General features: G+C 40.9%; 1 protein-coding gene and 1 non-coding gene across 8 annotated transcripts; both read left to right on the forward strand.

The window, feature by feature from the left end:
- Nucleotides 1-4326: 4326 nt before the first annotated feature.
- TTL (tubulin tyrosine ligase) lies at nucleotides 4327-60705 on the forward strand. Of its 7 annotated transcripts, none has more exons than XR_007513716.1 (8): nucleotides 4327-4731; nucleotides 7674-7752; nucleotides 16039-16271; nucleotides 27788-27923; nucleotides 28863-29132; nucleotides 54110-54253; nucleotides 57215-57387; nucleotides 57663-60705. XR_007513716.1 is itself a non-coding variant. In XM_049857654.1 (8 exons), the coding sequence occupies exons 2-8, from the start codon at nucleotides 7086-7088 to the stop codon at nucleotides 57327-57329; spliced, it is 1080 nt and encodes a 359-aa protein (XP_049713611.1). In that variant the 5' UTR covers nucleotides 4659-4731; nucleotides 5570-7085; the 3' UTR covers nucleotides 57330-60705. The 7 variants fall into 7 exon arrangements, 5 of the variants coding, with proteins under 5 accessions (XP_049713610.1, XP_049713611.1, XP_049713615.1 ...); XR_007513717.1 differs by having other exon boundaries at nucleotides 57667-60705; XM_049857654.1 differs by adding an exon at nucleotides 5570-7188 and having other exon boundaries at nucleotides 4659-4731; nucleotides 57215-60705.
- On the forward strand, nucleotides 40840-40946 carry LOC126061244 (U6 spliceosomal RNA). The gene has a single exon (XR_007513723.1). It is a non-coding gene; the product is annotated as a U6 spliceosomal RNA (small nuclear RNA).
- Nucleotides 60706-72089: the final 11384 nt, after the last annotated feature.

Here is a 72089-nt window from a genome sequence, read left to right on the forward strand (position 1 = left end):
TATGTACAACAGAATGAAGCACTGCCTGGTCCTGCACCATTCTCACAACCATTGTTACACTTGAGCCCATTGTTGTAGCCACTGTGTCAATCCATCTCATTGAGGGTCTTCCTCTTTTTCTCTGACCGTTTACTTTACCAAGCATGATGTCCTTCTCCAGAGCCTAGTCCTTCCTGATAACATGTCCACAGATGTGAGATAAAGCCTTAGCCACCCTTGCTTCTAAGGAGCATTCCAGCTGTACTTCTTCCAAGGCAGATTATTTGTTCTTCTGGCAGTACGTGGTATATTCAATATTCTTCACCAACATCATAATTCAAAGGCATCAATTCTTTGCTCTTCCTTATTCATTGTCCAACATATGAAGACACTGAAAACACCATGGCTTGGGTCAGGCACACCTTAGTCCTTAAAGTGACATCTTTGCTTTTTAACACTTTAAGGAGGTCTTTTAGAGCAGATTTGCCCAAAGCAATGTGTCTTTTGATTTCTTGACTGCTGCTTCCCTGGGTGTTGATTGTGGATCCAAGTAAAATTACATCCTTTATAACTTCAATCTTTCCTCTGTTTATCATGATTGGTTCAGTTGTAAGGATTTTTGTTTTCTTTATGTTGAGGTGTAATTCATACTGTAAGCTTCATCAATAAGTTCTCTTCACTTTCAGCAAACAAGGTTGTGTCATCTACATAAAGCAGATTATTAACAAACTTTTCTCCAATTCTGATGCCACATTCTTCTTCATATAGTCCAGCTTCTCAAATTATTTGCTCATCATACAGATTGAATAAGCGTGGTGAAAAGAAACAAAACTGATGCACACCTTTCCTGATTTTAAACCACCCAGCGTTCCCTTGTTCTGTTCGAACGACTGCCTCTTGGTCTATGTACAGGTTCCTCAAGAGTACTAAGTGTTCTGGATTTTCCATTCTTTGCAATGTTATCCATAATTTGTCATGATCCACACAGTCAAATGCCTTTGCATAGGCAATAAAACACAGTTAAACATTTTTCTGATTTATCTGCTTTCAGCCAAGATCCATCTGACATCAGCAATGATAGCCATTGTTCCACGCCCTCTTCTGAATTTGGCTTGAACTTTGGGCAGTTCCCTGTCGATGCACTATTGCAACCACTTTTGAATAATCTTCGGCAAAATTTTAGTTGTGTGTGATATTAATGATATTGCTCCGTAATTTCTGAATTCTGTTGGATCACCTTTCTTTGGGATGGGCACAATTTTCCAGTTGGTTGGCCAGGTAGGTGTCTTCCAAATTTCTTGGCATAGATAAGTAAGCACGTCCAGCGCTGGATCCATTTGTTGAAACGTCTCAATTGGAATTCCATCAATTCTTGGAGCCTTGTTTTTCACCAATGCCTTCAGTGCTATTAGTTCCTGATCATATGCTACCTCCTGAAATGGTTGAACATCAACCAATTCTTTTTGGTACAATGACTCTGTGTATTCCTTCTATCTGCTTTGATGGCTCCTGCATCGTTTAATATTTTCCTCATGGAATCTTTCAATACTGCAACTTGAGGCTTGAATTTTTTCTTCAGTTCTTTCAGCTTGAGAAATGCCGAGCCTGTTCTTCCCTTTTGATTTTGTAACTCCAGGTCTTCGCACATGTCATCATAATACTGTCTTTTTGAGCTGCCCTTTGAAATCTTCTGTTCAGCTCTTTTACGTCATCATTTTTTTCTGTTTGCTTTAGCTACTCTATGTTCAAGAGCAAGCTTCAGAGTCTCTTCTGACATTCATTTGTCTCCTGTCCTTTTAATGACCTCTTGCTTTTTTCATACATGATGTCTTTGATGTCATTCCACAACTTGTCTGGTCTTCAGTCATTAGTGTTAAACCCATCAAACCTATTCTTGAGATGGTCTCTAAATTCAAATGGGATATGCTTAAGGCCTTTGGCTCTCGTGGGCTTGTTCTAATTTTCTTCAGTTTCAACTTGAACTTGCATAAAAGCAATTGATGGTCTGTTCCACAGTCAGCCCCTGGCCTTGTTCTGACTGATGATATTGAGCTTTTCCATTGTCTCTTTCCACCGACATAGTCGATTTCATTCCTGTGTATTCCATCTGGTGAGGTCCACGTGTATAGTCACCATTTGTGTTGGTGAAAAAAAAGTATTTGCAATGAAGAAGTCAATGGTCTTGCAAAATCCTATCATGCGATCTCCGGCATTGTTTCTATCACCAAGGCCTTATTTGCCAACTACCAACCCTTCTTTGTTTCCAACTTTCACATTCTAATCTTTCTAGTGATTATCAGTGCATCGTGATTGCATGTTCAGTCAATTTCAGACTGCAGAAGTTGGTAAAAATCTTCAATTTGTTCATCTTTGGCCTCAGTGATTGGTGTATAAATTTGAATAATAGTCATATTAACTGGTCTATGGATAGTATCCTATCACAGACAGCTTTGTACTTTGGGATAGATCTTGAAATGTTCTTTTTCATGATGAATGCACTCCATTCCTCTTCAAGTTGTCATTCCCAAAATAGTAACCTATATGATTGTCCAACTCAAAATGGCCAATACCAGTCCATTTCAGCTTACTAATGCCTAGGACATTGATGTTTATGCATTCCATTTCATTTTACACGATTTCCAATTTTCCTAGACTCGTACTTCATACATTCCAGGTTCTGATTATTAATGGATGTTTGCAGCTGTTTCTTCTCATTTTGAGTCATGCCACATCAGCAAATGCAGGTCCTGAAAGCTTGACTCCATCCATGTCATTAAGGTTAACTCTACTTTGAGGAGGCAGCTCTTCCCCAGTCCTCTTTCGAGTGTCTTCCAAACTGGGGGGCTTATCTTCTGGCACTATATCAGACAACGTTCCACTGCTATTCATAAGGTTTTTCACTGGCTAATTCTTTTCAGAAGTACGCTGCTGGGTTCTTCTTCCTAGTCTGTCTCAGCCTGCAAGCTCAGCTAAAACCTGTCCTCCATGGGTGACCTTGCTGGTATCTGAATATGGGTGGCATAGCTTCCAGCATCACAGCCACACGCAAGCCTCCACAGTAGGACAAACTGACAGACAGGTGGGGGCTCTACTGCAGAGAACCCTTGAAATACAGTGAATATATGCCTCCCAGCAAATTCACTGAAGTGGGTAGGGAAGCTTGGGTGTATTCTACCACTCAAACACCTCACAGATGGAGGGCTGCGGGGGAGATGTGAGCACACCAGCACTTCTAGGCCTGCCTCACCTCAGCACTAAGCAAGCTCCCTTTGGCCAGTGAATGACCTCAGGTGGAGGCAGAAACGAAGGCTTGTGCGCAAATGGGCGAGTGCCCGTCCCTCGTGAAATAGGTAAAGATGTGAGAGAGGAGGACGCTTTTACAATACGCTAGGTGGTTACCATGAACACTGGGAGAACAGGAGAGAAAGAGCTCCCAGGTTGTTCTTCCACTAAAGGAGAGTAAAAGGGGTGAGGTGCACAGCTGATGCGGGCAGTTTATGAGGGGGTATAGGAAGTTTGCAGGAAATCAGATAGTCATTGTCCTTTCTCTGTCCCTCAAATGCATCAAAAACTGTTTCCTAGAAGGAAGTCAGAGAACCAATGGGACTCTAAAGACACCTCCTACCACTAATCACTCAGAAGAGGAAATCGAAATCGAGGGAAAGCGAGCGGCTCCACACCGGTAAACTGCGGGGCGGAAGTACGCCCAGGGCTGTTTGCACCAGAGAAGTCTTAAGTCACCACCCCCCCCGGCCGTGCGCCACTCAGGGGGTCTCAGCAGACAGATGAGAAGAGCCCTCGACCCAAACGAATCAACAGCTGCCGGAAAGCTCTCGGTTATCTGCTGTCGTTAAGCAGGAAAAGAAGGGAAGCGGATCTTCACGTGGACACAGGACCTGGCCTTAAAACTTCGTTATTATCCTTAAAACTTCCCTTTGAAACAGCAGATGGAAGAACCGGAAGGAGCCGCGCAAAAAGGGATCTTCCGCTGGCACTGGCCCCCTTGGTTCAGGAGGACGTGCCCCAGTCTTTTTTTCCTCCACTGCAGATTCCAAATGCTGCGGCTAAAACCCCGCCCACCCGCGATCACCCTCAAACCCTTCGCAGCGCCCCGGGCGCTGGCAGGGTGCGGAGGACGCGCGTTGTCCGCGGCCTGCTAGTCCCCTTCCCGGCCGGGCCCCGCCGCGCGGAATCACGGGTTAGGGGCGGGGCGCGCCGGAGGAGGGCGCGGCGTGCAGGCGGCCCTGGTGGCTCAGACGGTGCTGGCGGCTCCGGCGGACGCGCGAGGCCCGGGCGGTGCTGGTGGCTCGGGCGGTGCTGGCGGCTCGGGCGGCGCCGGAGGTGGGCGCGGCGTGCGGGCGGCGCTGGTGGCTCGGGCGGACGCGTGGGGCCCGGGCGTGGCGCCGCTGGGACTGAAAGCGCAGAGGCGCGGCCGGAGCGCGACGGGGGCTGAGTGGTGGCGGAGACCGGGGCGCAGCGGGCTGGGGCGCTGGGGCGCAGCGGGGACGGCGGGGCGGGTTCCACGCTGAGCCGCCGCCTCGCCCGGCTGGTCCCTGTGGCTGCTGCCCGGGGCGCCGGGCGCGCGGCCCTTCGCCATGTACACCTTCGTGGTGCGCGACGAGAACAGCAGCGTCTACGCCGAGGTCTCCCGGCGGCTCCTCGCTACAGGCCACTGGAAGAGGCTGAGAAGGGACAACCCCAGATTTAACCTGATGCTGGGAGAGAGGAACCGGCTGCCCTTCGGAAGACTGGGTGAGCCCTTCCCCACTTCCCGCCCCCCACGGCCCGTTAGAACTGGCGCTTTTGTTTCTAAGGTCATAAATCGTCCCCTCCTTCGTGGCTCGGGCAGATCAAAAATGGATCCGTAAAGGTCCAAACCCTTCGTTTTTAATGCCGTCTCTTAAGTCGGATTCGGGGTCTGAGCCGTGGTGCGGCCACCTGAGGCCGCAGCTGCTTCCTGACAATGGCTCGTGCCTGCAGCCTGGGGGGCGCGGGCCGCCGGGGAGGGGGAGGGAGGCCGCGTGTACCCGGATCCCTCGGACCGACGCCCCCCAATCGGCCAGGTTAACTGGACCCAGCGCAGGGCGGGGCGAGGCTCTTCAGAGCCGGCGGCCGATATTCGACTGCAGTCATTTGCAGCTTTTCTGCGCTGAGGATTCAAGGGACCGAAAACCCTGAGAAATCAGCTACCCAAGACTCAGATAAACTGGCAGGGGATTTGGTAGAGACCTATGGATTCCAAAAGCAGGAGATTCAGAAGTGACCCTAACCCAGGGAAGGGTGACTGATTTTAGCTTTCCTCAGCTTCACCAGAGAACATAATTTCACAGCTGTGGGTTGAATGCTGGAGCCCTGGTGGTGCACTTATTAAGAGGTCGGCTGCTAACCAAAGGGTTGGCAGTTCGAATCCACCAGCCACTCCTTGGAAATCCTATGGGGCAGTTCTCCTCTGTCCTATAGGGTCGCTATGTTTCGGAGTCTACTGGACGGTAACGGGTTTGGCTTTTTTTCGGGTTTGTGTTGAATGCAGGTTTTGCAGGAGGTTGGATTCCTCTCGGCCCCTCATTCCCATTGCCCTGCTCTCTCCCAGGAGGTTACCTTCATTCACATGAAACAGCTGACTCTGCACCACTGTATCCACATGCCAGTCTGACTGATGGGCACAGGAGAAAAGAGGACCAGGGACTTCCTTTTTTAAAGATGTAACCCAGAAGTTTTCTGGATACTCCAGCTCACATCCCATAGACCTGAACATAGCCTCATGACCTCACCTCATTGCACAGTCATCTGGGAAGTACAGCCTCCCTCTGGGTAACTGTGTTCCCTACCAAAATTCAGCTGGGGTGGGAGCCAAATTGTATCCCCGAAGAAGAGAATCAATACTGAGGAAGAGTCATCTCTGCTTTGGAAGGCAGCCCCAAGAGAGCAGTGTTCTATGCCCAGAAAAGGAGAGGGGTTTTAGAAAATAGGTGTGGTTAGAGGTTGGAGAGGTTCCAGGAGCTAAGACTGAAAACAGGCTGTTTGGTCATAGAGTGGAGCCTCGGCGGTGCAGTGGTTAAGCATTCAGCTGCTAAACAAAAGATCAGCAGTTCGAATCCACCAGCCACTCCTTGGAAACCCTATGGGGCAGTTCTACTCTGTCTTATAGGGTCACTTATGAGTCGGAATCGACTTACCAGTAGTGGGTTTGAATGGAGGCTATGTAAAATTGTAATGGATTGGGGCACCAAGTGGTGTTGTGGCATAACATTGGTGAAATTTTTTTGGGAAATGGTACCGAGGATAGCTTTTCCTTGTTATAGAAGTTTACACTACAGAGAGGAAAATGGCCCTTGGTAGTTGTTTGATGTATTATGGTGACTCCATGGAAAGGATAATTTCGACCCCTGGCAATCTCTCGGTACAGGGAATGTGCTTGGAGAGTCCCTTTTATTAAACTGTCTCCTCGGGAAGCCTTCAGCAAAAAAGATCACTTTCCCTGAAAGGAGGAGAAGGAAATTGCTTATAGTTGAAAACATTTATTTTCTCCTGCTCTGCCTGCTGCCCTCCCTGACTTTGCTTACCTTCCTGTTTGGACTTGTAAAAGCTTGGTAGAATCCTAATATTGAAAACAGACAAAAATGGGTCTGCCAGGGCCAAAACGGGTGGTTGCTGGCATTGCTGTGGTGCTCAGTCCCAGGGATAAGGAGCAGAAACCTATAGGGCCTGAATCCTAAACAGGTACCACAAATCTAGTAGATGATCAGTAAATGTTTGATTTTTATGGGTAAGTCCCACAACAAAAATAGTTGCATGCCTGCAACATCAGGGATATTTATCTTTCACTTAAAACGCACTGTGGAAGGCAGGTAGTTCAGGTATGAGTGAGAGCCATTTAATACCTAAGTTAGACTGTATGCTGTTCTCAAATGAATTATTCTTATTTCTGGCAACTCACACTTCCTTAGTTTGGTCTTATTTTGATTTTTGTTATTGAAAATGCAGTGCTTCTTGTTAGGATTTTAAACAAAACTGAGGCTTTGGTGTTTATTTGTATCTTTTCTGCTGTAGTTTGATAGAGGAAGGGGCACACAGTAGGACCTTGTGAAAACGAATTTCCCTTTGGGATGATGCACAGAAGGAAGTTCTCAGGAATTCTGCTTTTATGGGTGTGGCCCCTCCACTCCTTTCCATCACTGCCAGTGGCGCTCCTGGAAGCTTGCTTGAGAGGTAGACATTCTTGAGAACAGCACCATGGTAGCTTTACTTCCTTCCTTGACCACTGTAGAAGGCAAGGTTAAGGCTGCGGAAAGCATGGCTCTATTATAGTGATCTTACTGTACAGAGACACTCATAAGTCTGTAGATGAATTTATTAATCCATATATCCTAAGGGTGGAGTGTAGTGGGGGTCAGAGAAGGGTGAAATAGAAGATACCCCTTATGCCTTCTGCCCTAACAAGAAGAAACAGAGGCAGCAGTAGTCTTTGGCAGACACACGATGTTGATATTACACTCTCTGCTCTGGAGATGGTAAGAATGGCCAGTGGGATCCTGAAAGAGAGGGGGGCCACAAGGACAGCACAACAAAATTGTTCCATTTCTAGCAATCAGTCCTGAAATAGATGAACTGGGCATAAAACAGCTGTCTTCCCTTTTGCATGCTGGTACTGACCTTGCCCTGTTTTCCTTCTGAGCTGCCTCTTTCCTTCATAGGTCATGAGCCTGGGCTGATGCAGTTGGTGAATTACTACAGAGGGGCTGACAAACTGTGTCGTAAAGCTTCTTTAGTGAAGTAAGTGTTTTTTTAAGAGCTGCTTTTTCAATTTTTTACATAAAAGTCTTTAACTTCCATGCTGAAGAACTGAAAAATATGGAATTATTTTTAAAGGGCAAAAATACTTGTATTTAAAAAGCAAACACATAACTGTTCTGGAGCTTCTAAGTGACTTTGATAGCAATCCAAAGCTTTGCTGTCTACTGCCTTTGCTGTCTATTAGGTCAGGCTCCCTAGGGGCAGAACCTGAGACAGGATTTCTTATGTAAGTGATGTATTGGGAGAGGGATCTCAGGAGAAACCTCTCGGGGAGTGGCAGAGGGCAAGGAAAGAAGCCACCAAAAAGGTGGCTTTAGCTGAAGTGTCGCCTCAGCCTGACCTCAGGGATCTCTGCAGTGAAGGGCACTGTCTTAGTTACCTTGTGCTGCCATAACAGAAATACCACAAGTGGCTGGCTTTAAAGAACTGAAATGTATTTCCTTACAGCGGAGACTAAAGGTCCAAATAAGGGCCTTGGCCATGTCATTTCCTTCTCTGAGCCTCTCTCCTGGTTTCTGGTGTCTGCCAACGATCCTGGGCATTCCTTGGTGTTGCTTGGCATCTGTCTTTCCCACTGTGTCTCTGTCTGTTCTGTTCTTTGTATAGCTCAGACGTGATTAGGTTTGGGAGCCACCCTACTCTGCTGTGGACTTATTAACATAACAAAAGAAAAGCCCTATTTTCAAACAGGATCTTATTTATAGGCACAGAGGTTAGGATTTAAACACATTTTGGGGGGAACACAATTCAATCCATAACAGACACCTTAGAGTTGTCATATTTTGAGGCAAGGGGACCAGGCTCCTGTACGCCAGTATCAGTCAGTCATTGGCTATAAGGAAAGGTGGAGGACATAGGCTTCCAGGCATTTCTGGGCAAGAGCAGGTCCCAGGAGAAGGAGTGCGAGCAAGCCCTGGACAGCCAACTCTCACAGCAGCAAGGGGTCCCCTCAGAAAGGAGATTTAGGCAGGGGTTAACAGTGTCTGCTTCACTGCCTACATCTGAGCAATTGGGTTAGGACTCGGCACCACAAACAGTGTCATGAGGCAGAAGGAACCAGTCCTATACGGGGACTGAGATCTGGGTCAGCAGCTTGGGTTTTAGCTCCAGATCTTCCTTTTATCACCTTGGAAAAATTTCCTCATCCCTCTAAGCCTCAGTACGTCCCTTGTGAGGTGGTTGTGAGGATTAAATGAAGTGATGTGTGTAAATCGGGCAGCACAGTGGCCTGGTACACAGTATCTGACTTTGTGCCTTTGTTTCCTTCTCTGTAAAATGGGGATAATAATAGTAACTACCTCAGGGACTTTGTGCCTTTGTTTCCTTCTCTGTAAAATGGGGATAGTTACAGTGAGGATTAATTCAGCTAATTTCTGCCATTGAATAATGCTTGTCTCATAGTTTACACCATATAAGTGAAAGCTCTTCTGAATATTATTCTTACTGTTATTGCTATTGCCACTGCTGTAATTGCTATCATTTCAGTAGGTAAGCACCAGGTGTGGACCCTAAAATCAGAGCTGTAATAAAAAAAAAAAAAAAAAATTTTTTTATAAGTCTTAAGTATTCTTCCCATGATGACTAGTGGACATGGGTGTTGCTAAAGAGGTCATTTAGGTAAGATGACTCTGGAAGAGAGGACTCAGTGCAAAATGTCTTTTCCCACTAGCATTTCTTTCTGGGCTCTCCATGTTTGACTAGGTTGAGCGTTAATAGGAATGTGTCTGCCTTTTTGTTCACACTCACTAGCCCCAGTAATTTATGCACCCAGTCTTCTCGGGGATCTGTTTTCATGATTCACCAGCTGCTCCTCCAGGAGGGCGAGGCTTCCTGAAGTCTTCTTATTATGTATTGGGATGCAGACTGTTTCATCAGAATCTGGTGTACAGGTGGGGGTAACATGAATGTTTGTCCAGATGATTCTTTTAGAAATATGTGTAAAATGCTTATTCAGTCTTTTTTCTACTACAAATTTTTTCTCTAAAGGTAGAAGTTTTGGTTTTATAAGTAGGAAGCAGAGGATGTTGTAAAAAGAAAAAATAATGTTATACATATTTGCATATTTAGTAGCTCTGATGAGATGGAGTGTGTTCAGGTCCTAGAGTTACAGCCAGGTCTGATAGGTATCCAGACCTCCAGAACCTTGGACACTTAGCCACTCTGCATCTCACTGTCCCATCTGTAAAATGGGAATGATAGTGATAATACCCGCTCTTGGTCCCTAAGTGGTATGTGACATGATCTCTCATGGCACTTTGTAAATGGCGATATGATTTATGTGGGCTAGGGCTTGTTACCATTCTCATAGTCTTCCCTCACTCTCTCAGGTATCTTCTGAGAAAAAAAGAAATCTTCTGAGGGGCTATAGTAATTCCATGAGATGACACTTCCCTTTGCCGTTTTCTCTGGCTTCTATAATTTGTATGATTTGAAAGGACTCTAAAGAGTTGGAAATATCTCTCATTTTAGTAGGACAAAATGGTAACTCAGAGAGGATAGCCATGTTGTTTGTGACCACAGAAGTTAGTGCTGGGCCAGGATGGTCCTGATCTGTACAAATGGGATCCAGGGGCAGTGTGACCAGGCATCCCTCAGAGGGATTCCCAGAGCATTGGTGAGGTTGTGCAGCCAGCGGCTTCCTCCTGTCAGTTCAGTGAATTTCAGAAATTCATCAAAGCCCCAAAGCCCTAGGCTTGGAGCCCTGAAGGGCCTTTCTTTCCCTGATCCAGTTGGGAGACCTCCTTTTCTCTTGTGAGTGTTTGTTCTTTGTAGATGTATTGAATAAATCTCTCTTTGCAGTTGCTTTCAAACGGGCTTATAATAGAAAAATGCAAAGGGCTTCCTGCCGACTAAATGGTTTCCAAAAGAAGGCCATCCTACAGAGCAGCCATGTCCAACAGAAATAGAAAGCTACCCACACGTATCATTTTAAATTTCCCATTTTTTTTCAGTTGCTGTCAAGCCACATTTTAAAAAGCACAAAGAAACAGGTACACTTATTTTTAATAGTATATTTCATTTAACCCAATAAATTCAAATTATTGTGTGTAATCAATGTAAAAAATAGGTTCCCAATCAAAAGGGAGAAAATGCAGTAAAGCATTGCATATTCCCATGGAATCCGGACTTTCTAGAGCAATGGAGGCAGGGTGAACCCATGAAAACTATTGCTCTGAGATAATCTTTAGACCTTAAGCCAAAAAATATCCCCTGAAGTCCTCTAAAAACCAAACAGTAGCTTGGCTTAACTAGCAAAGAATGTCTGCCTTGAGCATTGTACTCTTTTAAGAACTGTCTGTATGGGATCAAACTGACAATAACAGCTCGAAAGATTAGATAGGAAACTTAGGGGCAGTGAGTTTATATTAATGTGAGAGAAACAATTCAGAAAAGGAAAGTGAGAATGGTTGCACAACTTGAAGAATGTAATCAATGTCCTTGAATTGTATGCATAGAAAATGTTGAATTAGCGTATGTTCTACTGTGTATATTCTCAACAACAAAAATGAAATAATTTTTAAGAGATAAAAATGACTAATGAGATTTTACTTTTTTTATTCTGAGTCTTCAAAATCTATTGTATTTTTATATTTACAGCACTTCTTCCTTTAGACACTAAATTTTCACTGGAAATAACTTGATCTATATTTTGATTTCATGAAAATTTATGGTCGAAAAAGCAGCTTTACATACCCAGGTTATTCTCAGGTAAAAGGTTTTCGGTAACTAAACTGAATACCAAAAAGTCAGTTTACCTCTGGCACTCGCATCCACATTGACAAAACCCATTCACCATTTTTAGAAGAATTGATTTGATGTTGAACCAGAAGCGTATCAGTTTCAAAACGATGTCTGTCAAAGTTAAGTAAATTCACCAACACTTGTGTCAGCTTAGTATCATTACGGTCAAATTCAGAGTGGTATTGAGCGTTGAGACAAAATATACCTCAACTCTGAATTTATCAATAACAAAGCATTTTGAAAATTTCTCTTTGGTTTTTGTCTTTTGTAATTAAGATCTTCATGCTGAGTCATGCTAGAAAAATGTGTAAGGTCATTATTGGTTTATATTATAACAAGTCATTATTGGCTTATACTTAGACAAGTATAAATTCTCATACTTGTCTAAGTCACAAATAAGCTTTTCCCTTGCTTGGAGCTTTAAATTTATCTTGTTCATGTACAGTGTGATATAGATAAGAAAATGTTAAAGGACAATGCTATTTTTAATCTTTGATTATTGAATGCAGTAATGAATTATTGAACAAAAATAATGCTTTGGCAAGCATCCCTTTTATTTCAAGGAAATCTGAATTGGAGTTAACAGTACAATATATCTTTGTACAACTCTTCCATGACTTAGTGATCGCTGGCAAAGGACACAGTATTATTAAATTCATTGTGTTCTGTTTCTTTCAACAGTTCCATGAACTGGTGAATTACTGTAGCATTTACAAGTATGTACTGAATCATTTTAACAATTGTATCCCTGACACTTTCCAAACATCTACTTCAGAAAACTAAGTTCAGATGTTTTCACAATATATCACACAGTAGAATGAAGCAGTAAGGGAAACATCAGTCTCTTGAAGATCACAGTAAATCTGTATTTTAAGCTAACCTAGCTGAAGCACTTGCTTTTATTCTCAAGTCGTGATAGAAACTAATTTTTTGTATGGAGATAAAATTCTTCATTGACTGGTAAAAAAGATTTTAAAATATCTCTACCACCAGTTTGATTTTCTTTTTTTTTAAGTCTGCAATTTGACAATACTGCATATATTTGGAAGGCCTTTGAGACAAGATATACCTCAAGTATTGATTGGGCAGTGTTTCTTATGTCACATGATTCATCTAAAGATAAAGAAAAGTATTTACAGTATTCAAATTTTGAATCAAATTAATTTTTGGTATTGCTAGAAAGCCTTTGTACTCATTGGCCGTTGTGGCTAAATTGAGGATCTTTCACTTTTTCTAAAATATCTTTTTTAGTCTCTTCCTCAAAATTTCTTTCACTCTTTCTACATCTAAAATGATTTTCATTTTTATGCAAGAACCCAAGCCATTTTGTAGCTGACCAAAGTTATAAGTTCAGATCCTATTAAAAATTTGTTTTAAAAAAATTTTATTAGAAATTTAATTCTGATTTTATCTATTTTTTCCTTTTTTTTTTAAATTGAACTTTAGATGAAGGTTTGTAGGACAAACTAGTTTCTTATCAAACAGTTAATACATACAATGTTGTATGACATAGGTTAACAACCCCAAGACATGTCAGCACTCTCCCTTCTCAACCCTGGGATCCCTATTACTGGCTTTACTGTTCCCTCCTACCTTCCAGTCCCCACCCCAGGGCTTGTAAACCCCTTTGGTCTTGTTTAGTTCCATGGGCCTGTTCAATCTCTAGCTGAAGGATGAACCTCAGGAGCTGAAAGGGTGTCCGGGGGCCATACTCTCAGGGTTTCTCTAGTCTCTGTCAGGCCAGCAAGTGTGGTCTTTCTTTTTGAGTTAGAATTTTGTTCTACATTTTTCTCCAGTTCTATCCAGGACCCTCTATTGTGATCCCTGTCAGAGCAGCCAGTGGTGGTAGCTGGGCACCATCTAGTTGTACTGGACTCAGCCCGGTGGAGGCCATGGTAGATGTGGTCCATTAGTCCTTTGGACTAATCTTGCCCTTATGTCTTTAGTTTTCTTCATTCATTCTTGCTCCCAAAGAGGTGAGACCAGTGGAGTATCCTAGATGGCTGCTCACAGACTTTTAAGACCCCAGACACTACTCAGCAGAGTGTAGAACATTTTCTTTATAAACTACGTTATGCCAATTGAGCTAGATATTCCCTGAGACCAGGGTCCTCACAGCCCTCAGCCCAGCAATTCAGTCCCTCAGGGAGTTTGGATGTGTCTGTAGAGCTACCATGGTCCTGCCACTAATTTTATCAATTCTTTTTTTTGACTCCTGAGTGGAAACTGCTTATTAAATTCACTATGCATTTGCTGAAAATGTCTTTTACACAGCAGATAAATCACTTTTTCCTTTTGCTCTGCCATAGCAAATTGCAGTTGCCGTTCACTGTGAGATTTGTGGCATACCTTCTTGCCAGTCCTTTTCTTCTTCTTCTTCTCTTCTGGTTATAGTACTAGCTTCTGCATCTCCACTGGATCCTGCATTAGTTTTATGCTTTCGTTTTAAATTTAAGGATTTGTCCATACTTATTTTTATCTAGGAAAATAATTATATTTCACTTTAGTTACCAAACGCAGTGAAATATAATTATTTTTTTTGGATAACAGATAAGTAATTATATCTAATTATTTAAATTAAAAAAAATTACATTTTCCTTTAGTTACCAAGAAAACCCTAGTGGCGTAGTGGTTAAGTGTTATGGCTGCTAACCAAAAGGTTGGCAGTTCGAATCCACCAGGCGCTCCTTGGAAACTCTACTCTGTCCTATAGGGCCACTGTGAGTCGTAATCAACTTGATGGCAATGGGGTTGGGTTTTTTTTGTTGTTTGTTTTACCAATTTTGATTTATGTAGCTATCACTGTAACTTGTGCTGTCTGCGTAATAAACACATTATGATGTTACATCAATACATAAAAAAAAGCCATTTGAACTAAATCAATCTATTATCCCTGTCTAGATAAGTGGTATGTTTTTGTGTAACACCTGAACCAAGCATGCACCCAAGACACACACTGCAATACAACAGCATTATCTTTAGCAAAGCGGTGAAATGCCACTCTACCAGAATGATAATGGTGTGCTTGATGAAAAAAGTATTTGCACTGCTTCAGTTTTTAAATTAAAAAGTGAGATTTAGAATTCCATTGCTCAATTGCATTGGCCACATTTCAAGTACTCAGCAACCACGTGTGGCTACTGGCCATCATATTGGATTGTGCAGATATAGAGTCTTTCAGTGAGTTAGAAATTAGTATTTTTATTTTGTTGTTGCTTTGAGTTCAAGTAACTTTCAAATTCTGTTGACCTTAACTTTAAAAGAGCTTTATTTTTATCTCCAAGTTGGTTTGTTTTTATTTTTCATTATTTCTGTTACTTGTTCATAGACTGGGTTTTGCAGGTGAATGGTACCACAGGCTTAGCATTGACAGTTCTGCCCGAGATAGAACAGGCACAGCTGAGGGAAGGCTTGTGCATCCTTTGGTAGGTTCCTCCCTGGCTCTTTGATTTCTGCAGAGCAGGTGTCAGTACAGAGTTAGGAGTTCTGGGCTTGAATCCTGGCTGTGTTATTTACTACATTTGTGATCTTGGGAAATTTGCTTAAATTCTCTGTGACCCAGTTCCTAATTTGTGAAATGTGATGCTTGTGCCAGCTGCTCTGTGAGTGTGCCTAGAGAGTATGGTATTTTTACACACATAACGTGTGCCTTTATGTTTGTTTGCCAGCCGCACGCCCACCCCTGTGAGGTATTTTCATGAGCACTGCCTTGTCCATTTTTTTTTTAAATGTTGCTTTTAAAAAAATTAGCATAGCACGCTTACAAAAATACCTCAGGGGTGGGGTGGTTGACAAACAAACTTACAAGGCACACTTTTTTGCGTTAAAATACAGTCGCTATAATGGTAAGCCCTTGATGAGCTTGAGCTTTTATGTTTGTTAAGAGCCTTGCTCAAGGCTTGACTTTATCTTCCATTATGTTATGTTCTTTTGGGAAGAGAGGGCACGTTTATTTATGCCTTCTGGCATCCCGTGTCCTGTAGAAAGGTTTCTTGTTTATTCTGTCACTAAAGCCAGGATGAGCTAAAAGAAAGAAATGAAGGTCTGAATTAAGTCTTTAGATAATTCAGATTCCTAAATAGCCTTTCCCTCTAGAAGGTTGGCGCCAAGATAGTATCTTTACTAGTTATCCAATTATTTTCCTCAGTTTTCCGCTTCGGTTTTTAGTGTGGATCTGGCTCAGTCATACTTACTGAAAAATGTTTGTTTAGGATTACTTCAAGTTAAGTTTCCTTAGAGATGCATTTTAAAAGGAGCTAATGTTCTGGGCATTAAGTTCCCTTTTGAATTAACTGGCACATGTCTTTAAGGTTGCATCTAACAGCCATTCACTGCCCAGTGGTACCTTACAGCTCTCCTCAGGGAAGCCAAGAGCAAATATCGGGACTAGAAGACAGCGCAGGCCCTGGCCACCCCTGCCTCCTTACAGACTTCTGAGGGAAAGCACTGACCTTTCTGAATAGAACTTATTCTGGACAGATTGCAGTAAGAGTGGAGACTGACTGTCTGTCTGTCATCTGCCAGGTTGATTAAAACAAGCCCGGACCTGTCCGAGTCCTGCACGTGGTTCCCTGAGTCCTATGTCATATATCCAACTAATCTCAAGACTCCAGTTGCTCCAGCACAGAATGGAATCCACCCACCAATCAATAACTCAAGGACAGATGAAAGAAAATTCTTCCTGGCTTCTTACGACAAGAAGAAAGAGGGTGGAGAAGGCAACATTTGGATTGCAAAGTCATCAGCTGGTGCCAAAGGTGAGTTGGCATTGCATTCCCCTTCTCCCTTCCCATCACGCTTTGTTCAGACCACACAGCAGATATGATGAATGACCCTACTCTAATCAGAATCCTCAAGGGTAGAGATCACGTCAATATTACGTAGTTCTAAATACCCATCTGGCTACTGATAACTTGTGAATGTATATCTCCAGTCTAGGTCTTTCATCTTGAGTACCAGATTGTCTTTGACATCTCTAACATTCCCAATACAGAACTTTTCATCTACTTCTCAACCAGACCCACCCCAGCCTGCAACTCTTTATTCTTTCCCACTTAGTAAATGATCCCACTATTCACCCGTCTCTGAAGCCCAAAACCTAGAAGTCATTCTTAACTGCTCTTTTCTTTACAGTCCATACTTAATGCATCAGTAAGTTTTGCTGGCTCCACCTTCAAAATACATTCTGAACTAGACTTTTCTTGCCATTTTCACAGCTCCCACTCTCAGTCAGAGCTGGCGTTCTCTACAGTCTATGTAATCCACTGCCTCCTCACTGTCTCCCTCACGGCAGTTCTCTTAGCCAGAGTGATGCTTTTCAATCGTGGTCATGTAACTCCCCGTTCACCACTTACCAGCTGGTGTCCCAATGCAATTAGAATAAATTCCAGATTCCTGATGGTGGCCCAGACCATTTGGCGTTTGCCCCATCTCTCATTTCATTTCCTTCTATTCTTGGCCTTGCTCATTCTACTGCAGCCAAAGTCTGCCTGTCTTCCTAATATTCCAGACTTGTTTTTAAGTGCATCAGTTTTTCTTCAATTTAAGTGCATCAGTTCTTCTTCAATTTTCATTGTCCAGCTTTCATGTACATATGAGGTAATTGGAAAGACCATGACTTGGGGTCAGGCTCACCTAAGTCATCGAAGTGACATATTTGCTTTTTAACACTAAAGAGGTCTTTTGCAGCAGATTTGTCCAATGCAATATGTCATCTGATTTCCAGGCTGTTGCACCCACGAGCATTGATTGTTGAAATTCTTGACAACTTAAGCATTGTTGTTGTTGCTGGGTGCCATTGAGTTGATTCAGACTCATACTGACCCTACAGGACAGGGCAGAACTGCCCCACAGGGTTTCCAAAGAGCGGCTGGTGGATTTGAACTGCCAACCTTTTGGTTAGCAGCTGAGCTCTTAACCACTGCAGCACTAGGGCTCCAACAACTTCAGTAGACACCCAGTATTCCAGATCCTTCCTGTGGATTTAGGTTTGGAGTTAGGATGGTCATTATGAGGACACCATATGTCAAGGAGCCTTGACTGGAATGAAAACCTGGTGTAGGGTAGGGCTCTTAGCCGAAGGACCTGTCAAGTCATGGCAGTGATTCCACCTGGGTGGTCCCTAGACTGTCACCAGGATAAGACAGAGTGGCACCAATTGGCAGGGAGACATGGAAAGAGAATAAAATGCCCAACAAACAAAAAAATTTGCTTTAGCAGTTGAGATCAGAGGTCTGTATTCATTTTGTTTGGGAACTACAAAATGAAACTAATAGGATGAAGTAATGAATTTTATTCTTGTTAAGTATATATTTAGAACTTGCTAAATGCTCGGTATAGTTGGATTAATCTTCAAAATATATCCAGAATGCAGCCACTTTTGACCATTTCTACTGCCCATTTCTGATCTTAGCTATTTCACCTCTCACCTGGAGCATTGCCGTCCCTTTCCTCCTGCTCTTGGCCCTGCCCCGGAGTCTGTACACAACACAGAGTCAGATTCTATTAAAGCAGAAGTCACACCACGTCGTATATGTGCTTGGTGCTGTCTCTCCAATGCCAGGACAACATCTGGCACATAACAACATTCAATATATGTATTGAATGAATGAATGAGTGAAAGAAAGAATGAGTAATTGACGACACAAGGATAAACGAGACAGCCATGATCTCGTTCTCTCATGGATCCACATGTTAGTCAGGAAGAAGCTTAATGATCCATCTATTTCCAGATAAGCTGAAAGTTGAGATGAAAACAAAGAACAAAAAAGATTGTGACCTTGAAGTTCCTTAAAGATTTCAAAAGTTTCTTCATAATTTCCGAAGGTTTAATTAGTGAGGATGTGAACAAATAAATAAATTCAGTTGACAGACACATGGAAACATACCCCACTAGTCATCCAAAACGCGCAAAATAATTGTGAATTTAAAGGGACATTTTATACCTACGAAATAAAATTTAAAACACCTTTCAGTGTTTTAATTTAAGTTTAATTCAGTTTTATTTATTTAATTTAATTCAGTGTTTTATTCAGTTGCTGAATAGCTTGTGGTGAACTATACTCTGTTGGTGGCCACATGCAGCCCTTGGAAAAACCAGTGAGATAACACAAGCAAGACCCATAAAGACTTTATATGCTTTGGCCGAGTAATCATATTCTTGAAAACTTACTCCAAGGAAATAATTAAAAATAAACAAGCATGATCTACAGCAAGGGTGTTTTCCACTGTGGTGGTGTTAGGTAGCGTCAAGCCAGTTCAGACTCAGGGAGACCCTGTGTACAACAAAATGAAACACTCCCTGATCCCGTGCCATCCTCACAATCACTGTTATGCTTAAGGCCATCGTTGCAGCCACTGTGTGAATCCATCTCATTGAGGGTCTTCCTCTTTTTCTCTGACCCTCTAACTTTACCGATCACTATGTGCTTCCCCAGGGACTGGCCTTTCCAGGTAATATGTCCAAACTATGTGATAGTCTTGTCATCCTTGCTTCTAAGGAGCATTCTGGCTGTACTTCTTCCAAGACAGATTTGTTCGTTCTTCTGGCAACACCATAATTCAAAGGCATCAGTTCTTCGGTCTTCCCTATTCGTTGTCCAGCTTTCACATGCTTATGAAGTGATCGAAAACACCATGGCATGGGTCAGGCACACCTTAGTCCTTAAAGTGACATTTTTGCTTTTTAACACTTTAAAGAGGTCTTTTGTAACAGGTTTGCCCAATGCAGTGCATCGTTTGATTTCTTGACTGCCGCTTCCATGGGCATTGACTGTAGATCCAAATAAAATGAAATCCTTGACAACTTCAGTCTTTTCTCTGTTTATCATGATGTTGCTTATTGGTTCAGTTTTGAGGATTTTTGTTTTATGTTGAGATGTAATCCATACTGAAGGCTGTAGTCTTCGATCTTCATCAGTAACTTTCAGGAAGCAAGGTTGTGTCATCTGCATATCACAGATTGTTAATGAGGTTTCCTCCAGTCCTGATGCCCCGTTCTTCATATAGCCCATCTTCTCAGATTATTTGCTCAGCATACAGATTGAATAAGTATGGTGAAAGGATACAACCTTGGTGCACACCTTTCTTAACTTGAAACCACGCAGTATCCCCTTTGTTCGAACAACTGCCTCTTGGTCTAAGTACAGGTTCCTCATGAGCACAATTAAGTGTTCTGGAATTCCCATTCTTCACAATATTATCCATAATTTGTGATCTACACATTTTAATGCCTTTGCATTGCTTAGTCCATAAAACACAGGTAAACATCTTGCTGGTATTCTCTACCTTCAGCCATGATTCATCTGACATTAGCAGTGATATCCCTTGTTTCGTGTCCTTTTCTAAATCTGGCTTGAGCTTCTAGCAGTTCTTTGTCAATGGACTGCTGCAACAGCTTTTGTATGACCTTCAGAAAAATTTTGCTTGTGTGTGATATAAATGATCAATAATTTCTGCATTCTGTTGGATCACCTTTCTTTGGAATGGGTATAAATATGGATCTCTTCCAGTCGGTTGGCCAGGTAGCTGTCTTCCAAATTTCTTGGCATAGACAAGTGAGCACTTCCAGCGATGCATCCGTTTCTTGAAACATTGCAATTGGTATTCTGTAGATTCCTGCAGTCTTGTTTTTCACCAGTGCCTTCAGTACAGTGTAGACCTCTTCCTTCAGTACCACCAGTTTTTGATCATATGCTGCCTCCTGAAATGGTTGAATGTCTGCCAGTTCTTTTTGGTACAGTGACTCTATGTATTCCTTCCCTCTTCTTTTGATGCTTCCTGTGTCGTTTAGTATTTTGCCCATAGAATCCTTTGGTATTGCAATGCGAGGCTTGAATTTTTTCTTCAGTTCTTTCAGCTTAAGAAGTGCCAAGTGTGTTCTTCCCTTTTGGTTTTCTAACTCCAGGCCTTTGTAATTTTATTATAATACTTTGTCTTCTTCGAGCTGTCCTTTGAAATTTTCTGTTAGGTCTTTTACTTCATCATTTCTTCCTTCTGCTTTAGCTGCTGTACCTTCAAGAGTAAGTTTCAGAGTCTCTTCTGACATCCATTTGGGTCTTTTCTTTCTTTCCTGTCTTTTTAATGACCTCTTGCTTTCTTCATGTGTGATGTCCTTGATGTCATTCCACAACTCGTCTGGTTTTTGGTGCTTAGTGTTCAGTGCATCAAATCTGTTCTTGAGATGGTCGCTAAATTCAGGTAGGATATACTCAAGGTCATACTCTGGTTCTTATGGACTTGTTTTAATTTTCTTCAGCTTCGTCTTGAACTTGCATATGAGCAATTGATGGCTGTGTTCCATAGTTGGCCCCGACGTTGTTCTGACTATGATGTTGAGCTTTTCCATCATCTTTTTCCATAGAGAGTCAATTTTATTCCTTTATATTCCATCTTGCAAGGTCCACGTGCCTCATCATTGCTTATATTGTTGAAAAAAGGTATTTGCAATGAAGAAGTCATTGGTCTTACAAAATTCTGTCATGCGATCTCCAGCATCATTTGCATCACCAAGGCCATATTTTCCAACTACCAATTCTTCTTTTTTTCCATCTCTCACATCTAATCATCAGTAATTACCAATGCATCTTGATTACATGTTTGATCAATTTCAGACTGTAGAAGTTGGTAAAAACCTTCAATTTCTTCATCTTTGGCCTTAGTGATTGGTGCATAAATTTGAATAATAGTCGTATTAACTGGTCTTCCACGTAGGTGTATGGATATTATCCTATCACTGACAGCATTGTACTTCAGACTAGATCTTGAAATGTTCTTTTAGACAGTGAATGTGACACCATTCCTCTTCGATTTGTCATTCCCGGCATAGTAGACCACATGACTGCCTGATTCAAAATGGCCAATACCAGTTCATTTCAGCTCACTGATGCCTAGAATATTGATGTTAATGTATTTCATTTCATTTTTGTCAACTTTCAATTTTCCTAGATTCATACTTCGTACATTGCACATTCCAATTATTAATGGATATTTGCAGCTGTTTCTTCTCATTTTGAGTTGTACCACATCAGTAGATAAAGGTCCAAAAAGCTTGACTCCATCCACGGCATTTAGATCGACTCTACATTGAGGAGGCAGCCCTTCCTCAGTCATATTTTGAGTGCCTTCCAACCTGAGGGACTCATCTTCCAGCACGGTATCAGTCAGCACTCCTCTGCGATTCATAAGGCTTTCACTAGCCAGGTTCTCGGAAGTAGACTGCCAGGTCCATCTTCCCAGTCTGTCTCAGTCTGGAAGCTCTACAGAAACTGGTCCACCATGGGTACCCCCGCCGATATTTGAAATAACTGGTGACAAAGCTTCCAGTATCACAGCAACACTCAAGTTTGTCAGTACGACAAACTGACAGACCTGTGGTGGTTACTGCTATGTTATCTGTAATAGCAAAATATTATTTAGAAATAACCTTATTATTCAGCAATCATTGAACACATTTGTAATTTTTTTTTTTACATCAACACAGTGGGATATTTTTTAGTCACTAACAGTTGTCATGTTATTGTAAAAACTGTCAATATATTTATGATAAAAAGTGATAAAGGTTTATGAAATGAGTTCGTTTGCCTAGACCGGTCTTGGCCCATGTGTAAAGGAAGGTAATATAAAGAAATAATAATTAGGAAATAAGATTATGGTAACTTTTCCAGTTTTCTCTAATTGTATGTTTTTTCAATGGGTATAGTTTTTTAGTTATTATCCACCTCTCTCCTTACCATCTTCCCATTGTTTTTTCTACCTTCTGTTGTTGTTACTAGGTATAGTCGAGCTGATTTCAACTCAGAGTGACCCCACGTGAAAGACAAGAGCGGACCCATAGGGGTTTCTAGGCTGTAACCTTTGCAGGAGCCAGATTGCCAGGTCTTTCTCCTGCAGAGCTGCTGAGTGGGTTTGAACTGCCAGCCATTTGGTTAGCAGCTGACCGCTTAACTATTGAGCCACCAGGGCTCCTTTCTTTCCTCCCTGCTGTCGAATCAATTATATTAATTTTTAATGAGATAGTTTATATAAGGAAAATAAGTTTGGAAAGTATGGGAGGGAATGGGGCAGAGCATGAAAAGCAGGGCACCAGTAGGTGGTAGAGATCATTTCAGGGCATTAGCAGGAAGTTGGTGGGCGTCTTTATTATGGTAAGAATACACATAACGAAACATACACCATCTCAACAGTTCCACCTGCTCTGTTTGGTAACATTGATTACATTCTTAAGTTGTACAACCATTCTCTCTATCCTTTTTTTGTAGACATAGATAAACTCCTTCTAGAATTCATATGGAAAAGCATAGGCCCTAGAATAGCTTAAAGAATCTTGAGAGGAAAACAAAAGTAATAAAGTGGAAGGAACCACTCTAGCTAATATTGAAAACCAATTATCATTGAATCAATTCTGACTCATGGCAACTGCATGTGTGTCAGAGTAGAACTGTGCTCCACAGGGTGTTTAATGGCTGATTTTTTAGAAGTAGATCTCCGGACCTTTTTTCTGAGGCACCTGTCAGTGGACTTGAACTGCCAACCTTTTGGTTAGCATCCGAGCATTCAACTATTTGCACCACCTGAGGACTCCACCAGATATTAAGATGTGCTATATATAAGGTCACTATGAGTCAGAATTGACTTGATGGCACTGGGTTTGGTTTGGTTTAGTTTTTACATAGCTATGGGCTATGAGTTGGAATCGACTCGACGGCACTGGGAACCAGTACACCGTGGTATTGGTGAAGGGGTGGAAACGTAAATCAGCAGCACAGAATAAAAAACTTGAGAAATAGACCTACACACATATGTCCATCTAATTTTTTGGCAGTGGCACAAAGAGAAATTCAATAGAGGAGGGATAGATTTTTCAACATATTGGTACTGAGACAAATGGATATCCATAGGCAAAAAAAAAATGAACTTCAACTTAAACCTCATACTATATAAAAATTAACTCAAAGTGGATCACAGACTTAAATGTAAAAGATAAAATCAAGAAAAATAATTGGAGAAAATCTTTGGAATCTAGGGCTAGGCAAACAGCTCTTAAACTTGACACCAGAAGTATAACCCATAAAAGTAAAAATTGATAAATTGGACCTCATCAAAATTAAAAATGCTCGATCTGTGAAAGATCCTTTTAAGAGTATGAAAAGACAAACTACAGATTTGAGGAAATACTTGAAAACCACAAATCTGACAGAAGACTCATGTCTAGAATATTTAAATAACTCTCAAAACTCGACAGCAAAAAATCAAGCAATCCAATTAGAAAATGGGCAAAAGGCATAAAAATATATTACACCAAAGAGGCTGTAAAGATGGAAAATAAGCACACGAAAAGATTTTCAATATCATTAACCATTACTCACTGCCGTCGACTTGATTCTGACTCATAGCAACCTTATAGGACAGAATAGAACTGCCCCATGGAGTTTCCAAGGAGCGCCTGGTGGATTTGAACTGCCGTCCTCAGCAGCTGTAGCACTTAACCACTACGCCACCAAGGTTTCCCATTAACCATTAAGAAAAAAAATAGGGAGATGCAAATTAAAATCCTAATGAACCATCACTGCTTTGCTATTAAAATGACTAAAATAAAAAATAGCAACACCAGCAACTGCTAGCAAGGATGGGGAGAAACTGAATCACTCATCATTACTGGGGGGGAATGTTACATAGTACAGCCTCTCTGGCATTTGTTATAGAACTAACCCTGTAACTACCAATCAACCCAACAATTGCACTCATGTGCGTTTGTCCCAGAGAAGTGATAACTTATGTCTACATAAAAACTTACATACTGTTGTTCATGCAGCTTTTTCATGGTATCCCAAAACTGGTAACAACCCAAGTGTCCTTCAGTGGTGTGGTGGTTAAGATTGTGTGTCAACCTGGCTGGGCCATGATTCTCATTGTTTTGGCAGTCATATAATGTTGTGATCACTTCCCTGTTTAGATTTGATACGTGATCACTCCCGTGATGGGATCTGCTGTGAGTCAGTACTGGTGGGGGTAGTGCCCGGGGCAGGTGACCACTCCCCTCAGCCTTCATCTTTCTACCCTCTGCCACCCAGCTTTTCCTTCTCTCCTTCCTGGGGCTTTTGCTTGTTCTGGATCCTGCAGCTGGTTCCTGTTCGTCTGACCTCCAATTCTTGGGACTTGCGCTTACCTGCAGTCTTGCCTGACAGTCCTGGGATTCATCGATCTTCACAGCCTGTGAGCAACAGCTTTGCTCTCCAGCCTGCTGATCTTGGGTTCACCACCCCCTGCAACTCTGTGAATCAGGAGAAGCCTCTTTCCTAACCCACAGACGCAGGCCGTTACAGCCTCTACAGCTGCGTGAGCCATTTCCTTGATATAAATTTCTGGCTACATATGTATGTATATACATACACACACACACATATATGTGTGTGTGTGTATATATATATACATATATATATATATATATATATATATACGCTTTACTGGTTTGCTTCTCTAGAAAACCCAGCCAAAGACAAATGGGTAAACGATTAACCGAACTGTGGTGAATTGATACCATGGAATACTACCCACCAATAAAAAGGAACAAACAATTTATACATTCAGCAACTTGGATGAATCTTCAGGGAATTATGCTGAGCAAAAATGCTAATCCAAAAAGATGACATACTGTATGATTTGGTTTACATATGACAGAATTCTAGAGATGGAGAACAGGTTAGTGGTTGCCAGAAGCCAAGAAGGTAGCAGTGGGGATGAAGAGGTGTGGCTTTAAAAGGGTAACATGAAGGATCCTTGAATTAAAGGAACTGTTCAGAAGGGTAGAAAATGTAAATTGTTTATCTGCTAAGGGACCTGTATCCAGAATATTTAAAGAACTCTTTTAACTCAATAGTAAGAAGTCAAATAACCCAGTTAAGAAATGAGCAAAGGATCTGAATAGATGTTTCTCCAGAGAAGATATAAAATGGCCAGCAAGCACGTGAAAAGATGCTCAACATCGTTAGCCATTAGGGAAATGCAATTCAGAACCACAGTGATACCACTGCATGCTCACAAAAAGCAAACCAGTTACTGTCCAGTCAGTTCCAACTCATGACAACCCCATGTGTGTCAGTGAAACTGTGCTCCAAAGAGTTTTCGATGGCCGTGATCTTTCAGAAGTAGATTTCCGGACCTTTCTTCTGAGACACCTCTAGGTGGATTCAAACTGCCAGCCTTTGGTTGAGTGGCTGAGTGCCTAACTATCTGCACCACTGAGGGACTCGTACATGCTCCCCAGCATGCTGTAATTTTACGAAGACAGACAGTGACACATATTTATGAATGTGGTGAAATGGGTTGCTTTATGTTGCCTTTTGCCTTGTTTTTTTTTTTGGAAAAACAGCTTAGAAGGTGCATACCAATCACGGGGCAGGCTGCACCTTGCAGGAATTGGTCAATAGACTATGCAAATGAAGCATCCGTGGCCTCCTGAGAGGGGATTGGCTGGTTTGTGGCCCTGTTGGGAGGGGTCATGATTGAAGTTGTTAAGTAATTGTGGTTATATGCAGCCAACCCAAAGTGACTTTTCGGGCAGAAAGGAGAATAGGCAAGAGAGAAGAAACAGAGAGAGAGGAGGCAAGGAACCTCCTAAGAGAGCTGCCACGTGGGTCAAGGGCTTTAACACTGAAGACAACAACAGGCCCGGAAGGGACCCTGCGGCAGAGTCTTGAGAGGAGCCTGTCCTCGGGGCTGAGAGGAGGCCTGCATGGCTGAGAGAGCTCTCCTACACTTTGCCTATGTGCTCCCTCATCCTGATCCTGAGTTGTACCCTGTTACTTCCTTAATAAACCACTTAATTGTGAGTGTGGTCTGTGAGTTCAGTGTGGCCATTGCAATGGATTATCAGACCCAGAAGAGGAGTACAGCGTGCTTCAGCTGGTGTCAGAATTGGTAAAGAGGCTGGAGGGTTGAGGCGTGTCTGACTTCCACCTCATGGGAATCAGCTTTGGGTGGATCCTGGTCATTATCTCCCTGAAGTTAGGTTCTGACAACGCTGCCGTAGCCACCATTTTACGAGGATGTGAAGAAACTGGAACCTTGATCCATTGCTGTTGGGAATGTAAAGTGGTGCAGCGACTTTGCAAAACAGTTTTGACGGTTCCTCAAAAAGTTAAAAATAGTTCCCATATGGCCCAGCAGTTCTACTCTTGGGTATATTCCCAAGAGAATTGGAAACATATGTCTACATGAAAACATGCATGTGAATCTTCATAGCAACATTATTCATAACAGCCAAAAAGTGCAGACCACCCAAATGTCCATCAGCTGACGAATGGATAATCATACAGTGGAGTATTATTCAACCACAGAAGGGAAAAAGATACTGATGCATACTACAACATAGATGAACTTTGAAACCATTATACTAAGTGAAAGAAGCTGTACACAGAAGCGCAGATATCACATAACTCCATGTGTATGAAATACCCAGAATAGGCAGATGTGTAGACATAGAGAGTAGATAAGTGGCTGCCAGGGGATGGGGAGACGAAGGAATAGGCTGTGACTCCTAATGGGTATGGGGTTTTCAGAGGAGGTGATAAAATGTTCTAAAATTAGATTGTGATAATGGTTGCACAAGTCTTGACTATGCTGAAGTCTAATTGTACAATTTAAACGAATGAATTTAGTCTCTAGGTGGTGCAGATGGTTAATGCACTTGGTTGCAAGTTCAAGTACACTCAGAGGTGCTTCGGAAGAAAGCCTGGTGAACTAGTTCTGAAAAATCAGCCGTTGAAACTATATCTCAATAAAGCCATTAAAAAAATATTTTATCGTTTATTTAATATTGATAGACACCTAGAATCTATTTTTTGTGTTACAATTCTGCAGCGAATATGACTGTACATTGCCCTGACCTTCTTGATATCTCTCTAAAATACAGCCTTAGAAGTAGGTTTGTTGGTCACAGGCGGTGTACATTCTTTTTTGTGAAAGTAACCTCACAATAAGCAGTGTACAGTAGCATATTACTTACGCCGCTTAGACACTTTGAATATCTGTAAAAGTGGAGTTTCGTGTGCAATCCTATGTCAAGAGTTAGTTGGATAACCCTGGGTGCTCTTGTGAAGGAAGGGGAGAGTGTGAGAGATTGAATAGGGGAAAGGAAGGGGAAAGAAAAGCATGAGCAGGCCAATAGAAATATCCAGTGGGCGTTTTCTGCTCATTATTTCCTTCCTGACTTTGTAGGGAGCTTTTCCTCCTGGGATGAACTGGACTAATTTTTGTTTTGCTTTTGCTGTATTAGGTGAAGGCATCCTCATCTCCTCAGAGGCTACAGAGCTTCTGGATTTCATAGACAACCAGGGCCAGGTCCATGTAATCCAGAAATATCTTGAGCACCCTCTGCTTCTTGAACCAGGTCATCGCAAGTTTGACATTCGGTAAGCAGTGTCTTCCGTTCTCGTTTTTATGAATATGAAAAAGTGATATGGGGTATGGTGAGGAGTGGAATGAAGAATTTGACTGTGTTTAATATGTTTTTTTTTTTTTTTTAATGTGTTACCAAAATGAAACACAGCTGAATGAAACTGAGCTTCTGTACCTAATTTTTTATTTACATTCAGTATTTTTTCTTTCTAGAAAATATTAGTAAGATTATAGACTTTCTTTTTTTATATTCCCTTTCACTAAAATGACTTGTTTGGTTCCACAGAGGGTATAACTGTATGCGGTTTGCTTGCGGAAAATAAGAGCTGTACACAGAGCGCATAACTAAGATACAATGGATCGTGTGTCTTCATTTCATTATTTGTGCCCCATTTTTTATGGGCTTCATGAGCACATGACCACATTTGGAGTTAGCTATTTGGATTTTAACTTTCTGAGAGAAGGACTTGACAGTGGGCAAAGAAATTGGTACTTTCCCGAGCTTGCCCTTGACCTTGCTGTCATCTCATCGAGGACTGACTATCTTCTTGATGCCTTCATCATGAAGTGCTGCTTCCTAAATACCAGTCCTATGTCACGGTAGCTCCAGAATGAGACACTTTGAATACCCTCCTCTTAAGATTATTAAAACAGCAAGCATTGCAAACATAGGCCTCATAGGTTAACCTTAAAAATCAATCCATCCAAATCTATTCAAAACGTTACATCTTTTGAATGAATCTAAGTCTCCTTGTTATTTATGAGGAAATGTTTTCCTCATTGTACTGATGACCCATTGTCTTGGTTACAGTTTGCCACATATAATTTTAGAGTTTACCTCATTCCCCTACTCTCCCCATCTCCAGAAAAAAAATCAGGTTGTGGAGATTGATACATATAATATGGAGAACCTTTGGGTGACTTGAGTAAACAGTGTTTTTGTTGAATTGCAGGAGCTGGGTCTTAGTGGATCATCAGTATAATATCTACCTCTATAGAGAGGGTGTGCTTCGGACTGCTTCAGAACCATATCATGCTGATAATTTCCAAGACAAAACCTGCCATTTGACCAATCACTGCATTCAAAAGGAGTACTCAAAGAACTATGGGAAGTATGAAGAAGGAAATGAAATGTTCTTTGAGGAGTTTAATCAGTACCTAAGAAATGCTTTGAACATTACCCTGGAAAGTGGTATCTTACTACAAATCAAAAATATAATAAGGTAACTTAATTGTATCCTTTTTAGGTTATCTGTTTCTTCTTGAAGGAGCTTTAGGAGTTTGTGCCTTTCAAGAATTGGTCAATTTAAGTTGGCAAATTTGTGAGCAAAAATTATTTATAATATTCCCTTATTATCCTTTTAATGTCTGGAGGATCTGTAATGGTGTTACTTTCTCAATTCCTGATATTGGTGAATTGTGTCTTCTCACTGTTTTTCTTGGACATATTGGATATAGGTTTATCAATTTTATTAATCTTTTTGAAACATCAGCTTTTAGTTTTATTGATTTCACTATTGTTTTTGCTTTCAATTTTTATGATTTATGCTCTTTATTTTTGCCTTCTATTTTTTCGGGGTTTAATTTTCTGTTTTTCTAGTTTTTGTAAGGTGAAATGTTAGATTATTGATTGGAGTTTTTTTTTAATATAAACATTTTAATGCTGTCAATTTCCCTCTAAGCACTGCATTAGCTGCATCTTACTGATTTTGATTTTTCATTTTACTGAAATATTTTCTAATTTTCCTCATGACTTTGACTTATGTGGTGTTTAGACATTTCTTGTTCAGTTTCCAAATATTTGGAGATTTTCCAGATATCTTTCTGTTATGATTTCTACTTTAATTCCATTTCATTTCTTTAAAATTTGTAAACATTTGTCTCATGGCCCAGCATATGAGGTCTATCTTATTGAATGTCCTAGGTACAATGAAAATATATATTCTGCTACTGTTGCGTGGAGTGTTCTATAAATGTCAGATGAGTCAAAGTGGTTGATAGTGCTCGTCTTCTATATGCTTGCTGATTTTCTGTTCTACTTGTTCTTTCCATTACCAAGACAAAAGTATTGAAGTCTCCAAGTAGAATTATAGATCGTCTGTTTCTCCTTTCTGTTTTATCACTGTTTACTTCATATATTTTGAAGCTGTATTTTAATTGCATATGTATTTAGGATTGTTATGCATGTCAGTTTGTTGTACTGTGGTGCCTTGCATGCTGCTGTGATCCTGGAAGCTAAGCCACTGGTATTTCAAATACCAACAGGGTCACCCATGGTGCACATGTTTCAGTTCAGCATCCAGACTAAGATGAGGAAGAAGGACCTGACAGTCTACTTGTGAAAAAAATTGGACAGTGAAAATCTTATGAATAGCAAGGGAACATTGATATAGTGCCCTTCAGGTTAAAAGGCACTTAAAAGACAACTGGGAAAGAGCTGGCTTCTCAAAGTAGAGTCAACCTTAATGACATGGACAGAGTCAAGCTTTCGGGACCTTCGTTTGCTGATGTGGCACAACTCAAAATAAGAAGAAACAACTGTAAACATACATTCTGTGTGTGAAGTATGAATCTAGAAAAATTGGCAGTCACCAAAAACTAAAATGGAATGCATAAACATCATTATCCTAGGCATTCGTGAGCTGAAATGGACCAATATTGGCCATTTTGAATGTGACAATAATATGATCTACTATGCCGGGAATGACAAATTGAAGAGTAATGGCGTTGTCTTCATCGTCTAAAGGAACATTTCAGGATCTGTCCTGAAGTACAGCATCCTTATGCCTACAAGGAAGACTAGTTAATACCACTATTATTCAAATTTACACACCAACCACTAAGGCCAAAGGTGAAGAAATTGAAGATTTTTATCAACTTCTATAGTCTGAAATTGATCAAGCATGTAATCAAGATCCATTGATAATTACTGGTAATTGGAATGGAAAAGTTGGAAACAAAGAAGAGAGCACTGGTTGGAAAATATGGCCTTGATGATAGAAACAACGCTGGAGATCACATGATAGGATTTTGCAAGACCAGTGACGTCTCTGTTGCAAATACCTTTCTTTGACGGCATAAACAGCGACTATTTTTTGTTTGTTTGTTTTTTTATACACATGGACCTTGGAGGATGGAATAAACAGCAATCATATCGGCTACATCTGCAGAAAGAGATGCTGGAAAAGCTCAATATCATCAGTCAGAACAATGCCAGGGGCCAACTATAGAACAGACCATCAGTTACTCATGTGCAAGTTCAGGTTAAAAAAAAATTTTTTTTTCAAAAGAAAATTAGAACACATCCATGAAAGCCAAAGTATGACCTTGAGTATATCCCACCTGAATTTAGAGAGACCATCTCAAGAATAGATCTGACAGGGATTAGACTGGAATAGGGGATGGAAAATGATACTGGTGAAGAGCGAGCTTCTTGGATCAAGTGGACATATGGGACTATGTTGGCATCTCCTGTCTGGCTGGTGGATGAGAGGCCAGAAGGGGCCAGACGCTACACAAATGGACATGAGGAGAGAGAGTGGAGGGAAGAGTTGTGCTGTCTCATTGGAGGGAGAGCAATTAGGAGTGTTGGCAAGGTGTACGTAAGTTTTTGTATGAGAGACTGACCTGATTTGTAAACTTTCACTTAAAGCACAATAAAAACTAATTAAAAAAAAAAAAAGAATATATCTGACACATTGAAAACTAATGACCGAAGACCAGACAAGTTGTGGAATAACATCTAGGGTATCATACTTGAAGAAAGCAAGAAGTCATTAAAAAGACAAGAAAGAAAAAAAAGACCCAAATGGATGTTAGAAGAGACTCTGAAACTTGCTCTTGAAGGTAGAGTAACTAAAGCAAAAGGAAGAAATGGTGAAGAGAGCTGAAAAGAAGATTTCAAAGGGCAGTTCAAGAAGACAAAGTAAAGTATTATAATGAAATGTGCAATGACCTGGAGTTAGAAAACTGAAAGGGAAGAGCACAGCTGGCATTTCTTAAGCTAAAGAACTTAAGAAAAAATTCAAGCCTCAAGTTGCAATATTGAAAGAGTCTATGGGGAAAATATTGGACAGTGCAGGAAGCATCAAAAGAAGATGGAAGGAATACACAGGATCACTGTACCAAAAAGTATTGGTCAACCTTCCACCATTTCAGGGGGCACCATATGATCAAGAACCAACGGTACTGAAGGAAGAAGTCCAAGTTGAACTGAAGAATTGGTGAAAAAAGAATTAGTGCAGGAATTGACGGAATACCAATTGAGATGTTTCAGCAAACGGATACAGTGCTGGAAGTGCTCACTTGTATAGGCCAAGAAATCTGCAAGACAGTTACCAGGCCAACTGACTGCAAGAGCTTCATATTTGTGCCCATTCCAAAGAAAGGTGATCCAACAAAATGCAGAAATTATCGAAAAATATCATTAATATCACACACAAATAAAATTTTACTGAAGATAATTCAAAAGCAGTTGCAACAGTACATCAACAGGGAACTGCCAGAAATTCAGGCTGGAATCGGAAGAGGACATAGAACAGAGATATCATTGCTGCTATCAGATGATCTGGAAACCCTGGTGGTGTAGTGGTTAAGTGCTATGACTGCTAACCAAAGAGTCAGCAGTTCGAATCCGCCAGGCACTCCTTGGAAACTCTATGGGGCAGTTCTACTCTGTCCTATAGGGTCTTTATGAGTCGGAATCGACTTGATGGCACTGAGTTTGGTTTGCTTTTGGTTTTTTGGATCAGATGATCTTGGCTAAAAGCAGAGAATACGAAAAACATGTTTACCCTTTTTTTTTTTTAATTTTTATTGTGCTTTAAGTGAAAGTTTACAAATCAAGTTAGTCTCTCATATAAAAATTTATATATACCTTGCTGTGTACTCCTAGGTGCTCTCCCCCTAATGAGACACCACACTCCTTCTCTCTACCCTCTATTTCAGTGTCCATTCAGCTAGCTTCTGTCCCCCCTCTGCCTTCTAATCTCCCCTCTGGACAGGAGCTACCCACATAATCTCATGTGTCTACTTGATCCAAGAAGCTCTCTCCTCACCAGTATCATTTTTTGTCTTATAGTCCAGTCCAATCCTTGTATGAAGCGTTGGTTTTGGGAATGGTTCCTGTCTTGGGCTAACAGAAGATCTGGGGACCATGACTTCCAGGGTCCTTCTAGTCTCAGTCAGACCATTAAGTCCAGTCTTTTTGTGAGAATTAGAGGTCTGCATCCCACTGCTCTCCTGCTCACTCAGGGGTTCTCTGTTGCATTCCCTGTCAGGGCAGTCATCGGTTGTAGTGGGGCACCATCTAGTTCTTCTGATCTCAGGCTGATGTAGTTTCTGGTTTATGTGGCCCTTTCTGTCACTTGGGCTCATAATTACCTTGTGTCTTTCGTGTTCTTCATCTTCCTTTGTTCCACGTGGGTTGAGACCAATTGATGCATCTTAGATGGCTGCTTGCTAGCATTTAAGACCCCAGACACCACTCTCCAAAGTGGGATACAGAATGTCTTCTTAATAGATTTTATTATACCAGTTGACCTAGATATCCCCTGAAACCATGGTCCCCAAACCCCTGCCCCTGCTACGCTGGCCTTGAAGCGTTCGGTTTATTCAGGAGACTACTTTTAGTTTAGTCCAGTTGTGCTGACCTCTCCTGTATTGCGTGTTGTCTTTCCCTTTACCTAAAATAGCTCTTGTCTACTATCTAATTAGTGAATACCCCTCTCCCTCCCTCCCTCCCTCCCCACTCTCGTAACCATTAAAGAATATTTTCTTCTCTGTTTAAACTATTTCTTGAGTTCTTGTAATAGTGGTCTCATACAATATTTGTCCTGTTGCAGCTGACTAATTTCACTCAGTATAATGCCTTCCAGATTCCTCCATGTTATGAAATATTTCACAGATTCATCATTGTTCTTTATCAATGCATAGTATTCCATTTTTTGAATATACCATAATTTATCCATTTATCTGTTGATGGGCACCTTGGTTGCTTCCATCTTTTTGCTATTGTAAACAGTGCTGCAGTGAACATGGGTGTGCATGTATCTGTTCATGTAAAGGCTCTTATTTCTCTAGGATATATTCCAAGGAGTGAGATTGCTGGATCCTATGGTAGTTTGATTTCTAGCTTTTTAAGAAAGCGCCCAATTGATTTCCAAAGTGGCTGTACCATTTTACATTCCCGCCAGCAGTGTATAAGTGTTCCAGTCTCTCCACAACCTCTCCATCATTTATTATTTTGTGTTTTTTGGGTTAATGCCAGCCTTGTTGGAGTGAGGTGGAATCTCATTGTAGCTTTGATTTGCATTTCTCTAATGGCTAATGATGGTGAGCATTTCCTCATTTATTTGTTAGCTGCCTGAATATCTTCTTTGGCGAAGTGTCTGTTCATATCCTTTGCCCATTTTTTAATTGGGTTACTTGTCTTTTTATAGTTTAGTTTTTGCAGTATCATGTAGATTTTAGAGAGTAGACACAGATCGGAAATGTCATAGCTAAAAATCTTTTCCCAGTCTGTAGGTAATCTTTTTACTCTTTTGGTGAAGTCTTTGGTTGAGCATAGGTGTTTGATTTTTAGGAGCTCCCAGTTATCTAGTTTCTCTTCTGGTGTTTGTGCATTGTTAGTAATGTTTTATATACTGTTTATGCCATGTATTAGGGCTCCTAACGTTGTCCCTGTTTTTTCTTCCATGATCTATATTGTTTTAGATTTTATATTTAGGTCTTAGATACATTTCGAGTTTGTTTTTGTGCATGGTGCGAGGTATGGGTCTTGTTTCATTTTTTTGCAGATGGATATCCAGTTATGCCAGCACCATTTCTTAAAGAGACTGTCATTTCCCCATTTAACAGACTTTGAGCCTTTGTGAAATATCAACTGCTCATATGTGGATGGATTTATGTCTGGATTCTCAATTCTGTTCCATTGCTCTTTGTATCTGTTGTACCACTACCAGGCTGCTTTGACTACTGTGGCAGTATAATAGGTTCTAAAATCAGGTAGTGTGAGGCCTCCCACTTTGCTCTTCTTTTTCAGGAATGGTTTACTTATCCAGGGCCTCTTTCCCTTCCATATGAAGTTGACAATTTGTTTCTCTATCTCATTAAAAAATGTCATTGGAATTTGGATCAGAATTGCATTGTATCTATAGATGGCTTTTGGTAGAATAGACATTTTTACAATGTTAAGTCTTCCTATCCATGAGCAAGGTATGTTTTTCCACTTATGTAGGTCTTTTTTGGTTTCTTGCAGTAGTGTCTTGTAGTTTTCTTTGTATAGGTCTTTTACGTGTCTGGTTAGACTTATTCCTAAGTATTTTATCTTCTTGGGGGCTACTGGAAATGGTATTGATTTGGTGATTTCCTCTTCGATATTCTCTTTGTTGGTGTATAGGATTCCAACTGATTTTTGTATGCTTATCTTTTATCCTGATACTCTGCTGGACTCTATTAGTTTCAGTAGTTCTCGTGAGGATTCTTTAGGGTTTTCTGTGTATAAGATCATGTCATCTGCAAATAGGGATACTTTTACTTCTTCCTTACCAATCTGGATGCCCTTTATTTCTTTATCTAGCCTAATTGCTCTGGCTAGGGCCTCCAGCACAATGTTGAGTAAGAGTGGAGATAAAGGGCATCCTTCTCTGGTTCCTGATCTCAAGGGAAATGCTTTCAGACTCTCCATTTGGGATGATGTTGGCTGTTGGCTTTGTATAAATACCATTTATTATGTTGAGGAATTTTCCTTCTCCTATTTTGCTGAGAGTTTTTTTTTTATCATGAATGGGTTTTGAACTTTGTCAAATGCCTTTTGTGCATCAATTGACAAGATCTTCTGGTTCTTTTATTTATATGATGGATTAATTGTTTTTCTAATGTTGGCCCATCTCTGCATACCTGATATGAATCCCACTTGATCATGGTGAATTGTTTTTTTGATATGTTGTTGAATTCTATTGGCTAGAATTTTGTTGAGGATTTTTCATCTAAGTTTATGAGGGATATAGGTCTGTTATTTTCTTTTTTGTGGTGTCTTTAGCTGGTTTTGGTATCAGGGATATGTTGGCTTCATAGAATGAGTTTGGGAATATTGCATTCTTTTCTATGCTCTGAGATACCTTTAGTAGTAGTGGTGTTAACTCTTCTCTGAAAGTTTGGTAGAACTCTGTAGTGAAGCGGTGCAGGCCAGGACTTCTTTTTGTTGGGAGTTTTTAAATTACATTTTCAATCTCTTTTGTTACGAGTTTATTTAGTTATTCTACCTCTCTTTGTGTTAATTTAAGTAGGTAGTGTGTTTCTAGAAATTCATCCACTTCTAGGATTTCAAATTTGTTAGAATATAGTTTTTCGTAGTAACCCGATATGATTCTTTTAATTTCAGTTAGATCTGCTGTGATATTGCCCATCTCATTTCTTATTTGAGTTATTTGCTTCCTCTCCTGTCTTTCTATTGTCAGTTTGGCCAATGAATTATCAATTTTGTTAATTTTTTCAAAGATCCAGCTTTTGGTCTTGTTAACCCTTTGAATTGTTTTTCTGTTCTCTGTTTCATTTAATCCTGCTCTAATTTTTATTATTTGCTGTCTTCTGGTGCCTAAGGGTTTCTTTTGTTGCTCTCTCTCTATTTGTTCAAGTTGTAGGGATAATTCTTTGATTTTAGCCCCTTTTTGTATGTGTGCATTTATTAATACAAATTGACCTCTGAGCACTGCTTTCACTGTGTCCCCAAGGTTCTGATAGGAAGTGTTTTCATTCTCATTAGATTCTATGAATGTCTTTATTCTATCCTTCATGTCTTCTGTAACCCAGCCATTTTTGAGCTGGGTATTGTTCAGTTTCCAAGTGCTTGATTTCTTTTCCCTACTTTTTCTGTTGTTTGTTTCCATTTTTATGGCCTTATGGTCAGAGAAGATGCTTTGTAATATGTCGATGTTTTGGATTCTGCTAAGGCTTGCTTTATAACCTAGTATGTGGTCTCTTCTAGAGAATGTTCGATGTGCGCTGGAAAATAAAGTATACTTGGCTGCTGTTGGGTGGAGAGTTCTGTATATGTCTGTGAGTTCAATTGGTTGATTGTGGCATTTAGCTCTTTGTGTCTTTATTGAGCTTCTTTCTGGATGTTCTGTCCTTCACCTAAAGTGGTGTGTTAAAGTCTCCTACTATTATTGTGGAGCTGTCTAGCTCACTTTTCAATGCTGTTAGCGTTATTTTATGTATCTTGAGGCCCTGTCATTGGGTGCATAAATATTTAATATGGTTATATCCTCTTGGTATTTGTCCCTTTAATCATTATATAGTGTCCTTCTTTATCCTTTGTTGCGGATTTAACTTTAAAGTCTGTTTTGTTAGAAATTAATACTGCTGCTCCTGCTCTTTTTGGATCGTTATTTTGCTTGATATATTTTTTTTTCATCCTTTGAGTTTTTGTTTGTATCTCTAAGGTGTATCTCCTGTAGGCAGCATATAGAGGGATTGTGATTTTTTATCCATTCTGCCACTGTCTCTTTATTGGTGCATTTACTCCATTTATATTCAGCATAAGTATGGATAGGTATGAGTTTAGTGCTGTCATTTTGATGTCTTTTTTTTGTGTGTTGTTGACAGTTTTTTTCCCACTTCATTTTCTGTGCTGAGTAGTTTATCTTTGTATATTGTCTTTTCCTCTCATTCATTGTTGTTCGTTTTGTTTCTGCTGTCTTTATTTTTTTCTTGTATTTTATTTTGATGAGTAAGATTGTTAGTCTCCTTTGTGGTTACCTTAATATTTACCCATATTTTTCTAGTTTTAAACCAAACTTATTTCTTTATATCGCCTTGACTTCCTCCTCATATGAAAGATCTGTGAGTATACTTTCCCTCTTTATTGTTTTAATGTTGTTTTCTTTTACATAATGACACTGCTGTTACCCTGTTTTGAACTTTTTTTATTTTGATTTATTTTTGTGTTTTTCCTGTCTGGTTTGACATCTAGTTGCATTGTCCTGTGTTCTAGTCTTGGGTTGATATCTGATATTATTGATTTCCTAACCAGAGAACTCCCTTTAGTATTTCTTATAGTTTTGGTTTGGTTTTTATGAATTCCCTAAACTTCTGTTTATCTAGAAATGTCCTAATTTCACCTTCGTATTTGAGAGACAGTTTTGCTGGACATATGATTCTTTGCTGGCAATTTTTTTCCTTCAATGCTTTATATAAGTCATCCCATTGCCTTCTTGTCTGCATGGTTTCTGCCGAGTAGTCTGAGCTTATTCTTATTGACTCTCCATCATAGGTGACTTTTCATTTATCCTAAGCCTCTCTTAAAATTCTCTATCTTTGGTTTTGGAAAGTTTGATTGTAAAATGTCTTGGTGACTTTCTTTTGCAATCTACCTTATGTGGGGTTTGGTAAGCATCATTGATAGATATCTTCTCATCTTTCACGATATCAGGGAAGTTTTCTGCCAATAGATCTTCAACAATTCTCTCTCTATTTTCTGTTTTCCCTTCCTGTTCTGGTACTCCAATCACTCGTAGGTTATTTCTCTTAATAGAGTCCCACATGATTCTTAGAGTTTCTTCATTTTTAAAAATTCTTTTATCTGATTTTTCATCTAATATGTTGGTGGAAGTGTTTTATCTTCAGTCTCACTAATTTTGCCTTCCGCTCCCTCAGTTCCGTTCCTCTGACTTTCTATTGTGCTGTCTAATTCTTTAATTTTTATTGTTAATCTTCTGAATTTCTGATTGCTCTCTCTCTGTGGATTCTTGCAGCTTATTAAGTTTTTCATTATGTTCTTGAATAGCCTTTTTAATTCTTCAATTGCTTTATCTGTGTGTTTCTTGGCTTGTTCTGTGTTTTGCCTGATCTCTTTCCTGATTTTGTTCCTGGTGTCTTAAAGAGTTCCGTATATTAATCTCTTGTACTCTGCATCTGGTAATTCCTGGAATGCATCTTCATCCAGAAGATTCCTTGATTCTTTGTTTTGAGAGCTTGTTGAAACGATCATGGTCTGCTTCTTTATGTGATTTGATATTGAATGTTATCTCTGAGCCATCTAGAGGTTATTAGTTTATGTTTGCCTACTATATCCTAGCTTCTTACTTTGTTTTGATGTACCCAAATAGTTTGCTTGAGTGACCTAGCTTGATTATTTTCACCTTTGAAGCTCTAACACCCTGTCACCAGATGACTGGAGCTGTTACCAGGTTTATGAGCCTTGGAGTCCCTTCAGTTTTCTTGTATGAGTTCAGCTCAGGTGTCCCGATAGTTGGTCATCAAGAGTGTGGTACAGGCTCTGTTCTACAGTCTTAAAAGGGCAGGGGTGACTGGTGTAGGTACAGGTATCTGGTTGCAGCAGGGGGTCACACTCTGAACAAGGTAGGGTGCTGACAACTGTACCCCGAGCGTCTGTGAGGAAAGTGAGTCCCAGGTGGATGGGTTCTGCAGCCAGACCATGGGCACCCAATGCTTTTAATTGTAAAGAATGGGAGGTACCAGTTATCCTTGGACCCCTGTTATGGATGGCTTGGTGATATGGGTGGAGCCACTAATCCTTAGACCCTTGATATGGGTAGGCGAGGACCCTGTTTAATAGGCAGAGCAGTGTCAAACACCATCTCTCCACCACACAGCTGAAACGGATGCAGTCTCCAACAAAGGCCTGTTCTTCTGAAATAGGCACACACAGGTTCATGCAGGGATGAAAGCTGTTTAACATCAACAGACCATTTATGCATGGATAGGAGCCACTTCTGTCCTGAACTCTGCAGCTTAGTGGAGCTGGCAGATTATCTTTTCCCCCAGTTGTGAATTTGTTCCTTCTCCAAGGCTGAGAGCATGGCTCGGGGCCTGCAGCAGGGCCTATGTCAGGCCCAGGGAAATCGACAGCCACTGAAGCTGGCTTGCGGGCTGGGGGTGTGGGAAAATAAACACAAGTGCTTAGCTTTTACCAAGAGTGCTGTTCTCTGGTTTCAGAGGTGTGAGTAGGCTGTGTGGCTAGCTGTCTCTCCCTGAGGAAACTATGTCCGGAACACTACCACCAGCCCCCACCATGGTCGCTCCAGGGAATGGTGCCTGAGGGTTCCCAGTGATTCAGGTCCAGCAATTCCTTACTGCTTCTGAACCGTCTCTCCCTCCTCCTGCTGCTCAGTCCATTTTGTAACTGTGCCTTTGATGTTCAGGGCTCCTGGCTTGTCATAAATATCATCATTTCACTTGTTTTTTTGGGTCTTTGTTGTAAGAGGGATCACCAGAAGTGTGTGACTACTCCGCCATCTCGGCCCCACCTACCTGTGTTTTTTGACTATGCAAAGACATTCAATTTTGTGGATCATAACAAATTATGGATAATATTGCAAAGAATAGGAATTTCAGAACACTTAATTGTGCTCCCCAGGAACCTGTACATAGACCAAGAGGTAGTCATTCAAACAGAACAAGGGGATACTACATGTTTTAAAGTCAGGAATGGTGTGCATCAGTGTTATATCTTTTCACCATACTTATTCAGTCTGTATACTGACCAAATAGTCTGAGAAAATACAGAGTCAGGATTGGAGGGAGACTCATTAACAACCTGTGATATGCAAATGATACAACATTGCTTGCTGAAAGTGAAGAGGACTTAAAGCACTTACTGATGAAGCCTTCAGTATGTATTATACCTCAACATAAACAAAAATCTTCGCAACTGAAGCAATAAGCAACATCTTGATAAATGCATAAAAGATTGGAACTGTCAAGAATTTCATCTTACTTGGATCCACAGTTAACACTCATGGAAGCAGCAGTCAAGAAATCAAACAACGGATTGCATTGGGCAAAATTGCTGCAAAAGACCTCTTTACAGTGTTGAAAAGCAAAGATATCACTTTAAGGACTAAGGCGTGCCTGACCTAAACCATGGTGTTTTCAGTCTCCTCATATGCATGCAAAAGCAGAATGATGGTGCTCGCTCCGGCAGCACATATACTAAAATTGGAACGATACAGAGAAGATTAGCATGGCCCCTGCGCAAGGATGACACGCAAATTCGTGAAGCGTTCCATATTTTTTGGAGAGTGATACAAGGCGATGTAGAACAATACAAGTTAGGTTTTTACTTAGAGAAATAGGGGTAAATATTAAGGTAGCCACAAAGAGGTATAACAACTCCATAACTCAAGATAAAAGCCAAGAAAAACGTAACGACTCAACAAACATAAAGTCAAACACTACGAAAATGAGGATCTCACAATTTACTAAGAAAAACATCTCAGCACAAAAAAGTAAGTGGAAAAATGAAATTGTCAACAACACACATAAAAAGGCATCAAAATGACAACACTAAACACTTATTTATCTATAATTACGCTGAATGTAAATGGACTAAATGCACCAATAAAGAGGCAGAGAGTCTCGGACTGGATAAAGAAACACGATCCGTCTATATGCTGCCTACAAGAGACACACCTTAGACTTAGAGACACAAACAAACTAAAACTCAAAGGATGGAAAAAAATTTACCAAGCAAACAATAAGCAAAAAAGAAGAGGAGTAGCAATATTAATTTCTGACAAAATAGACTTTAGACTTAAATCCACCACAAAGGATAAAGAAGGACACTACATAATGATAAAAGGGACAATTGATCAGGAAGACATAACCATATTAAATATTTATGCATCCAATGACAGGGCTGCAAGATACATAAATCAAATTTTAACAGAACTGAAAAGTGAGATAGACACCTCCACAATTATAGTAGGAGACTTCAACACACCACTTTCGGAGAAGGGCAGGACATCCAGTAAGAAGCTCAATAGAGACACGGAAGACCTAATTACAACAATCAACCAACTTGACCTCATTGACTTATACAGAACTCTCCACCCAACTGCTGCAAAGTACACTTTTTTTTCTAGCGCACATGGAACATTCTCTAGAATAGACCACATATTAGGTCATAAAACAAACCTTTGCAGAATCCAAAACATCGAAATATTACAAAGCATCTTCTCAGACCACAAGGCAATAAAACTAGAAATCAATAACAGAAAAACTAGGGAAAAGAAATCAAATACTTGGAAACTGAACAATACCCTCCTGAAAAAAGACTGGGTTATAGAAGACATTAAGGAGGGAATAAGGAAATTCATAGAATGCAACGAGATTGAAAATACTTCCTATCAAAACCTCTGGGACACAGCAAAAGCAGTGCTCAGAGGCCAATTTATATCGATAAATGCACACATACAAAAAGAAGGAAGAGCCAAAATCAGAGAACTGTCCCTACAACTCGAACAAATAGAAAGTGAGCAACAAAAGAATCCATCAGGCACCAGAAGAAAACAAATAATAAAAATTAGAGCTGAACCAAATGAATTAGAGAACAGAAAAACAATTGAAAGAATTAACAAAGCCAAAAGCTGGTTCTTTGAAAAAATTAACAAAATCGATAAACCGTTGGATAGACTGACTAAAGAAATACAGGAAAGGAAACAAATAACCCGAATAAGAAACGAGAAGGGCCACATCACAACAGACCCAACTGAGATGAAAAGAATCATATCAGATTATTACGAAAAATTGTACTCTAACAAATTTGCAAACCTAGAAGAAATGGATGAATTCCTGGAAAAACACTACCTACCTAAACTAACACATTCAGAAGTAGAACAACTAAATAGACCCATAACAAAAAAAGAGATTGAAACGGTAATCAAAAAACTCCCAACAAAAAAAAGCCCTGGCCCGGACGGCTTCACGGCAGAGTTCTACCAAACTTTCAGAGAAGAGTTAACACCACTACTACTAAAGGTATTTCAAAGCGTAGAAAATGACGGAATACTACCCAACTCATTCTATGAAGCCACCATGTCCCTGATACCAAAACCAGGTAAAGACATTACAAAAAAAGAAAATTACAGACCTATATCCCTCATGAACATAGATGCAAAAATCCTCAACAAAATTCTAGCCAATAGAATTCAACAACATATGAAAAAAATAATTCACCATGATCAAGTGGGATTTATACCAGGAATGCAAGGCTGGTTTAATATCAGAAAAACCATTAATGTAATCCACCACATAAATAAAACAAAAGACAAAAACCACATGATCTTATCAATTGATGCAGAAAAGGCATTTGACAAAGTCCAACACCCATTTATGATAAAAACTCTCAGCAAAATAGGAACTGAAGGAAAATCCCTCAACATAATAAAGGGCATCTATGCAAAGCCAACAGCCAACATCACTCTAAATGGAGAGAACCTGAAAGCATTTCCCCTGAGAACGGGAACCAGACAAGGATGCCCTTTATCACCGCTCTTATTCAACATCGTGCTAGAAGTCCTAGCCAGGGCAATTAAGCTAGACAAAGAAATAAAAGGCATCCGGATTGGCAAGGAGGAAGTAAAATTATCTCTATTTGCAGATGACATGATCTTATACACAGAAAACCCTAAAGAATCCTCCAGAAAACTACTGAAACTAATAGAAAAGTTTGGCAGAGTCTCAGGTTATAAAATAAACATACAAAAATCACTTGGATTCCTCTACATCAACAAAAAGAACATCGAAGAGGAAATCACCAAATCAATACCATTCACAGTAGCCCCCAAGAAGATAAAATACTTAGGAATAAATCTTACCAAGGATGTAAAAGACCTATACAAAGAAAACTACAAAGCTCTACTACAAGAAATTAAAAAGGACATACTTAAGTGGAAAAACATACCTTGCTCATGGATAGGAAGATTTAACATGGTAAAAATGTCTATTCTACCAAAAGCCATCTATACATACAATGCACTTCCGATCCAAATTTCAATGTCATTTTTTAAGGTGATAGAGAAACAAATCACCAACTTCATATGGAAGGGAAAGAAGCCTCGGATAAGCAAAGCATTACTGAAAAACAAGAAGAAAGTGGGAGGCCTCACTCTACCTGATTTCAGAACCTATTATACAGCCACAGTAGTCAAAACAGCCTGATATTGGCACAACAACAGGCACATAGACCAGTGGAACAGAATTGAGAACCCAGATATAAATCCATCCACATATGAGCAGCTGATATTTGACAAAGGCCCAGTGTCAGTTAATTGGGGAAAAGACAGTCTTTGTAACAAATTGTGCTGGCATAACTGGATATCCATTTGCAAAAAAATGAAGTAGGACCCATACCTCACACCAAGCACAAAAACTAACTCCAAGTGGATCAAAGACCTAAACATAAGGACTAAAATGATAAAGATCATGGAAGAAAAAATAGGGACAACTTTAGGAGCCCTAATACAAGGCATAAACAGAATACAAAACATTACCAAAAATGACGAAGAGAAACCCGATAACTGGGAGCTCCTAAAAATCAAACACCTATGCTCATCTAAAGACTTCACCAAAAGAGTAAAAAGACCACCTACAGACTGGGAAAGAATTTTCAGCTATGACATCTCCGACTAGCGCCTGATCTCTAAAATCTATGTGATTCTGTCAAAACTCAACCACAAAAAGACAAGCAACCCAATCAAGAAGTGGGCAAAGGATATGAACACACACTTCACTAAAGAAGATATTCAGGCAGCTAACAGATACATGAGAAAATGCTCTCAATCATTAGCCATTAGAGAAATGCAAATTAAAACTACGATGAGATTCCATCTCACTCCATCAAGGCTGGCATTAATCCAAAAAACACAAAATAATAAATGTTGGAGAGGCTGTGGAGAGATTGGAACTCTTAGACACTGCTGGTGGGAATGTAAAATGGTACAACCACTTTGGAAATCTATCTGGCGTTATCTTAAACAGTTAGAAATAGAACTACCATACAACCCAGAAATCCCACTCCTCGGAATATACCCTAGAGGAACAAGAGCCTTCACACGAACAGATATATGCACACCCATGTTTATTGCAGCTCTGTTTGCAATAGCAAAAACCTGGAAGCTACCAAGGTGTCCATCAACGGATGAATGGGTAAATAAATTGTGGTATATTCACACAATGGAATACTACGTATTGATAAAGAACAGTGACGAATCTGTGAAACATTTCATAACATGGGGGAACCTGGAAGGCATTATGCTGAGTGAAATCAGTCAGAGGCAAAAGGACAAATATTGTATAAGACCACTATTATAAGATCTTGAGAAATAGTATAAACTGAGAAGAACACATACTTTTGTGGTTACGAGGGGGGAGGGAGGGAGAGAGGGAGAGGGTTTTTTTTACTGATTAATTAGTAGATAAGAACTGCTTTAGGTGAAGGGAAGGACAACACTCAATACATGGAAGGTCAGCTCAATTGGACTGGACCAAAAGCAAAGAAGTTTCCGGGATAAAATGAATGCTTCAAAGGTCAGCGGAGCAAGGGCGGGGGTTTGGGAACCATGGTTTGAGGGGACTTCTAAGTCAATTGGCAAAATAATTCTATTATGAAAACATTCAGCATCCCACTTTGAAATGTGGCGTCTGGGGTCTTAAATGCTAACAAGCGGCCATCTAAGATGCATCAATTGGTCTCAACCCACCTGGATCAAAGGAGAATGAAGAACACCAAGGTCACACGACAACTAAGAGCCCAAGAGACAGAAAGGGCCACATGAACCAGAGACCTACATCATCCTGAGACCAGAAGAACTAGTTCGTGCCCAGCCACAATCGATGACACCTAGACGGTGCCTGGCTACTACACCGACTGCTTTGGCAGGGGTCCGGACAGAGCTGGAGAAAATGTAGAGCAAAATTCGAACACACGCACACAAACACACACACACACACAAAAACAGACTTGCTGCCCTGATAGGGACTGGAGAAACCCTGAGAGTATTGTCCCTGGATACTGTTTCAGCTCAGTAAAGAGGCCACTCTTGAGGTTCATCCTTTGGCCAAAGGTTGGACAGGCCCATAAAACAAAACAAGACTCAAGGGCATACCAGCCCTGGGGCAGGGAATGGAAGGCAGGAGGGAAGAGGAAACCTGGTAATAGGGAACCCAGGGTTTAGAAGGGAGAGTGATGACATGTCATGGAGTTGTTAACCAACGTCATAGAACAATGTGTGTACTAACTAGTTTGTTCTGTAAACCTTCATCTAAAGTACAATAAAAAAGAAAATGTTCTAGTTCAGTAGACATAAAGAAAAAAAAAAAAAAACTGTTGCCATCGAGTCGATTCCAACTCATAGCAGCTCTGTAGGACGGAGTAGAACTGCCCTATAGGGTTTCCAGGGAGCACGTGGTGAATTCACACTTCCAAGCTTTTGGTTAGCAGCCATAGCTCTTAACCACCATGCCACAAGGGTTTCCCAGTAGATATCAGGAAATGTAAATCAGGATTACAATGATACATTTTATTTCATAAGATTGGCAGAAATTAAGAAATCTCACAATATCAAGTGTAGACAAGGATATAGGTCAATGAGAAATCTTATGCACTGTTGGTAAGAGTATAAATTAGCACATTCTCTTTGGAAAACAGTTTGACATTAACTAATGAATTTTCACCTGTACTATGACCCAGAAATTCCATTACCAGGTATGTTCCCCCCCAAAATGCTGAAATGCATGCACCAATAGACCTGGCAACACTGTGTTAATAGAAAAAGTAAATAAACCAAAAGTCCATCAACAGAAAAACAGATGAACTGTGGAATAGTCATGCAAAGGAATACTATACAGCAGTGAAAATGAATAAATGACAGCTACAGTAGAGGTGTATCGCACAGATATAATGTTAGGCAAAAATACAAGCCATCAAAGGTGCATAAAGATTGATTCCGTTTATATCAACTAACAACAAGCAGAGCAGATAGTATATTATTTACAGGATTGTACATACCAAAAAACCAAACTCAATGCCATCAAGTCAATTCTGATTCATAGCAACCCTACAGGACAGAGTAGAACTGCCTAATAAGTACTGGATGGTGGGTACGTGGGTGGTCATTAATACTTCATATATTTTAAACTCCTTAAGACATTATTATTTTATATAAACAAACAAAACCAAACCTACTGCCATTAAGTCAATCCAACTCATAATGACCCTATAGGACAGAGTAGAACTGCCCCATAGGGTTTTCAAGGAGCAGCTAGTAGATTCGAACTGCTGACCTTTTCATTAGCAGCCGTAGCACTTAACCACTGCACCACCAGGGATTATTTTATGTAGTTGATAGTAATTTAGATTTAGCCTTATATTTTAATTCTTTGTGTTGCTTCTCTTTCTTTACTGCATTTACTTTTGTCTGGGAGCATTTTCCTTATTCTTGAAAAACTCATTCTTAGTTTTTAAATGAGGTCTGATGGTGATAAATTCTGTCAGTTTTTGTTTATCTGATAATATATCTATTTTGTCTTCATTTTTCAAGGATATTTGTTCTGGAAATAGATTTCTAAATCAGCATTTAATTTTTACTGCTTTGAAGGTGGCATACCATTATCTGCTCTCTTCCATCTTTTGAGAATTCAGCTGAAATCTTAGTATTGCTCTTTAATATATCTTTTCTCTGTTTTTAATATTCCTTTTAGTTGATTTTTATAAATTTTACCATGAAGTGTGTATAGTTTTGTTTGTATTTATTCTGTATAGGGTTTATAGGACTTCTTGAATCTATGGATTAATATTTTTCATCAGTTTTGGAATATTCATGGCCATTATCTTCACAGATAACAGCTTTTGCCCCACTGTCTTCTCCTTCTGGGTCTCTGACTACATGAGTTTTCATCATTCTCAGTGTCTCATATTTCTCCAATAATTTTTGTGCACCTTTTATCCCTTCATGTTTCCACTCATTCTTTTTTTGTGACCTGTCTTTCTGTTTGCTAATCCTTTCTTCAGCTGTTAAAACCTTTTGAAAAGCTTTAAAAATTCAGGTTTAAAACATTAAATGCTATTAAAACCTGCTGTAAGCCCACGTACTGTATTTATAGCTGTTGTACTTTTCAGCTCTAGAATTTCCATCTGACCCTTGCGTTAGATTGTATGTCCCTGTGAAATTCTCCCATTTGTCTCATATTTTCTTAAACATATTTATGGCAGTTCCTTAATGTCCTTGTCTGATAATTCCAAAACCTGTGTTACCTAGAGCAGAGGTCAGCAAACTACACCTTGTGGGTCACATCCAGCCTGCCACCTGTTTTCATATGGCCCATGAGCTAAAAATGGTTTTTACATTTTTAAAGGGTTTAAAAAAAAAAAAAATCCTATGTGACAGAAACTGCTTGTAACCTACAAAACCTAAAATATTTACTGCCTGACCCTTTATAGAAAAAGTTTGCCAGCCTCCAGCCTATATGTCTGCTTCTACCATCTGTCTTTTTCTCTTGCTCCTGTTTCATAATATGCTTAGAAATAATTTTATAGTGTTGGTATTCATTTACTATAATATATTAAATAATGCAGATGTTTTTAAAAATTGAGATATAATATGCATACAGTATAGTACACAAATCTTAAGTATATGTTGTCGTTGTTGTTAGGTGCCGCCGAGTCAGTTATGACTCACAGCGACGCTGTGCACAACGGAATGAAACACTGCCTGGTCCCATGCCATCCCCACAAGCCTTGTTATGCTTGAGCCCATTGTTGCAGCCACTGTGTCAGTCCATCTCGTTGAGGGTCTTCCTCTTTTTCGCTGACCCTTAGCTTTACCAAGCAAGATATCCTTCTCCTGACGACACATCCGAAGTATGTGAGACTTAATCTCACCATTTTTGCTTCTAAGGAGCATGCTGGTTGTACTTCTTCCGAGACAGATTTGTTCGTTCTTCTGGCAGTCCATGACATATTCAGTATTCTTCGCCATCACCACAATTCAAAAGGCATCAATTTTTCCTTGGCCTTTCTTATTAATTGTCCAACTTTTGCATACATATGAGGAGACTGAAAACACCATGGCTTGGGTCAGGTGTACCTTAGTCCTTAAAGTGACATCTTTGCTTTTCAGCACTTTGAAGAGGTCCTTTGCAGCCAATTTGCCCAATGCAACCCGCCTTTTGATTTCCTAACTGCTGCTTCCATGGGTGTCAATTGTGGATGCAAGTAAAATGAAATCCTTGGCAACTTCTGTCTTTTCTCCGTTTATCATGATGTTGGTCATTTGTCCAGTTGTGAGGATTTTTGTTTTCTTTGTGTTTAGGTGTAATCCATACTGAAGGCTGTGGTCTTTGATCTTCATTAGTAAGTGCTTCAGGTCCTCTTCACTTTCAGCAAGGAAGGTTGTGTCATCTGCATAATGCAGGTTGTTAATGAGTCTTCCTCCAATCCTGATGCCCTGTTCTTCTTCATATAGTCCAGCTTCTCGAGTTATTTGCTCAGCATACAGATTAAATAGGTATAGTGAAAGGATACAACCCTGACGCACATCTTTCCTGACTTTAAACCATGCAGCATCCCCTTACCCTGTTAGAGCGACTTCTTCTTGATCCATGTGCAGATTCCTCACGACCACAATTAAGTGTTCTGGAATTCCCATTCTCTGAGATGTTATCCATAATTTGTTATGAGACACAGTCGAATGCCTTTGCGGAGTCAATAGAATACAGGTAAACATCTTTCTGGTATTCTTTGTTTTCAACCAGGATCCATCTGACATCAGCAGTGATATCCCTGCTTCCACATCCTCTTCTAAATCCGGCTTGAACGTCCGGCAGTTCCCTGTTGATACACTTGCTGCATCCGATTTCAAATGATCTTCATCAAAATTTTGCTTGCGTGTGATATTAATGATATTGTTTGATAATTTCCACATTTGGTTGTATCACTTTTCTTGGGAATAGGCATAAATATGGATCTCTTCCAGCTGGTTGGCCAGGTAGCTGTCTTCCAAATTTCTTGGCACAGACAAGTGAGCAGTACCAGCACTGCATCCGTTTGTTGAAACATCTCAATTGGTATTCTGTCCGTTTCCTGGAGCCTTGTTTTTCGCCATTGCCTTCAGTGCAGCTTGGACTTCTGCCTTCAGTACCATCGAGTCATGATCATATGGCACCTCCTAAAATGGTTGAACATCAGCTGATTCTTATTGGTGTAGTGATTCTGTGTATTCCTTGCATCTTCTTTTGATGCTTCCTGTGTCATTTAATATCCCCATAGGATCCTTCAGCATTGCAACTCGAGGCTTGAATTTTTTCTCCCATTCTTTCAGCTTGTGAAATGCTAAGCATGTTCTTCCCTTTGGTTTTCTATCTCCAGGTCTTTGCACATCATAATAGGTCATAATACTTTACTTTGTCTTCTTGAGCCACCGTTTGAAATCTTCTGTTCAGCTTTTACTTCATCATTTTTCCTTTAGCTACTCGACGTTCAAGAGCAAGTTTCAGAGTCTTTTCTGACATCCATTTTGGTCTTTTCTTTCTCTCCTGTCTTTTTAGTGACCTTTTGCTTTCTTCATGTATGATGTCCTTGATGGCAGAGCTTCCACCATCACAGCAACACACAAGCCCCCACAGTACGACAAACTGACAGGCACATGGGGGCATAAGTGTGTATATCTTAGTGAATTTTAAATTATGTATTCGCCTACCTAACCATGACACAGATCAAGATAAAGACCCCCTAAAACTCCCTCAAAGTATATAACCAGTAACCAGTTTCTGTCTCGCTGATTCTGACTCATGGCGACCTCATGTGTGCAGAGTAGAACTGCTCTCCATAGAGTTTTCAAGGCTATGGCCTTTCAGAAGCTGATTGCCGGGGCTCTCTTCCAGTACTACTGTGAGTGGGTTCAAACTGCCAACCTTTTGGTTGGTAGTCAAGCACCTAACCATTCGCACCACCCAGGGTATCCTTCAAAGTACACACTCCATGCCAAAAATAACCACTCTTCTGACTTTATCACTATAGATTACTTTTGTTTGTTCTTGAACTTTATGTAAATGAAATTATACTGTATCTACTGTTTTGTGTCCCATTTTTTCTACTCAGTATTTCATCTATGGAATTCATCCACATTGTTGCACACAGCAGTATATTATCTTTTTTATTACTATGTGACATTCCATTGTGTGAATCATCCACAATTTATCCATTCTCTATTGATACCCATCTGTGTTTTATCTCTTATATTTTAGATTTAATCTATCCGGAATTGTTACGTATGGTGTTTCATGTTTCTTCACAAGGCTATCCAGTTCACCCTGGGGTATTTATGTGTAAGAGTGGCCTTTCCTCACTGCATCGTGGTGCGCTTTGTCATAAACAGGTGACCGTTTATGAGAGGGCCTGTTGCTGGGATCTCCATTCTTTTCTGTTGGTCTGTTTATCTGCTGTATCATTGTCACCTTGTCTTGATGACTGGTCTTTGTCATCAGTATATTCGTACCCAGAGTCTAATAGGATAACTTTGGGGCTTGGAGTTTCATTTTATCAGGGATTATAGGTGGTCAGATTCTGACAGCAGCTAAATCAAGTATGCTGGAGAAAGGATTCCTGTTCTAGGTAAAAGGTTTATTAGAAATTTACAAAGCCTCCTTCTCATTGTCTGTATAGTTCAGTGTTGCTACTTTGGTGCTATAAGTGTTCCTCCTCCTTGTTTTTTGTTCATTTGTTTTTCAGCTATCCTCCTAGCTTTCCATTCCAGCTGAAAAAGATACACTGTATAAAGTCTGATGATACAGAAAAAAATCCTGATAAGTGAATGCTAACCTTGAATTTTCAGTTGATAAAAAAATAATGTTAATTTTGATTTAGTTCTGGCCCTTGGCTGTTCCTTTATGTGTTGAAGTGTACTGCTTTATTCACTTTTTATTCTTTAGAACTGTTAGGTCTTTTTTTCTTTCCTACCATCAGCATTTATTACATTTTTAAACTTTCCTTAATTATAATATTTTAAAGGATAGTTTAATTTTTTTTTTTTTTAATTAAGGGTATTCACCCATGGAGTAGAGATAAAAGGTAGAAAAAAATGTGGTATGTGGCTTGAAAGGGCAAGTAAAAGATTAATGGGATAAGAAATTTTCATCCCAATTGGTTCTTAAGTGACTAATCTGTCCAAAATTATTTATAAAGGTTTTAACATATTTACAGTAATAGATTGAAACACGGATGCAGAGGGAAGCAAGGCCCTGACTCCGAGTTCACCAAGGTCTCAGGTCTTCTCTTTTGAAGTCACGAGTCAAAACCTAACTACAAGGATACACCTTAGAGTTGGTCACGTGGAACCCTTTTCCTTTTCTGAACATATACTGTGTAGAAGGATGGTAATCTCTGCTAATCCTGGAGTCATCCTAACAATTTTAGTTACTAAAATGGATTAATATTTTGCCCCAACATTCATTTGAGGAAAAAACCAAAGAAGATCTTCATGAAGCAGAAATGGCATAGGTTTTCTGGGGTGTTTGTGCTAGATGATAGTTACTTTTGTACCTAAATATAAGATTTGTGGTTATCATAATAATGGATACATTAGTAGAATGTACTTGTTTATCGTAGTTAGATTTATTAAATTTTTCCTAGGTGCTAGGAGTTATCTGAAGTTCTTTATATAATTATCACATGGAACTGTCTTAGCAATCCTAAGAGTAGATACTGTTTTTACCCCCATTTTATAGATAAGGAAATCAAAGTTTGGCTTAGATTTAAAAAACATGTCTGAGATCACACCCTTAGCAGCATGACCTCATGTACTTATTCATTGTATCTCTCCAGTTTGCTTTGAATTTTTTTGTGTCTCTAAAATTTCTCAGTTTTCTCAAACAGTAGTTAATGCTAATAACTATTCTAAATCTCAGAATTTGGTTTCAATATTTATGGCTCTTAATTTTTAATTAGCAATAATTTGGCATTAGGAATAAGACCAACATTCCACTCGCAAATTCTGCTCTTCACCGAATGATAGTCCATTTTTCACATGGCACACTTGTGAAATGCTTTGTTTATTGTAAACAACTATGGTAGCAGCACACCTGTTGAAGGAATCCGCATTGACAGCGGCCTTCCCTGTGAGGCCTGGGGATGCAGCCTTTACCTGGAAGAACATGAATATAGGGTTTTTGAACAAATTGCTTGATAAGTAGCATTCTCTTTAACAATCTCTTGGTAATAAGTTTAATAGAAGGAATTAAGACAAAGGCAGTTTTGGTTTTTTTTTTAAAGTTTTTTATTGTGGTTTAAGTGAAAGTTTACAAATCAAGTCAGTCTCTCACACAAAAACTTATATACACCTTGCTATATACTCCCAGTTACTCTCCCCCTAATGAGATGGTCTGCTCTCTCCCTCCACTCTCTCTTTTTGTGTCCATTTCACCAGCTTCTAACCCCCCTACCCTCTCATCTCCCCTCCAGGCAGGAGATGCCAACATAGTCTTAAGTGTCCACCTGATCCAAGAAGCTCACTCCTCACCAGCATCCCTCTCCAACCCCTTGTCCAGTCCAATCCCTGTCTGAAGAGTTGGCTTTGGGAATGGTTCCTGTCCTAGGCCAACAGAAGGTCTGGGGGCCATGACCACCCGGGTCCTTCTAGCCTCAGTCAGTCCATTAAGTCTGGTCTTTTTACAAGAATTTGTGGTCTGCGTCCCACTGCTCTCCTGCTCCCTCAGGCATTCTCTGTTGTGTTCCCTGTCAGGGCACTCATCAGTTGTAGCTAGGCACCATCTAGTTCTTCTGGTCTCAGGCTGTTGTAGTCTCTGGTTTATGTGGCCCTTTCTGTCTCTTGGGCTTGTAATTACCTTGTGTCCTTGGTGTTCTTCATTTTTCTTTGATCCAGGTAGGTTGAGACCAATTGATGCATCTTAGATGGCCACTTGCTAGCGTTTAAGACCCCAGAAGCCACTCTCTTAAGTGGGATGCAGAATGTTTTCTTACTGGATTTTATTATGTCAGTTGACTTAGATGTCCCCTGAAACCATGGTCCCCAAACCCCTGCCCTTGTACACTGGCCTTCAAAGCATTCATTTATTCAGGAAACTTCTTTGCTTTTGCTTTAGTCCAGTTGTGCTGACCTCGCCTGTATTGTGTGTCGTCTTTTCCGTCACCTAAAGTAGTTCTTATCTACTGTCTAATTAGTGAATACCCTTCTCCCTCCTTCCCTTCCCCCTCTTGTAACCATCAAAGAATATTTTCTTCTCTGTTTAAACTATTTCTTGAGTTCTTATAATAGTGGTCTTATACAATATTAAGACAAAGTCAGTTTTTATACACATTTAATATAAAGTTATCCAAGAACATGTTGTGTATTCCTTCTCCCTCTATCACCCCATTCTCAGTGAGCTCTCTCTCCGCCCACAGGAGCTGCCTTATGAGTGTGGAGCCGGCCATCAGCACCAAGCACCTCCCTTACCAGAGCTTCCAGCTCTTTGGCTTCGACTTCATGGTGGATGAGGAGCTGAAGGTGTGGCTCATTGAGGTCAACGGTGCTCCTGCTTGTGCTCAGTAAGCCTGAACACCACTGTACAATAACAAATGGCAAGTCAGTTTAGCAGTTGGAATAGCCAGTCTTGGTAAGGTGGTGAGCTCCCATTACTGGAAGTGTTGTAGGGTAGACCCTTTAACTGCTGTCAGGGAGGGTGTCTCAGTGTTAGGAGTCCTCTGAGGGGAATCCGGCTGCACAGGGTTTTGCTGGGCTATTGCCTCATTGTGTGCTGAGCAATTAGTCTGTGCTCAGGTGGGTAGTAGATGCAAGAACTTCAAGGAAAGCTAGTAACTGCTAGAGGAGACCCTGTCCTATGACGAGTTGAGTGAGCAAGGTCCTCTGAGTGAGGGAGGCGGTAATGACCAAGAAGTTTCCCAGGCAGGAAGTGGTCTGTGGAGGGATCGTAGAGACTGTGGCACTAGAGCTGGGATGCAAGAGGAGAATGTGTTCAGATATGCTGAGAGGAGGTGGGGGAGAGCCTTTCAGAAAGGGGACACAGCATCCAGTGGGACCTGGCCCTGTGCCGGGCTCAGGGTCCATCTGGCAGATGCACAGATGAATAGGACCTGCCTTCGGGAGTTTCTTTTCCTCCTGGGGGGATGGCCTGCCTACAACACAGTGTTAGTGTCGTGGAGTAATGAAAGGTGAAGGTGAAAAGGTAAGTTAGGGCCACACCATGGAGGCCTTATGTGTCACAGGAAGTCTTGTGGGCTTAATCCTCTTATCCTGTTGGTTCTTCTGAGGACCTGTTTTCATCATGTCATTTCCTGTGCAGGACCCTTGCATGGTTCCCCATGTTCATATCTTGGAGAAATTGAGGCGATTTTTCTAAAGATTTAAAAGAAAGCCCTGAAGCTACGAGGAGCTGCTTTAAAACTCAAGTTCTTTCATTAGGACTTAGGCCTTTGCCACTTGTTTGATGGCTGTTACATGGCAGGTGTGATTTTGTCTCATTTGTCATTCCCTGGCATTAACACATACTCACTAGGAACCATCTAGCCTGGCAGGCCTGTACTTGCCCCTAGGTTCACAATGGTGAACCTTTAGCCTTTAGCGAAGAGAGATGATGGGCATGACAGAGGATCAGACAATATAGATTATAAACTGAGACAAGTGTTACAATAGAGTACACAGTGTTAAAAGATACTATAATTGAGCAGAAGGTCTCCATGAGGAAGTGATGTTTGGAACTGAAATCTGAAGGTGCGGTGGGGAGTCAAGTAGGGAGTATAAATCATATTTTGTTGCAAGTGCTGGAAGACTTGTACATGATTTGGGTAAGTGATTTTTGACTGGGGAGGGCTCCTGGGGTGAGGGTTGGTTCTCTGAAGTGGCCCTGGACAGCCACTGGGACCCAAGCCACACTGAGAGGCAACAGGCAGAAGGAGACCTTGTGCTCTTGTTCTTATGATGAAGGAGGTAAACGTTCACATGTCTTTATACTCGTTTCACAAAGGAGAAAGGAGGAAAAGTGTTGATAGGGATGATGAGGTGATGGGGTAGTCGACGTATTCACGAACCTCCCTTTCTGTGTTTTTGTACATGTTACAATATTACTCATTTTGTTGTATGAAAATGGAGTATGGCAGAAGGCATACTGTCGCCTGCGTATGCTGTACCTCTGACATCAGGATTTTCCCCAAGATACGAGACGGCTTGACCATGTTGAAACTGTTTGTATTCTCTCCTCTTCCCCAACATTCCCTTTGGAAAATGCCTTCCAGAAGTGGCTAATGTGACACGCACTATGAAACACTGAGTATGACATACTGTGAAAGCATGTGGCTCTTGGTGACTTACTACTTGGTGACTAACTGAGTCCCAAGTCTCTTGGGGTTGTGTGGCTGCACCATTTAGTAACCATCGTCACTCCCTCCTTGTTACTCTCCCTGCAGAAATGGGAAGTTGAATGGTTTGGCCACACGGAATTGTTGAAAATGGGATTTGATTTGTGTAGACAGACTAGCTTGGCCTTCTGCCCTTGACTCAAGCAACCTGGATTCCAGATGTGTCCTGAGCAAGTGGGGTGGGTGGGAACATCTGACCTGGAGCACCATCTCAGATGTGGGATTTTTCTTAGACCACACATCCCTGGTTTTTTCCAGTGTTGGTGTGAGTTCTCAGAGAGCTGACTCTGGGCCCTCGTGTACTGCCACATGAGATGGCAGAAATTCTACAGGGAGTATGTAGTCTCAGGAAGGCCATTTAGCTACTTTGAAGATAATGGATTGTAGGATTTTTTCCTCAGCTTTACCACTTGGGTTGGTTCCATTGCCCTGTGGATGAAATCCAGACTCCGGAACATGGCATCAAGGACCCTGCATGGCCTGGCCTCTGCCTTTGCCTCCAGCCTCATCTGACCCCTTCATGCTCTGTTCACACTGATGTACTTGCAATTCTTCAGATAACCTGTGCTCTGTCTTCTGTATATGCTACTCCTCTGCTTGTGTGTCTCTGCCTCTTTCTTTCTTTCTTTCTTTCTCTCTCTCACACACACACACAGAGGCGCCCTCTCTCACTCCTTCTTTCTGTGTCTGTCTCTCTCCCTTCTCTGTTCTCTATCTGACCCTTCCTCTGTCTGACTTCTGTTCGGTCTCCACGCTTCAGCTTAGTTGTCACTCCTGGGGAGTCTTCCCTAATGTCCAGTCAACCATACTGAGTTGGTGTTTTTCCTGGCAGTGGCCATCCCTTCATGTACACTCATCACAGACAGGCAGAATGGCTCTGTATTTACACTCTATTGAAATTGCCTATCTTCCCCACCAGTCAGAGCAGGGCTTGTCTGTCTTGTTTACCTGTGAGGCCTTCCATTAATATTTGTTGACAGAAAGCTGAACAGTCATGCAATGGCTCCTGCAGTATCTGTATGTATAGTGGAGACCAGTTTTGTAAATGTGGTCCTTCTAGGGAAGATCCTGATGGAAAACCTATGTTTGCATTTTGATGAACATCCTTAATGAAATTTTTTCAACACATTTCAGGAAACTTTATGCGGAGCTTTGCCAGGGCATCGTGGACATAGCCATATCCAGTGTCTTCCCACCCCCGGACGTGGAGCAGCAGCAGACCCAGCAGGCTGCGTTCATCAAGCTTTGATGGAGGGAGGTGCTCAGAGCTGCCTCAGAAGAAACATGGGGTCTGGCTTCAGGGGAAGGTGAAATGACCGGTTGCTCAGCATCAAGCCAAAATGGGTGGAAGAGAGGCAACTCCAGGGTGGAGGGAGAGCATAGAAGAAAGACAACTTCCCCTAGAAAGCGGTGACCTGAGGGTGTTTCCCAGATCAAGCTGTCCCAGATCACACTGCTAGGAAGACTTGAAAACTAAAGCAGATTTCTCTGAGGGAGAACAAAATATCCTTCCAAGGGGAAAAAACAGGAACTTGATTATTTTAGGTTCTCATGCTTTTGAAAATCTTGTTTTTCTCCTAAGGCAGCATTGTGAGCAACAACTATCCTCCCCGGGGATTGCAGACCATTTGGATCTTTGGTTGGTATCTTTCCACCTGCTGCAGCCTTAGTGCCTTAGCGCTGTTCCCAGCAGCACTCCTTCTGTTCTGGGGCACGGACTGGATGCTAGAGCATTTGGGAGGTTGCTGGTGGTTCCCCACTCGCCCCCCTCCCTGGCAGTCCGCCCCCTGAAATCTGGACATGCATGCACCAACAGTCCTGGACTTCATGCTGTGCACTGCCCTGTCAGTGAAGGTGGTTCTCCTCGTCATGTTCCTGAGGGCGTTTGACCAATCATTTGTCAGGGTTGGCATTGGTTGGGCACCAGAACAGCAAACGCTGCTGAGTCTGCTCTCTGCATGTGTTAGGAACAAAGCAGCAAGTCTGCCCTGAACCTGTAAACATCAAATAAGTATGAGAGAGAAAAAACATAGTACCTTGCTTTACTTATCAGCGTGGGAATGGTGGGTCTTTGAAATATGATGATTTGCAATTATCTTTCTTTTAACCAGGTTCTGAATGCACTTTTGAGAAGTTCTCTTTTCTTCACTTTATTTTAAACCTTTGTACAAACTTCTCTGGGGATCAGGTGGAGAAGGTAGGCTTCTCCCTCTCTTCACCCCAGCAGGCACTGCCCCAGGCGCAGACAGCTTTCCTCCTGTTTGTTCTCCCTGCTCTGTAAGCACCCTGCACAGGATCTAAAGGGGCAGATTTGGTTCCAGGCAGGGTCTGTGTCAGGGTGTTCCTCCACGTGTATGTCCCAAAACTGGAAAGAAGTGGCTCTAGAGGTCCGCACAGCATCTTAGTCTCAACACATGTATTGTCAGTATAGATCCACTTACTGGACTATTGTGTCAGAGGTTGCATCTCTAGCAGTGGGAAGAACAAGATGCCATGTGTTGTCGTGTTCAGTGTGAGCTGAGGAAGCAGGCCCCTTTATAGCATACTAGAAATCACAGCAGACCCTTTGGAAGCTATACTGCCCTCACCAGAACTTGGTTGCCTCGTCCTTCACACACAGGTGACCTCCCATTTTTCATTCGTACCTGGCAAAAAGTCAAGTGAGACTTTTGAAAAAGTAGAAGAAAAAAGCAACACCTCCTCAAACATGATGAGATGTGGGAGCTTATGGTGAAAAAAGGAATAATGATAAAAAGGAATAATGATACGAATTATTTAACGGACATGGCTATGGTTGGTGATAAGATGTGAAAGCATTATTTTGGAGCTACATGGAGAAGGGTCCAACTGAGTTGGTTCTCTTGAGAATTTAGAATGACAAAATAAAAGCCAGTGTTTACCCAGAATAAGGATAATGAAGTTGCATCCAAAATAAAACAGTCTGTGGTAAAAAGTTAATCCTAGAGGCCCCAATGCAGCTGATGGGTTAATGTTTGGGATGTCCTGAGAAGGGGATGAGGTCCAAGCAGATCATGGAAAGCTGCATACCCTTCTAGAATGTGTAGGATGCTGAGAGCTTGGCTAGTCTTGGTGGTCTGCTAATGGGGAAAGGCATGGGATCGTGATATCACATGCTAATACAGAATTGTGATTTTTTTTTTTGGATCTGAATTACATTTGAAAAATTTCCAGCTCTTAAAGTGGCAGACAGCTAAGAATTTAGATGTTAGGGAGTCTGGATCCTGATGAATTTTCTAAGAAACTGATTTAAATAAACAGCATATGAGGAAACTAATGCTTTAAAAAAAAAGTTTTGTTTCATTCTTCACATGGTATCAAATGAGTATGCTTTTATGTGTTTATTTCAGATCAGGTGGAATGGTTGGCTCAGAACTGGTCCGTACCTTTCCATGATGTCTGTGGCACAGATGGCTGTGCCTTGTGCCCCAGCCAGTCTTCATACATGTAGACTGTGTAAGCACCGTCAGAGGCTGGGGGAGAAAGTGTTATTTATTTGGAGATGTCCATTCAGTTCTTGGCTCTGTCGTTTGCTTGCACAGTGTGAGATAAGCCAGTTAACCCCACTGTGCCTTAGTTTCTTATCTTATGGAGGAGAATGTTACCTGCCCCAGGGACTACCTCAAGGGCTTTTAGTGAGGACAGATGAGATTAGGAAGATTCAAGAGTCTTAGTACCAAGGCTCTCAACACTGACTACATGCTAGAATCACTTGTGAAGCCTTTAAAAAATGTTGGTACCCACACTTTCCTCCTTGTGCTGACCAATTAAATTGGTATGTTCTGGAATGCCTTGAACCACTGCCTGAAAAGGAAGAACAAACACATCATTACCTTAGAAGGGTTGGATAAGGCTTATGGCTTTTTAAAAACTTCTTTTGGGAAGGACAGGCATTTCTTTAAGGATAGCCAGATGCTGACATGTATTCATGGTGCAAGCAAGTGTTGTCTAAGCAGGTTCTCTATTGGAAAATGTATTTGCTTTTCATCAAGCATTTGGAAACTCAAACAGCTTTCATTTACTTAAACGGTGTATGAAGCTTAGAAATGTAAACAGGCATGAATTTATAAATCTGCTAACTATAAAAAAAAAATATGTTAAGGTTATTCATTAATGAGAGAAAAGCCCCCTCCCTCACACTTAACTCCTGTGGTAATTATAAACTCCATTTACCAAGAACATTGAAGTGCCTCCTCAGTGTTTGTATGAGATACCGGAACACATGCTGGCATGTTAACCAGCGGATGTGATGTTTCACTAGCTCCTCAGGATGATTGTCACGTCAGTGCAACATCCAGTGATGCTGGAAATGAACTGGAATCAACAGAACCAGCAAGTAGCAGTGAAGCTACAAACACGTTTTCCATTAACAGTTGAGGGAATGTCAAGCAGGGTGGGTCCAGTCCTGTCGGGTGTGGCAGGGGCTCCACATGACAGGACAAAGCTCCAGAATGGCCTGACCCAGCATGTGAGTGCTGTAGAGAAAATTCAATGAAATACATGTCTCTGATCCTGGGCACAGAATATGTAAATAAGAAAATTCTATGGATGTTTAAAGATGCCTGGAGCATTAAAGTAAAGATATTTCAAGTGTTTTTGTCCCTTTGGCTCTATGATCTTATTGTGGGTATTTATTGCCCTAGGATATCACTGGTTATTTAAATCCACAGTATTGTTACCCAGGGGTTGACCAACTCTTTCTGTAAAGGGATAAAAAAAGGGATAGACAGTAAATATTTTAGGCTTTGAAGGCCATATTGGCTTTCTTTGCATATTCTTTTTTTTACATTATTAAAAATGTAAAAATCATTTTTAGTTCATAAGCCATACAAAAATAGTATTTGGCCATATTTTGCCGAGCTTTACATGTTACCAAATGCATGAGCCAACAGATTGTCCTTCCAAACAGTGATGAGCTGTTCCAGGAAGAAGCACTGAAACAATTTCAGCCATCAGAATCCTGTCCATCATTTCTCATGTGTCTTGTGTGTTGTCTGAGTCATGATGCAGATTGTGAGGTGAGGCTCATGGTTGCTAAGGAGAGTTATGTGTGATTTAAACCTGGCAGGGGGAGGACCTCTGAGATGAGTCACACAGACTACCAAAACTGACTCAAGAATAAGTAGAAAATCTGAATAGACCTATAACATGAGATCGAATTAGTAATCAAAAAACTTGCCACAAAGCTCAGGACCAGATGGCTTCACTGATTAATTCCTACCAAACCTTTAAAAAATAATTAACATCAATTTTTCACTAACTTTTCCACAAAATAGAAACATTGAGAACATTACCAACTCATTTTAGGAGGCCACTATTACTACTCCTTAAAAGTGATGGCAAGACTTCATCTTACTTACTTTGGACATGTTATCAGGAGGGACCAATCCCTGGAGAAGGACATCATGCTTGGTAAAGTAGAGGGTCAACAAAAAGAGGAAGACCCTCAGTGAGATGGATTGACACAGTGGCTGCCACAATGGGCTCAAACATAGCAATGATTGTGAGGACGGCATAGGACCAGGCAATGTCTCGTTATGTTACACATAGGGTCACTGTGAGTCGGAATCAACAGCAACAAATTATTACTCAGATTCCAAAATCATACAGACAAATCACAAGAAAAGAAAACAAGTTGTCCCTCAGTATCCATGGGGAATTGGTTCCAGGACCTCCTGAGGATACCAAAATCTGCACATGCTCAAGTCCCTTATATAAAATGGCGTAGTATTTGCTTATAACTTATGCACATTCTCCTGTTGTCTTAGTTCTCTAGTGCTGCTATAACAGAAATACCACAAGTGGATGGCTATACCATTATTTCTTCACAGTAGTAAAGTAGGCTAAATGTCGAAATTCAGGGCATCAGCTCCAGGGGAAGGCTTTCTCTCTCTGTCTGTCTTCTCATCAATCTTCCCCCAGACTAAGATCTTCTCCGAGCAGGGACCCCAGGTCCAAAGGATGAGCTTTGCTCCTAGCACTGTTTTGTTGGTGCTTCCCTTTCATCTCTTGTAAGATAAAAGGTGGTGCAGGCCACAACCCAGGGAAACTCCCTTTACATTACATTGTGACTTTAGTAAGGGTGTTACAATCCCACCCTAATCCTCTTTAACATAAAATTACAGTCACAAAATGGAGGACAACCACACAATACTGGTAATCACCACCCAGCCAAACTGATAGGCACATTTTTGGGCAAACATAATTCAATCCGTGATACCTGTATACTTTAAATCATCTCTAAACTATTTACAATACCTAGTACAATGAAAATGCTAAGTGAATATTTGTAAACTGTTGTGTAAATAGCACTTTATGGCTCCCTTGGTCTTTGAGGAATTGCTTTGACCACTTAATTGCTTTTTAGGAGCCTTTTTTTTTCCCATAGAAACAAAGGATGTACACAAGTAGCAAACAAATGAAATGCAAGGCAAAGACGCTCAAACAGTGAGTGCTGGGGAGAGACTGAGGATCTGTGAAATGGTGGGAGGCTATAGTAGGATGTGCAGTCGCATCATTTTATTCATATGGATTCAGCCTAGTGCTCAGCACATAGCAAATTGAAGTTTGCTTCTTGGAACTTTTTTTTTTCCTAATATTTTTGATCCACGGTTGGTTGAATCCATGGATGCAGAGCCCACAGATACAGTCAACTATATTAGCAAACCAAATCCAGCAACATATAAAAAAGGATTACACACCATGACCAATTAGGATTTATTCCAGAAATGCAAGGGTGGTTCAACATACAAAATCAATGTAATACACCATATTAATAGAATAAAGAACAAAAACCACATGATCATCTCAATAGAAACAAAAAGCATTTGACAAAACACCTTTACATAGTAAAAACACTCAACAAACTAGGGATAGACAGAAACTTCCTTAACCTGAGGAAGGGCATCAACAAAGGATCCACATATTTAATGGTGACAGATTGAAAGCTTTCTCCCTTAGGTCAGGCATGAGACAAAAATGTCCATTCCCACCACTTCTATTCAAGAATAGGACAATTAGGCAAAAAAAAAAGTCTAGATTGGAAAGGAAGAAGTAAAATGATTTATTTGCTGATGACATGATTTTGTATATAGAAAATCCTAAAGAACCCACACACACACACACAAATTATTAGAGGTAATAAATGAATTCAGCAAAACTGCTGGACACAAGATACAAAAACCAGTTGTATTACTATACACAAGCAATGAACAATCAAAAAAGGAAACTAAAAATTCTATTTACGGTAAGCATCACAAAGAATAAAATACTTAGGAATACACTTAACAAAAGAAGTTAAAGACTTACAGGAGTTCTGGTCGATATAGTGCCTTAGATACACAGACCATAATGACCCCCTGACAACAAAGACTCAAGAAACTACGGAAAACATACACATAAAAATAACCTTGGATCCCTGAACATCAGAGAGTTCAAGAGACAGACCGAGCACTGATTGGAAAGGGAGGCAGAACAAGGCTAGAGGGAAAACAGGGATTCACAGATTGACCATGTCCTGCCTGCTGGTGGTGCTGAGCAGCGTGGCCATTTTGAGATGGCATCGAAATGCAACCAAGACTGAGGAACCCAGGAAAGAAGCAGCAAAGAGAGCAAAGCTGGTTGCAGAAATCATGAGCAAACAACCCCAGAAAGAAAGGACAAAGTGGGCAGGACACAGCCAGGGACAGGGCAGCCCTGAGGAGGGGAAACATGGGTGTGCTGTAGCTATGAAACCAGGGAACCACAGAGAAATGCCTCTACAGCAAGCGAAACGGACTGGGTCACTGGAGCCTTAGAGAAGGAGAAAGTGCAGGCAGGCAGTGCACAATTGCAGGAGAGTAAAGGGGAGGAACAGAGGGGCTGGTGAGAGCTCCAGGCACTGTGGGGAGTGCAAGTAGGGAGGGAGCTAGGAATTAGTGCAGGCACTGCTTTTCAGTGGAGGCACGAGCAAAATCAACCCACAGAGGAACAACTAGAGTACCCCCCCACAAAAAGACCAGCCCTGTGCAATAAGTCACCCTGCCTACCATCTGCATTAGCATGTGTCTTGAGGTGCAGGCAGATGGAGCCAAGGCATGAAGGCCCAGCCACATTCACCACCCCCTCCCTGGGGTGTAGGCAGCTTGCACTTCTGTGTGCCAGCCTACCACCCCTCCCTGAGGTGCAGAAGCCCCATGCGGACTCACAAGCCCAGTCACACCCACCACCCCTCCGTGAGGAGCAGGAGTCCAGCGCTGATGCACACAAGCACATCCATGCCCACCACCCTTGCCTGAGGAGCAGGCCATCTGCACAAACCTGAGCAGGCTCTGCTTTGCTCCTCACTCCATCCCAGAAATGCAGTCCTCTGCCCCTTCCCCCTCCTGCCCACAGATCCCTTCCCGCTGAACAGGACCCCGCTGCCTGACCAGGACTCTGTTCTCTGCTGTGATGGCCCACCCTCCCCTCTGCCAGCTAAGTGAGATTCTGTACCCATCCTAGCTGACCCCCTGGCTAAGTGGAACTCTGTGCCCTCCCCTGCTGACCCCTCTCTGGCAGTGTGAGACTTCACACTCTATCCTGCCTGCCCCTCCCTGCACCCAAACCTGTGCTTCAGGAGTAGCACTAACTGCTCCTGGCAACACAGAGGGTACACCGTATTCTTCAAGAACTGTGAAAGGACCTTGACCACCTAACACCTGGTCCCTCCCATCAAGACTTGTTTGCACACCAAAACAATCTTCTAAAAAAAATAATAAAAATAAAAAATTTTTAAAAAACAATCTTCTAAGAGAAATCATACATGCCTAATGACATAAAGCACAAAGTGTGCATGACCCACCATACCTGCCAGTGAAAAGAAAGCACACCTAGCCCCAAATCCATATAGAGACCGGATAACTGACAGCTACATAATCCTAGACAGACCAGTACTACAAAACAACATGAAAACAATACAAAGGAAGGTAAACATAAAAAGGGAAGAAGCTAAGCCCCAGATGCATCAAAACATTACAAAAAAAGGTAAACAAACACAATCAATGGAGTAAAGAAATAACAATGCTTCGGAGACAGTAGACAATAACAAATCATATGAAGAAACAGGATAAGATGGCTCAAACAAGTAAGCAACATAAATGGGCAGAAAACCTTCCTGAGGAAGAAATGGTAATAGAACTATCTGACAAGGAATTCAAAACACTTATACATAGGATTGTCAAAGAGATCAAGGAAAACACAGACAAAACCATAGAAGAATTCAGGAAAACAATTAAGAACAAAATGACAAATAGACAATTAGAAACAATGCAAAAACAACAACTAGAAACCCAGGAAATTAGCAATAAAATATCAGAAATAGATAACTCAATGGAAATAGAAGCAGAATTGAATCATTGGAAGAAAGAATCAGTGAAACTAACTTGTTTGAGGAGCAATCAGAAAAAAAGACTGAAGAAAAATGAAGAAAGCCTAAGAGTTATGTGGGACACTATCAAGAGATCAAGAGGAATAATTTACACATAATGGGAATTCCAGAAGAGGAGGAGTTAGAAAAAAAAAAATGGAATTTTTTAAGATATATTGGCAAAACTGGAGTAAACCCAAAGCAAAGCAGTTTCCTGAATAAACCAAATGCTTCAAAGGCCAGTGTAGCAGGGATGAGGGTTTCGGGACCATGGTTTCAGGGACATCTAGGTCAATTAGCATAATAAAATCTATTAAATAAACAGTCTGCATCCCACTTTGGAGAGTGGAATCTGGGGTCTTAAACGCTAGCAAACGGCCATCTAAGATGCATCAATTGGTCTCAACCCACCTGGAGCAAAGGAGAATGAAGAACACCAAAGACACAAGGTAATTATGAGCCTGAGAGAGAAAGGGCCACATAAATCAGAGACTACATCAACCTGAGATCAGAAGAACTAGATGGTGCCCGGCTACAACCAATGACTGCCCTGACAGGGAACACAATAGAGAGTCCCTGAAGGAGCAGGGGAGCAGTAGGATGCAGAACTCAAATTCCCGTAAAAAGACCAGACTTAATGGTCTGGCTGAGATTGGAAGGACCCCAGAGGTCATGGTTCCCAGACTTTCTGTTAGCCCAGGACAGAAACCATTCCCAAAGCCAAGTCTTCAGACAGGGATTGGACTGGACTATAAGATAGAAAATGATACTGGTGAAGAGTGAACTTCTTGGATCAAGTAGACACATGAGAGTATATGGGCAGCTTCTGTCTGGAGGGGAGATGAGAAGGCAGGGGGGACAGAAGCTGGCTGAATGAACACAGAAACACAGGGTGGAAAGAAGGAGTATACTGTCTCATTAGGGGGAGAGCAACTAGGAGTATATAGCAAGGTGTGTACAAGATTTTGTATGGGAGACTGACTTGATTTTTAAACTTTCACTTAAAGCACAATAAAAATTAAAAAGTATGTATTTATGGGCAGAAACTCTGCCTAATATCACAAAAGACAAGAATGTTTCCATCCAAGAAGCTCAATGAACCCCATACAGGATAGACTCCAAAGGAAAGTCACCAAGACAAATCATAATCAAACTTGCCAAAACCAAAGACAAAGCATTCTGAGAGCAGCTCATGAAAAACATATCGTCTACAAAGCGGCACCAGTATGACTAAGCACTCATTTCTCAGCAGCAGCCATACAGGCAGGAAGGCAATGGGATGGCATATAAAAACCCCTGAGAGAAAATAATTGCCAACCAAGAATTATATATCGAGCAAAATTGTCTTTCAGATACAATGCAGAAACTAGGACATTCCCAGATAAACAGAAATTTAAGGAATTTGTAAAAACCAGACCAACCTTACAAGGAATACTAAAAGGAGTCCTTCAAACAGAGAATCAAGAACATCAGACAACAACCTGAGATTAAGCACACAACATTAGCACTCAGATACCAACCCAGATAAAGAATTCTCAAAAGTAAAGTGAAGCTGCAAAACTGAAAACAGGGAACCAGAGACATCAATCTATAGACAGTGACAACTTCAAAACAAAAAGGGGAAATTAATGGTGTAGTTATAGAACCTCCCTATGTAGAGGAAGTTAGGGTGATATCAAGGTAGAACAGACTGTTTTAAACTTAGGAAGATAAAGGCAAATTTCAGAGTCTCCACAAAGAAAATTAACAATTCTACTCACCAAAATGAAGAAAATACTCAGTAAACACAAAATCAACAACAATGAAGGATATGAAAAGAAAATCCATAAACAAAAAGAACTCAGCACAGAAAATTAAACAGAACAAAGAAACCATTAATACCACCCAAAAGAGCATAACAAAATGGCAAAAGTAAACTCATACTCATCAATAATCACACTGAATGCAAATGGTATAAATGCACCAGTCAAGAAACAAAGAGTGGCAGAATGGATCAAAAACATAACCCTTCAATATGTTGCCTACAAGAGCCACACCTTAGACGCAAAGACATAAGTAGGTTAAAAATCAAGGATGGAAAAAAAAAAATCAAGAAAACATTAGCCAAAAGAGAGCAGAAGTGGCAATAATAATCTCTGGTAAAATAGGCTTTAATCAAAATCCATTATAAGAGACCAAGGAGGGCATTATATAATGATTAAAGGATCAACCCACCAAGAGGACATAAGCATAATAAATATTTACACCCAATGGCAGAGCTCCAAAATACATTAAAGAAAAAAAAAAAAAAAAACACTCTTAACAGAACTGAAAAGAGAAATAGACAGTTCTACAATAATTGTAGGTAACACACCACTTTCGATGATGGACAGAATAAAAAGAAACTCAACAAAAAAACAAAAGATCTAAATAACACAATCAACCAACTCAACCTCCTAGACATACACAGAATATACCACCCTACAGCAGCATAGTACACATTCTCTCCAGAACATACGGATCATTTTCCAGAATAGACCATATTTTAGGCTACAAAGCAAGCCTCAATCAATTCAAACACATCGAAATAATACAAAGCATCTTCTCAGATCATAACCCTATAAAGCTAGAAATCAGTAACAGAAACAAGGAAAAAACTAAATACGTGGAAACCAAATAACTTAAAAAATTATTGAGTAAGAAGAAATTAAAAATGAAATTAAAAAATCGTTAAAATCAAACAAGACTGAAAATACATCATACCAATACCTTTGGGACACAGCAAAAGCAGCGCTCATATGAAAATTTATAGCAATAATTGCACACATCAAAAAAGAAGAGCCAAAAACAATAGCTTAACCCTACTACTCTAACAAATAGAATAGCAAAAGAAAAACAATTCCACAGTCACCAGAAGAAAGGTAATAATAAAGATCAGAGCAAAAATAAATGAAATAGAAAACAGAAAAGCAATAGAATCATCAAGATTAGAAAATGGCCCTGACAGGGAACACAACAGAGAACCCCTGAGAGAGCAGGAGAGCAGTGGGATGCAGGCCCCAAATTCTCATAAGACCAGACTTAATGGTCGGACTGAGACTAGAAGGACCCTGGTGGTCATGGCCCCCAGACCTTCTGTTGGCCCAGGACAGGAACCATTCCTGAAGCCAACTCTTCAGACATGGATTGGACTGGACAGTAGGTTGAGGAGGGATGCTGGTGAGGAGTGAGAGGCGGGGCCAAGATGGCTGACTAGGTAGAAGCTACCTCGGATCCCTCTTGCAACAAAGACTCGGAAAAACAAGTGAATCAATCACATACATGACAATCTACGAACCCTGACCATCAAACACAGATCTAAAGAGTTGACCTGAGTGACAGAGACTGAGAACAAACAACCACGGGGAAGCAGCGACTGTTTTCGGAGCCTGGAGCCAGCGTCCCAGTCAGGGAACCTTGGCACCGGGCTTTGGACTGGGCGCAGGGGAGCTGAGCACGGCATCCTGAGAGGGCGAAAACACGGGACGCAGCCCTAGGCCCCAGAAGTGACCTCGGGGGAAGCCCACCCAGTGCACGCAGGCAGCGCAGCGACGCGGCTGACAGGAGGAGAAGTCACCGGGAGGCAGCAACTGGGTTTGGAGCCGGGAGTGCGGCATCCAAGCCGGAGAACCTTGGTGCTGGGCTTTGGACTGGGAGCAGAGGAACGAACCACGGCTTCTGAGACAGTGCAAGCACGGGACGCAGGCCTGACCCTCGAGGGCAATCTCTACCCAGCCAGCGCATACAGTCGACGCGCCCCTCGGGAATCTCAGATAAAACAGTCATCCCAAGCAAGATAAGTAACTTTGTCTATATTCCAGGGTGCTACTCTCTCCTACTTATCTGAACCCTCCCCTCCCCTTCTCAGGCAGCTTCATTAACATTGGAATTTCCTGAGCCAGAGAGTGAAGTGCTCTGTGGTTTTTCTTTCTTTTTTGGTCTTTTCCTAACCCATTCTCCTGGCCTGAAAGAAGCAGCTATAAAAAACCCAGGGACCAAATATCCTTCCCTAATTGGACTAAAAATACAGAACCAGCTCCAGCCAAACATATGTGATCCACAGTCTTGGGCTTTCATTCCTACAGGGAACAAGGTGGCTATTATAATGCAAAGGCATTTCTGATAAGGATCTGACTGTAATTGTTTTAGCAGATTACTGGAAAGACAAGTTTCCCAGGTCTGATATCTCTGCATATTCAACAGAGCCCTCACTGACCCACAACAGGGAACTGAGGGCTGAAGCTCCCCCCAGACCACCTAGCCTCCTGCCTTAGGGGTCTAAGGAGGGTGACACCTACCAATCTGTAGAAGTACTTGCATTGGGGGCCTAAGGTACAGCTGCAGAGCCCACCCACCAAAGTGCTTTAGGAATAGAGACACATCTACCTCATTGGCACTTGGGGGAAGCCTGTTAGCATCCTGACCCCCTGGAGTGTGAACCCCTGCTGCTACTAGAGTCTGGTGCACACAACTATCACCACTACCTCTCTAGGTGGATAGGTGACAGTCTGCACCACACACTTGATGACCCAAAATCAGATTCTACTCAAGAATAGTTAATGGACTCTTAGGCTTATATATCTGGTAACAGCCCAAACCAGCTGGTAATAGGACATAAGTGGTTCAAGGGCTACGACAATTAAGACAGCACAATCTAGTAGCCCATATACGTATATTGAAAGAAAACAAAACAAGATAAGACTCAGTGAGCAAATATAGAATAAATCACTACAATATCTTAGAGATGGCTTGGAGACAGCAGTCGATATCAAACCATATAAAGAAGCAGACCATGATTGCTTCTACAACCCCCCAAACTAAAAAATCAAAATCTTTCCCAAATGAAGATACAGTCCTGGAATTGCCAGATGCAGAATATAAAAAACTAATTTACAGAATGCTTCAAGACATCAGGGATGACCTCAGAAATGAAATAAGGCAATCTACAGAAAAAGCCAAGGAACACACTGATAAAGCAGTTGAAGAACTCAAAAAGATTATTCAAGAACATAGTGGAAAAATTAATAAGCTGCAAGAATCCATAGAGAGACAGCATTCAGAAATCCAAAAGATTAACAGTAAAATTACAGAATTAGACAACTCAATAGGAAGTCAGAGGAGCAGACTCGAGCAATTGGAATGCAGGGTGGGGGATCTGGAGGACCAGGGAATTGACACCAATATAGCTGAAAAAAAATCAGATAAAAGAATTTTAAAAAATGAAGAAACTCTAAGAATCACGTGGGACTCTATCAAGAAGAATAACTTGTGTGTGATTGGAGTCCCAGAACAGGGAGGGATAACAGAAAATACAGAGAGAATAGTTGAAGATCTGTTGGCAGAAAACTTCCCTGACATCATGAAAGATAAAGGATATCTATCCAAGATGCTCATCGAACCCCATATAAGATTGATCCAAAAAGAAAATCACCAAGACATATTATCATCAAACTTGCCAAAACCAAAGATAAAGAGAAAATTTTAAAAGCAGCCAGGGATAAAAGAAAGGTCTCCTACAAAGGAGAATCAATAAGAATACATTCAGACTACTCAGCAGAAACCATGCAGTCAAGAAGGCAATGGGATGACATATATAGAGCACTGAAGGAGAAAAACTGCCAGCCAAAGATCATTTATCCAGCGAAACTCTCTCTCAAATATGAAGGCGAAATTAAAACATTTACAGATAAACACAAGCTTAGAGAATTTGCAAAAACCAAACCAAAGCTACAAGAAATACTAAAGGAAATTGGTCAGAAAAACAATAATATCAGATACCAGCACAACACAAGGTCACAGAACAGAACATCTGGATATCAACTCAAATAGGGAAATCACAAAAACAAATTAAGATTAATTTTAAAAAGAAAAAAACGCTCAAAACAGGGAATCATTGAAGTCAATGTGTAAAAGATCACAATAATCAAAAAGGGGGACTAAATACAGGAGGCAAAGAACTGCCATATGGAGTGGGAAACAAGGTGATATAGGACAATACAAGTTAGGTTTTTACTTAGAAAAATAGGGGTAAATATTAAGGTAACCACAAAGAGGTATAACAACTCCATAACTCAAAATAAAAACCAAGAAAAACATAATGATTCAGCAAACATAAAGTAAACTACTATGAAAATGAGGAACACACAATTTAGAAAGAAAAACGTCTCAGCACGAAAAATTAAGTGGAAAAATGGAATTGTCAACAACACACACAAAAAGGCATCAAAATGACAGCACTAAACACATGGTTATCTATAATTACACTGAATGTAAATGGACTAAATGAGCCAACAAAGTGACAAGAGAGTCTCAGACTGGATAAAGAAACACGATCAGTCTATCCGCTGCCTACAAGAGACACACCATAGACTTGGAGACATAAACAAACTAAAACTCAAAGGATGGAAAAAAGTATATCAAGCAAACAACAAGCAAAAAAGAGCTGGTGAGGAGTGAGCTTCTTGGATCAGGTGGACACTTGAGACTATGTTAGCATCTCCTGCCTGGAGGGGAGATGAGAGGGTGGTGGGGGTAAGGACACGAAAAGAGAGAGTGGAGGGAGAGAGCAGGCTCTCTCATTAGGGGGAG

This window comes from Elephas maximus, chromosome 17 (genome assembly GCF_024166365.1).
Source record: "Elephas maximus indicus isolate mEleMax1 chromosome 17, mEleMax1 primary haplotype, whole genome shotgun sequence".
Classification (NCBI taxonomy): Eukaryota; Metazoa; Chordata; class Mammalia; order Proboscidea; family Elephantidae; genus Elephas; species Elephas maximus.

Coding starts and splice junctions, on each gene's coding strand:
- TTL (XM_049857653.1), top strand. CDS start 4,575: ATGTACACCTTCGTGGTGCGCGACGAGAACAGCAGCGTCTACGCCGAG. Junction 7,753..16,038: donor CGTAAAGCTTCTTTAGTGAA/GTAAGTGTTTTT, acceptor GTCATCTGCCAG/GTTGATTAAAACAAGCCCGG. Junction 29,133..54,109: donor CAAATCAAAAATATAATAAG/GTAACTTAATTG, acceptor CTCCGCCCACAG/GAGCTGCCTTATGAGTGTGG.